The sequence below is a fragment of the Carassius auratus genome, unplaced genomic scaffold (genome assembly GCF_003368295.1).
Source record: "Carassius auratus strain Wakin unplaced genomic scaffold, ASM336829v1 scaf_tig00001979, whole genome shotgun sequence".
Taxonomy (NCBI): Eukaryota; Metazoa; Chordata; class Actinopteri; order Cypriniformes; family Cyprinidae; genus Carassius; species Carassius auratus.
Window position 1 is genome coordinate 1 of NW_020523417.1, and position 72089 is coordinate 72089.

Here is a 72089-nt window from a genome sequence, read left to right on the forward strand (position 1 = left end):
GGTGTTGCTCATCTTCCTTGCGAGTATTCATGTGAAGAAGATCTTTCAGCACCCTCAGGATCTCTGCTGTCTCAGACGTGGCTGCACTGTGTTGCCCTCTGCTGGCTTGGAATGGTTATTGACTCTCTGTAAAGATGTCTGTGACTGTGGTGTTGTAGAGCGCCATCTAGGGTTAACTCTAAGCAGTGCTCAGAGACAGAGGACGTTTGGGGGGTTTTTCACAGTCTTTTCACAAATAGTCTTTTGCTTGGTGCAAGCTTTGTGGGCTAAGTTCCGTAACTCTTGTGTAGTCCTGTTACGGGGACACGCTGGGACTCTGAGATGAAAACTCCAACTGGCATGTAGGTTTGGGAGGAACGAAGTTTTTAAGTTGAAATCCTGTTCCATACCTGGTTCGTTGCATGCTCCGAAGTAGGTGTTTCGTAGCGGACTACAGAAAGTCTGTGGGTTTTCAAATCGGCCCTGTTTGAGGTCCAATAGCAATAAGGAGCCCATGGTCTGAGTTTGGATCAGAGAATTCAAGAATCAAAGTCTGTAGCAGTTGCTGGTAGTAGCTTTGACAGTCTCTGGTTGACGATCCAGAAAGCAATGCACATCACGGCCTGGCCGTGATTTTTAACAGGTACAATGTGTTCACATCTGTCACGTTGGCGACAGTTTGCAAATGAAAGTCAATGGCTTGTAAAGAAGCATGAACATCATGTCCTCCTGCAGGATCTGGAATGAATGTAGAGATGCTTCTGGCTAGCTTGTGAAGTTCTCTGTGAGCAGTGCAGGGTTTGGTGACATGCGTTCTCTGGAAGGGTTCTCTTCCCTCCGTTATTGACAGATGTTCTTGTAAGCTGGCTGGTGATTTCCTTAGAAGGGAGACTACACCCCCTTTTCCAGCTCTGGGTTCTTGGCTGAAAGGGTTGGAGTGGCGGCCCGGGAGAAATTTTGTGGTGTGCGTTTCTCCGATCCAGCCACTCTGTAATCTGTGAAATTGTCTCAGTTCTGTGTGAACAGTGTAAAGTTCATCTTGGAGCTCGTCTCTCTGCAGAGTAAGGCTTGTTGAATTTAGCTTGGGCCGCTTGCAAGTGTGTTTGCAGGCCCAGGTTTTTATAGTCTCTTTCTTTCAAATTCAGTCTCTGCTCTTTTTAGGAGAGCGTCACCTTGCTGGAGTTTTTTTTTTTTTTTTTTTTTTTTTTTTGTGAGGTCTTTTCTGGCTTCTCTCTCCAGCTGTTCTCTTTGATCCGTGTCGAGGGCGAAGATCTTGCAGGGCATTGTGAAGTCTTTCAACTCCTTTCTGTAGCTCTGGATCTGTGTCGTCCTCTTTCTCCGCGCTGGGTTCTGGGTCTCGAGGAGAAGCTGATCAAGATGACTCTGGGTTGGGGCCTGGTCCTTCCAGGCCTCCTCCGCGATGTTGCTCCGTTCACTGAGCGGTGCCTGGGCGACGAGAATGGGAACTAGGCTTCCGAAGATTCCTGGCGAGTTCTCTGTAGTAGTCGCTTTGGTTTGGATCGCGTGCCATCAGTTCATCTAGCTCGGTGTCTAGTTGCTCTGGGTGCTGCAGGTTAATGGCATCCTTGGGCAGGAAGGGGGTCGTCACTGCTTTCAACCATGTCGAGAGGTGGCCCCCGTGGACTGCTGGACTGGATGCCTGGAACATCCTGATTCTCTGTCGGTGAGAGAAGCACAGCACACACACACAAAAAGACCAATGCAAGTTCGTTCTACGTTTAACGAGCTATATTCATACGGGCTGTGCCGTTTATGAGAATTTTGGGGCTGACTGATGCAAACAGTCAGACAGTTAAGTAGCCAATTAACTTGGGTCAACGAAGGACCTGAAAATGGAGATTTGACAGGCAGTAGCCTAGCGGGTCGTGTGATGACACCGGCTGCTGGTGGTCGCTCTACTATTTAACTTCGTTGGTGGCTCCCAGGTTACTGTCTCTATGTGAAATGAAAGAAACAAATCACAACAGAACAGGTGGTAGAAAAAGATCAAAGTGAAAACACTTGAAATGAGATGAAAACAATAGAAACACAACGTGTTAGTGAGAATAAGGAGGCCTAAAGCCTACTGCTAGGTTTTAAGATAGGGCCAACAGGTGAGTGGGCTATCTGGGTAGGAAACCTAGAAATATGGTGTGGCTTAAAGAAGCAAAAGGGTCAAACACTTAAAATATATCCGGGGGAATATCTAATATTCTGTGGCTTATAATAAGTGGATAGGTTTTATATTTTTTGTTTCACCTGGTTGAATTGAAGTCATTCAGGTGGGAACCAGTGGCTTGGTCAACCTCCCCGGTGCTCCCCAAACACTGAACCGCAGTGTCCCCGGTCCTCCGTTACTCTGGCGTGGCGCCGTCTCGAACGGCTTGTGACTTTTAGCACAACCTTTGGAGTGCCAAAATTGCTGATGTCTCTTGAGACAAGAGGAACACCGGTCGGGCAGCCTTGCTCACTGGAAACCTGAGATGACTGTCCAATCACCAAGGGAGTTCTACAATCAAATACACAAAGGATGAACAAAGGAAACTTAAAGTTAATTAAGGTTTGGTTTGTTTAACATCAATTGAGTAACTATATGTAGAGAGGAAAGGTAACAGCTTTACCTAATCATGATAAAACAAAACAAAGAAATTTATGATAATAATGGTAATTATCAAAATAACCTAAGTCAAAAGAGAGAAGCAAAATAATAAACATCAAATTAAAAAACAGTAATGAAACAAGGGAGAAGGAGTAGCTGGTTTTCACCACAAGGGGGGGAAAGTACTGCTTCTCTGTCTTTAACCTGCTGAGCAGAAAACTTAATTCAAATTAAAAATTCAAAACTGGTTTAAATCAAAATGTAAAATAAGCATGTAAGAATTAAAAGGAAAATCTGAATAAGATCCTATAATAACCATTGATAGCTTGTAAGTTATCATTAATGATCATGAAATTAATCAAACAGTGTGAGATTAATCAAAGAGGGTAAAAGTGGACATGCAATTCAAAACAGAATGGAAAAGACAGAGGTCTGTTAGTCGATTTAACAGGAGACTGCCACTAGATGGCTTACCTTCTAAGTGGGTCAATCAGTGGTTGACCTGAAAACATCTAGATTTCCACTATTAAACAATTACATTTTAATTCAAATCATGTTTGAACTAAACTCAAAGTAAATGTAAACAGTCAAAGGCAGGGAACATTCTTTTGTTTCCCTGTAATAATATTCGCACGAGCAAAGCTGTAAATGCAAATAATTATCGAGAATTTAGACATCCAATTCAAATATACATCACAGGGGATTATAAATTAGCAATCAGAGCGCATTATCTGAAATGGCCACAGGATGGCAGCTTTGCACTCATGTAAGCTGGAATCAGAAAGCAGGGCGTACCCTGAAATTTCTAACCCACGCGTTCCTCCTGGTGTTTAGATAGAGGAACTACAATTTCAATATGACTTAGAAATTATCTGATCGTTTGTCAGGCTGATTTTCTGCATCAAAAATCACAAGTAACAAACCAAAGGTTTTAATCTCTGAGGTGCTATATTAACATAGGTTGAAGAAGGATCCGTTCACTTCCAAAACACAACTGTAATAAAAACAGGAATTTTCCAACTGTTGACTCCAATAAACATTTATCAAAATAGCACTTATGATTTAAATGTTTTAGGTTTAAAAATCGGGTAGCTAAGCCAATTTTAGACCAGGAGTTTTTATCGTTTTATTTTTGAATATTATTGTGGTTTACCACGAATTCAATAACGATATTTAATAACAAGGCCTTTTTACTGAATCAGAGGAACATCGCTCATGTTCAGATTTACATGTTGCAACTAATAAAAGATTTCTTCATCTTTTAATCATTCATATTAAAATGTTCTCACTGTAAAAAGATTTTGGTCTTTCTTAACAGGATACTTTTAACATTATACTGCAGTTTACTTTCATTAAAATTAACAGGGACTATACTGTTAAGTTTCTATAAATACCTAGGTGCTTACTGACCAGCTTTTTGCCTCAGTCAGTTAGGAGTGAGTTCGCGTCTTGCGACTCATCTCACAAGTAACGTTACATAATTTCATAGCGCACGTGCAGAAATTATTAAAAACCATATACACAGATTGATTGCTCACAAAACGAAGTTTGAAATAGCCGCGTTCCTCCACCAAAAATGTAACAACAATGAGTTTTACATAGTAATTAACTCAAATGATATATAGGGAATTTGAATAATTAATCAAGAATTTGATTAATATATATCTCAGATGACAGTTACATTTAATTTTATTGATTATGAAAAATAGCTCAATTGCCAATACCAATACTAATCACAGGGCACTGTAATTTACTCATTAATATGTCAATATTACATTCTTCATATCAATTATTGTGATATCTCTTACTATAAATTACTGCAGATCAAACCGTGGTATGTCCTGCACACCACTGTAGACTTATCAATTTTCAATAAAGTTATCACGCCTTATAATTCAAGGAAAAGTATTCTCTGGCCATGAAAATATTATCCTATCCTTATGATAAATTTAGTTTCTAAATTTAGAGCTTGTAGCTAAAGATCAGACACATCTCAGTGACTCGTAATGTGAGTGGGGTGGAGTCCAAAGCCAATCATTTTATATATGAGTTTTTAATAATTCAACTAGTAATACATCAAACTACAAATCACACAGAGTAAATATGCGTACGAAAATACAGACAATAAACATTTACAAGACAACGGAATCCAAATAAAAGAGAGAGAGAGAGAGAGAGCGAGAGAGAGAGAAGTGTAGAAAGCGAGAGAGATCACAGAATGAGCTCAGGTATGAAAATCAGTCAGTAAACCTTAGTGGAACCAACAACGAATCAAATAATAGCCACACTTTAAAGCAGCATTTAAATCTCCATAGAAAACGATACTTGCATGGCCCAGTGGGTGAGCGTGGTACCGGCGACGCACGTGTGATGTCACGTGGTCCTTTGAAAACTGCGCGCGTGGGCCGGAGGCCGTGTGACGCGCGCGCAAGCTGCGCTGGATCTTGGCGTGAGCGTGGAGTCACGTGTTCCTTTGTTGCAAAGAGGTGTTCGTTCATCTTCGCGCGGTATTTGAAAGGTTCAACAAACAATGTTCCAGAATTCGTCTTCATTGTGTGGAGAGGCGAATAGTTTAATAAACTTAGTAAAGAAAAGAAAAGAAAACGAACGAAACGAAAGCTTCCAAAGGAGCCATTAAAATGGCTTTTTCTCTCAGCCCCTGTGCTGAGGGGGTTCGCGCTATGAGCGCGGCCTACGGCCGCGCGGAAGCAACGTTGGAGAGCAGCGTGTCCGAGAACGGAGAAGAGAAAGAAGAGCAAAAAGAGAGGGGAAGAGGAAGAAGCAAAAAGAGGAGGTGGACCTTGTTTGGTCAATTCTTATAGCTTGAAATAGTTCACGCCCATTTTCGAGGGAGCATCCAATGAATGTCCGCGATCTGAAGCGGAGGGAAAGTTCCTTTGTCTCGGTTGAGACAAACCCCTGATGATTTAGGGCCTGTCCGATTTCATCAGGAATATTAAAGCAAGTTCATTATTCCAGATTAAATACATTTTTCATTACTTTGCTCTAGATAAATGGGTCTGTCAAAGCATGACGATTAGAACAAGACTAGACATAATATATATATGACCAAAGATCTAATTTTTAGATCGAATTACACATTTAAAGATTTGTTTAACACATGATAACACTGCAGATGTTGGGAAACATCTAAATGTACCAAAAGGGAATACGTAATACATTTATAAAACATGAAAACAGAAAGTTAATGAATACATTCCATAGAATGCATTGTTCAAAAGAAGCCAGTGACTTGGCTTCTCTCCTGTCCTGTGTGGTCGTAAACTTTACGACCTGCAAAAGTGGGGGTTGCAGAGACATGGCTCTCTTTGAGGAAGTTAAAGTGAGGAAAGACATTTCCTAAAGTATAAGCTTGCAACTTATACTCTTCACATAACAAGGATTAACCATTTTATGCAATCCATAAACATAATTAAAATACATATTAATAATAAAATGAAAGTAAGGAACTTATACGAAAAGTTCCTTTGTCTCCAGTGTTGGAAGAATTTGGGTTGGGGGTTTTCGTTTCTTCTTTGAAGCTCGCATGGGCATCGTAAATAGTTTAAGTCCAGCCAGGCTGGCATTTAGTACCAACAGTCTGAATTTATAAAACAGAATTTAACCCATGAATCGCTGACCTGCATATCTGTTACACCATTCACTTACATAGTGCATTGACATTTGTGGATACACGGTGCTTCATTTAGCATGCGAGACAAGGACTGCAATCATTCTCTCAGCTACCATTAATAATGACTGGACAGAATGCTTCCTGATGGAATTTCATAAACTGGATACCGTACGCCTCTGAGTGGGAGAGACAGAGAGAAAGACAGCTTGAGTCTATGTGCTAAATGCGAATTCACATGTGTTTGTTCACCCTGGTGTGTTATCAAACCATCATCCGTCAAATGTTGTGATTTGCCATTCATTGTTGCTATGTGGTATCAAGTTTTGCCTCTTGTTTAAATATCCTCCTCTGATTGACGGTCATGTCTGGTGAAAGTGGTGAAATCAAAGGGAAACCCATCAGCATTACTTCATACATCAAGAACAAAGTCATGGTGGGTCCAACCGCTGGGAATGTCATCTGGGTAAAACATTTGACTTGTAATTGTTAAGCTTAATGTTGATGTATATGAAAAAGAAAATGAGAAAATCTCCCCTGATACTAACTGCAAAATAGGCCACATGTCTGTTCTAATAGGAACATCGGGGGGAAACAAATGTATACAAATAAAATAATGTATATATATATTTTTAGACATAATTAATATCCAGATATCAAAAGATATTAAAATATTCCTATTTATTATTATTATTATTAAAGAGTTCATATTTCAATGCATTTCATTTAACTTCAACAACATTTATTGTTTTTCCTTGTAAGATAGAAACACAACTTGATGTCCTACTGTACTAATGCTGTACAATATCTTCTAGTTTTTAGGTTAATTAGGGCAAAAAGAAAGTACATGTTGTTACGCCAAACCACTGCCAGCTTGTAAGGTGCAATGAAAGTACAAAATCATCAATGGACTGCAAGTTTCAGCTTTCAGCTTTGCCAAATTCTTGCCCTTTGTCAGATGAGTAGATGCTCAGTGAACCTGCGAACAGGGAAGCCTCTGCTGTAAATGAAGATGAGGCAGGTTTGGGGAGGCTCTCCCCTCTTGCTGGCACAGTGGATTGGGTGGGTGGCTCTCCACCCGCTGCCTGGCACTGGGCATTTCCAGGAGTGCGTCTTTGCCAGGCCTCAATTACGGGGGAGTCATCCAGAACATATTGAAGCAATTACAGCTCCATATAAATCAATATGCTTCTGCTTAAAAAAGTGATCTGATCCCAGCACGCTCTGGATTCAGTCTCCCTCAGGTCCATTTTGGTTTCTCTCTCCTTTTCTCAAGGCAAGAGCATTATTTCACAGTTCAGGAGTGATTTAGGTCACTTGAACTAGCTCTGGATGGAGCTGATATTCAGTATTTTTTCATGTAACCATTAACCTGAGCCTTATTAAGTCATGTTGGGGGTTAGTGGGGTTATACATATGAGTCAAGTTTATTGGTAAACAAGAACTTGGTGTTTATTCATTAATAATTTAATTTGGATGTAACTTAAAAAAAAGGTGAAAAAAAATTGAAATCACGTTTTAATAATACATTTAGTTTTGTCATTGACAGTGCATATTGGACTTTTTCATTTCACTTCGGTGTATATATTTCCAGTGTAGAAAAAAAAAAATATTGCAGTGATTCAAATCCAAGCTAGTATTTCAGTGATTAAAAAAAAACGTGCATTGATTAAAACCTATTCAGACTCAGCATCAGCTCTTTACATCATTTGTTATATTTCGCCATCTTGTGTAAAAAGGTGGTACTGCATCTTTCTTGTTTTTTCTGTCATCTTCAAAACATTAGTAAGAACGAAAAAAATGCAACGAGTGAAAAGTACAATCCCTTCTTTCTGCTACTACATCCGGTGTCTAGTTGACACCTACAGTTTACACCAGAATAATGACACTGAGAAATGTTAATTAATAAATGTTCAGCAGTAAGTAAATAAATAAATATAAATACACACGGGACTACTTACATACATCCAGACAGTTATGTCACGACCATTTCTGCCTGTTTTACGTGTTTATATATAAATCTAAATAAACACACACACACACATTTTCTGAAATTCAAGTTAGAGAAGGTGTACAATTCTACTTAGAGGACATTTACATGTTGTGTGTATAGGCTAGTATTTGTTTGGAAGAGAGGCAGGAATGAATTAAATATGTCTGAAGTAAGTAGGGCATGTTTTAATGATGAATGTGTGTAAAGTGTGAGCGGGTGGAGCTCAAACCATCTCATATATCATTACCAGCTCTCCTCTTCCTCATCTATGGGTGCTCTATCCCTTCAGTACACATACGCACTTGCTTAGGAAACAATATTGGTATGGACTTCTTCCAATATCAGTTGGGATCAAATACAACATTGTTTTTAAAAATGCATTTATTTATTGAATCACATCACAAAATACTCAGAACATCACTAAAATACTTTGGCAATTAACAATTATAGTATTACACATCTCTATAGCTATACTATTTATTTGTGCTTTTAAAACGGCTCTAGTCTTATTCCTAGCAACAAATGTCTACAAGAAATAACGGATCAGTTCAATTGTACAAACTTCTTTAAACAAATATATTTTAAGGTTCTCTTTGGGTGCAAAAAGGATCTCCATGTCAACTCTGAAATTGTGCGCTTGGAATAGAAGATTAAAAAAAAACAAACATTTGTAACCACCATTATCAGCTGAAAGTAAACATTACAACATTAACATTGTTTTTTAGATGTTAAACATTAACATGTTCTTTCTAAATGTTATAACATTTAAATGCACAGAAAAAAGTTGTACCCACAACATACTACTGTACCTTAAATATTTGTAAATGTCTTTCATATGTTCAAAAAAACTTGTGCAATATGACAGTAATCACATATTATTATAGGCATCAACAATAAAGTTAATTTATAGTTCCACTGAAAGTTTAATCTAACTATACAGTGAGGAAATATCTCACATAACTTTAACACTCACTATTCTAATTCTACTCTTTAAAAAAAATCTAACTACTTCTCTAATCTTTTTATGTTCTATTTTATTTTTATTAATTATACAATTGTATGTGTGTGTGTGTATGTGTAAAGACCTCTAACACTAGCTTGCTCCATTCTTATTTTATTCTGTTTTCTTTATACTATATTATTTAAAATCCCATGCTACGTGTACTGTGTTATCCTAACTGAGACTTGTTATAGCACTTATATATCATTGCTCTTTTTGTTGTTTTTGATTGCTTCCACTGTCCTCATCTGTAAGTCGCTTTGGATAAAAGCGTCTGCTAAATGAATAAATGTAAATGTAAATATATATGACAGCAATATCATAAGATCGTTTTAATGAAATAGTCACCTATTCTGCTCTGCTGGTTTCTGTTGAATAAAATATGACCCAAAGGAGTCATCTGAGTGGTTTAGTATGCTAAAGAGCAACATGTTATTGCTAGACTAGGATTCAGTTTGCTGGTAAACTTGGTAAAAAAACAAAACATACACAAACATGGCAAGAAACTTATTCTTTGGAGCCACAAATAAAGTTGTTTTAAATAAGTTGAAGAGCTTGTGCATGTTGACATAGTTGAGGTGTCTTTATACAATACAAGACCAGTCACTGGGGGTCCGTCCATACTGCAAAAGAGCAAAGATGTTACAAGGATAAAAACAAGATGGAACAATATGATTGTTCTGTTGGTTCAATATGGTTTGGGATGGAAAGGTGGAGGTAAGACGTTTTTTTTGTTCTTGTTGAGGAGTTGTCAGAATACAGTTCTTTTATTGTAAACCCCATATAACAAGTAAAAAACTGGAAAGACCAAAGGAAAGATCCTAATTCTTCCATTTCACCACACGAGGGCGCAAAAGCCCAATGTCTAGGCCCCCTTATGTTCATAAATGACCAAAAATCTCTCAAATCTCTAAACCATGACAGCTAATAAAATAAAATGAAATAATTTTATGAAATGTTATGAATAACATGAATTAATAAACTCCAAACTACAAAAAAAAAAAGAAATATTCATGGCAGTAAAAAAATATAAATTACTGAAAACAATTCAATCAGGAATGTATTTGTTTCCCATTTAATGTAACCCTGTATTACACCCAGTATACTTGGCTCTATTTCCGTTTTTTTAATTGCATTTAAATGCACATTCAATGATGTCGCTTTAAGCTGTGTTAAAGAAAACGTTATCAACCAGCTCAAGACTTAATCAGAGGAGTTTTGCCTAAATTGTTTTAACAGCATATTTATTATGCTCCAAACACTGTTTCAAATAACACTAATAACATTATAAGAATAGGACTATAACAAACGTCATGCAGTGTGTTGTGTGTCTGGTGTCTTACCTGAATATCTGTGAGCTCTTTTAGCAGTCTGGAGGCAAGTGGAGGAAAGCTTCCTTCACATGGAATATGGAGATTCTATAAAGCAAAAGACTAGTATTAGTAACAAGAACGTTGTTGAAAAGATTTGAATTTAAGCTCCAATAAAACTGGCCAAGAATTTGACCCAGAGGCAGATATCTGTTTTCCAGTATTTTGATACTGAAACAACGTGTGGTGCTCTCACCATCCAAAACAGACTAAACTCACCTCTCCCTGATACAAGATCCTGCCAACTGGACTAACAACACAAGCGGTTCCAGAACCAAACATCTCCCTCACTCGGTTTTCCTCCAGAGCCTGCCGCAGGTCGGCCATGGTCAAATAGCGCTCGGATACTTTGAACTCACCCTGGTAGATAAAATGAAACTTTGAACCAAACACTCTCAGAATAAGTGTGTAGAAATGTCACTGGGACAATGCCCTTTTAAAAGAGACAACTTTAACCTTATTTACCCCTAAAAGGTTCAGAGTAGTACCTTGAAGGGATAGTTTATCCAAAAATGAAAATTGTAATTTTGTAATCTACTAATGTCATTCAATACCTATATGACTCTTTTTCTTCTGTGGAACACAATAAATTGATGATATTTTGAAGAATGTTGTTAACTCGACAGTGTCAGTTCCCAATGACTTCCACTGTATGGACAAAACAAAGTCAATGGGAACTGAAGATATTTAGTTATGAACATTCTTCAAAATATCTTCTTTTGTGTTCCACGAAAGAAAGACAGTCTTTCACAGAAATTGGAAAACAGGGAAATTGACTCACTGTTGTACTCAAAAAGATCATTTTTTCACTTTTTTTCCTGACAGTATGGTTTAGACAGGTCTTACCCATTTGCGTGTAAGTTCTAGGATGCTTAGTCGTGTAACGCCCGGCAAAATAATGCCATCTAAAGGTGGTGTTGCAAGCTCTTCCTCTGGAAAGAAAAAACAGGGTTTCCATCTTAAACTTTTTTTCTTTTCTTTTTTCAAATACCATTTCTGTCTCTAATGCAGAAATGAGAAAGTTGTATTTTCTTTTAGGCCACTAAAGGTCTGTATGTCCGTCATGGTATAAACAATAAATAAATAAAGTAACTTGTGTGACTTAATATCTCACAATTATTACTTTTTTCCCCCTTGTAATTAAGAATTAGTAGATATAAACTGGAAATTGTGTGATAGAAACTTGCACTTCGGACTAATGGGAAAAAAAGACAGACTTTTCCAAAGTTTCATTAAAGTTTACATTTTAACACACAATTCAGAGTTTATATCTTACAATTCACAGAAAACCCTGATTACATTTTTTATTCTTTGGCAGAAATGAGCTTCCATGAGAATCTTAATCATTCATTTGAACCTTTTGAAGGTCTTGCAAACTTACTTTGACCTCCATAAAATTCCACTGACTTCCACATGTTCTCTATTTTCTGTTAAAGTAAATATACATAACCAAAATACTTTATCTATCAAAACAGAGAAATGTAAACAGCAATCACCTCCTCTCTCATTGATCCAGTAGAGGAAAAGGTTCATGGTGCCGACCTCTGTGATCTGATGGTCGTCCCCGTACAGCCACAGAACCTGCTGACAGCCGTAATCCACTGCCTCATACTGGGCATAGATAGATGCCCCATAGTTCCTAAAAAATAGAGCTTTCACACAGTGTACCATCTTCACAATCAAAGATCTGTCTTAGTCCTGAAAAACCCCATTGTCTTGTGTCATTATCAATCCTTCAGGAATTTATTTAGTACTTACAGCTTTGCTGAGAAGCTCAGCATATAATTCTGCTCTCATGTGAGAAGTTTTAAACAAGATTGCACTGATTAGCACAGAAAAATCGGACATTTTTACTGAGGCTTTGGCATTAAACCAAGCTTGCACACATTTGGCTCAGTAAGCTTGCAACAATGCTCCTCATTCATTTAGTGTTTTGTTGTAAAATAATGAAATCTCTCTCTTTTATTCACTCACCCTCCCATCTTACAGTCTCCTGTCCCTCCTCTCCAAGCTCTGATGTATTTGGAGTCGGCCCACAGAGACACTGGTTTAGCACCGGTGCTAAAGTATGAGCCCACGGGACTAAGAATGACAAAAAGCAATGCCTTGTTGGGCTTCTTGACACCAAGGGTGGGCTGTAAACAGGCATATGTAAAGAAAACACAACATGTTTATGTTACGCACAAAGTATATTTTATATATATGTATATATGGATCTACAAAGTTTTCATGGAGTAACAGTGTATCTTTTACATCATAATATCAGAATGCTAATTTACCAGCTTTTAAATTAATAATAAAAAAAAAATGTCATAAATTATTTTTTTTCATTATTAATTAAATAATGTTTAAATTGTTTATTTAGGTAAAATAAATGTTCTACCTTTTTCTGATGCATAAAAATATGGTTGTAATAAATGTGTGTTAATATTAAAAGTATATACATATACACACATATACATACATATATATATATATATATACACACACACACATATATATAAAGCCAAAAATTAAAGAAGGACAGAATGAATGAATGAGAAAACTTAAACAAGTGTTCCACTATGAAAAAATGAATGAATAAATGAAATAAGAAAAATAAGAAAAAAAAACATTCTAAAGAAGAATGAATAAATGAAATAATCTTGTATATCTGTGTTGTGATAGGTAAAATGACACAAACAACTCCAGTTTAAACAGACACAGTCATAAATGCATGTTCAGACAGACATGAAAAGCTAAAAAGAGTCAAAATGAGCTGATTGTGAGAATGAGTGTTGTAGCTCTAACCTCTGTGCCAAGGAAGGTGGGACGGATGTACAAACTGGCAGAGTCTGAGTGAGGAACCCAATCCTGATCCACCTCCACCAACTTCCTGATGCACTCCAATAACTCCGCACAATCAAAACTCTTCAGAAAAACAGAGAAAATGAGAAACAGACGTGCTGTTTTGTGTCTGTATCTAAATTAAAAACTCAATGTGGATGCAATAAAGAGGGGCGAGACGTCAGTCTTACAGGCAGACAGGCCCTGTGGGCGGACTTCAGCATCCGCTTCATGTTTATCATGGGTCTGAAGAGACGCACTTTGTTATCTGGCCCCCGGTACGCCTTCATACCCTCAAAAAGCTGCACAAAGGACGTATTTACATTTAAACATAAATAAATGCCATGTATTAACTATGGAAGTCAAATGATTTTCTATGATGCCTAACCACACAGATGAAACTCCAGATGGTGAGGACAGACCTGTACAGCGTAATGCAGGGAAGAACAGCCTGGGTGTATGGACAGGTTCCCAAAAGGCTGGATGTGCGGCTTCTGCCAGCCTTCCTCAAGACTCCACTCAATGGTCAGCATGTGGTCAGTAAAGACCGTCCCAAACACCAGGCCATTCAGGTCAGGTTTTGGTTTATGGGTCTGAGCTATCTGTATCACTGTGTCTGTGGCCTAAACAGAACGCAGCCAAAAATACTCAGCATCAGATGACATTTTACACCAGCCAAAACTTTTTACATTCACAGCATAGGGTCAGTCTGTAGCCCTCTATTTAGTTTGGATCTCTCTGCCTGACAGAAATGCACTCAAACTCTGAGATTAGACACTCCTTCAGAGCTTACATGTTCCTTCAGCAACCCTCTGTAATCCCAGATTATGGAAGAAAGGTGAGCACCACACTGGCCTCAGCATTTATTAGCAAACCCTGATAGCACACATACATCCCAGAGACATCTATTTGTCGTGTGTGTTTACATCTGGAAGACTTCTTTTTTGGAGTGTTTGCTTATCTGCAAAAATAGCCGTCAAATAGACATTTAGAAAATGTCTTTAGGATGTTTAGGATTTAGAATGCATGTAAAACTGACATCTTTAAGACCTTTATAAGATGTTGGTGCACAGCAGATGCTTTCCAGATGAAGCGATCTTTGACAGACAGCTTTCAGACGTACGTGTGCAATCAGAGAAAGGTTTGTTTAACTGCAGCACAAGCAGAGACCTTCAGGAGAATAAACCTTGATTAATAAATAAATAAAAAATTTTACATTAATTTAAATCTAAATGTTTATATTTGATACATATTAAACATATTTTCTGCCTATACACACACACACAAACAAATAATTTAAGGTTGTCTATCTATTGTACTTATTTATTTATCAAAATAAATGGAACTATAAGCAAATATGTAAATATGCAAAGATATAATATTTTCTTAAAGGAAAAATGCTGTTTTGTCCTGCTGCTAATCAGCATATCCTTCTTCATTCATGGATTGTCAATGAAAATAATATCAGATCTTTGAGACACTTTTTATGGTGCTACATTTTCAGATGCTGGATCTGAATCTGAACATTTTCAAATCTGAAGATCCTGCAGTCCGAGACCTTAGTTTACGAGTGCTTGGTGTGTACCTGACTATAAATATGATAGATCCAATTGAACAACAGTCTGTAATATCTGTTGAGTCTCGGGAGCAATCATGTTTTACAGTGGAGAACTATTATTGTTGTTGATGATGGTGTTTTCAGTTCTTTAGTTAGTATGCTAATTAGTAGTCTTACATAGTATAAATAGTGATCGGATACAGTGCTTTCTTAGAAAGCTATAATTTTGTTGAGGTTTCACTGTAACGAGAGCTGCTTTGTGGCCATCACCAAGTCACTGCCACGTGTGGCCTCATATAGTCCCTTCAAGAAGCTTAAATGTGATTATCCTAATCAATAGACAAAGAATGCTCTGCATGCTGCCATGATGAACCCAAAAACAAACACCTCTTCCATCTTTTTTTTTTTTTTTCAATGATCTTTGTGTTTACTTGCAAAACTGGTGATGGAAATAACATCAAATTTAGAAAATCTTTCAATGCTTTTTTGAGCAAATGCAATTTTTTTCTTTAGGGTTGGAGTTTTATTTTTGTGAAGGTCCATAAAAATGGGTGATGCAAAAAGCATTGAAATATAATTGTTCTGCCATCAATTTGTTTCTTCTGTTCAAGAAACAAAAAAAAAAATTGCAGAATGTATGTCTCGCTCTTTCCCATGCAGTTACAGTGAATGGGGGACTGGAACAAAGATGTAAATATATCAGTATCATCCATTTCAAATGTGCCATATTTAAAACAGCAATGCCTGCATTTAATAAATGAATCATTCTTTTTAGCTGAAACATTTCAGTTTATCAGTTGACGTGTTTAAATGACGTGTTCAAATTCAATTCACTGAATTTCAGTCTGTTCCTCACACAGAGCTATCATATGACTTTCAATACAATGCATATGAGTCATATGAACCACATTAAGGATATTAATATGTGTTTACATGTCCGTTTTGAAGCATGAAAGCTTCATTGTCCATTCACTGTAATGAAAAAAAAGACCAACATATTCCTTAAAATTAAAATTTTTATATATTTTTTAATTCAGAAAAGTCATATTGGGTTTAGAACAACATAATTGAGTTAATTGTTACTTTTTGAGTGTTCTTTACTAAATCCTGTTTTAACACTAGATCTTTCCCTCATGCATATACTAAAAAGCAGCCACCAACCTGAGGCATGATGACTGTAGATATTTGACTATAATACTATGTCTACTTTATAGCAATGATGTGATTAAGCCTGTGTTGAAAAGAACTCAGGCTTAAATCACCACCTGAGTCAGAGAAAGGTAGAGAGAGACAGAGAGAATGTCCAAAGCCAAGCCAAGCTTGATTGACAGGGCTTACAGTGATCTGAGACTGGATTCTCTTTTACTCAGCACGGGACCTCTTGGAAGAGCTAGGACCTTTCTGCTAACTGCCAGAAAGAGAAGTCCAAGGTCACATTTCGGAGTCATGGAGGTCAAAATATGCTAAGGGAAAAGGGGTATACCTTGAGTCGACTCAAGACATTAAAACTCGACTAGGATTATAAAGCCACTCAAAATGTGGTAGTTATGCTATGCATTTTGGAAACTGTGTGGACGCTGAGACAGCCATGAGAAAAGTGGATTTATTGAAGAAATAATCAAGTTTTGACTGAGGAGGAGAGTTTCTAATTGTCTTTGTGTCAATCAAACATCAGAATGATGCCATTGGACATTTCGCTAAAGGCAAGTGCTGTTGATCACACTACATACACATACATACATTATACACACACACACACATTTATTTGTATTGTGTGCATATAATATGCTAATATGCCTTACCTTAAAGCTAGAAGCATTGCCAGCCACATTATTCTCAAGTACCTAAAAGGCAACAAGAATACAACATTTAACATAATGGGCAAGTTGGATTATACAATTAGATCACATCATTTCCTTTTTGATACATTTCTGAAGATCTCTGGCATTTTAAGTGCCTTGAGTGAAGGAATGTTACGTAGAGTTCTGATGCTCTGCAGTCATTTAATATTTATTACTTCTGCTCTAAAAGATTAAGCAATGTTGACCTTACATTTTTATGCTCTTAACAATGTCTTCCCTTACAAAATATCTAGTCTATCACTTAATTCTTAGGCTAAACTGAGTCATCTTTATGTCTTGTTATATGCAATAGCTGAGATGGGAACAGATGTTTTTTAAGTATAGATATTGTTAAAATATACAGCTCATTAAAAATCCAAGAATCTAGTCAAGCACTTTCATACTTGAGTGAAAGTAAAACCTTCAGAAAACGGAAATCAAGATGCACTAATAAAATAAAAATAAATAAATAAAAATGTCCTGACTGTCTATAGAACACACTAACCTCCGTTCTGAAACTGAAACCTTTATTTTTAGAATAGCTGTTTATAGAGTGATCACCAACCAAGTTTAAGTGTTTTTAACAACAGCTATTATTATAACATATTTCTTAAGGTCAAAGACCTTGTGCTGCGGTGAATGAAAAGATGTTTCCTCAAAAGGATGAATGAGCATAGTTTTGTCTAAATGAAATTTACACTGAGTCAAACTCATTAGCTACAGAACATTAGCCGTGAGCATCACAGGTTTGTAATCTTGGTGGACAAAACAAACAAACAAAAAAACATTCAAGTCATGATGACTTGTGAAAAAACAGACTTTGTACTTTGGAGGTCTAAATTATGAAGCAAAAAGTATTATTTTGCCTGGAATGTAACTTGAGCAAGAGTATACGCATTCAGTTTCAATAACACTCAAGTGCAGTGCAAATTGTCCAGTATAAAACACAAGTTGATAACAACCTTATAATTATGACCTTTTTACTTTGGAGGTCTAAATGAAACTGTAAGGAGCAAAACTGCAATTACTGTCATTTTCAATTGCCATAGACCCCAAACTCCAGTAAAACCCCCTAAAAACATTATATCTTAATAAGTATAGCAAAGAAGTACTTAACTCCCCTGATGAACTCACCCACTTATTGGACATCATCACGTTCGGTCATGAAATGAACTTGAAGTTGCTTGGAGTATGAAATGAAATGTGAGTGAGCTGGTTTTTAGTGACCAATCCGCTAGGTTGAATTAAAGGCACACCTCCATGTAGTGACCTTCATTACACTTGCAATGTTTACAGCAGTTTACACTTTAGGGTCACAGTGAGCTAGAAGTGTCACCTCACAGCACACTCACTAATGTGTGCTAATACTGGTCACAACGTGACCGACTCACTGTGAGTTCATCATGGGAGACCATTGTGATATTTCTCTGTTAAACTCTAATTCTATTATTTTAGTGTGAATTCACTGTAGTGATGGGAGATATTCCAGTTCAAAAGATGATCACGGTATGACAAAAATAATAAATACAGCATTAGTGCCTGAGCAACGTAGACAGACAGCATCACTGATTAAAAGGAGATCCCTGTTATCTACACTTCCGCCTATTTCCATCAACAAAGTATTTCAAAACAGGGGATTTTGCCTCCCTAATTCATTTGTATAGTGACGTAAATGCATCAGTAACCTACATCGAGATGTGCGTAACCACGACGTGCGTCTGACGAGCGCAAGCATACATGACCATCTCTTACTACACGTTATATAACATAGGACAGATTTCCCATTTAACACAGCATATCGTCAACGTTGTTGTGCAATTCAAAACAATACAGAATAATGCGTTAAAAACATGTGAAAACCAATGCGCCACAACAACAACAACAGCGATATTTCGTTAATCTCAGTCTTAACGCGCACACACGACCACCGAGCGCGCACGTGCCGACGTACGCGGTTTTGTGAAATAATACGAAAGGGTTTAACTAGATTTATCAAACACACAAAGGACGAAATCATAGGTTTATGTAATGTGTAGTTCAAACGCTATGAATGCTATGCGCGCGCTTTTACCTCTTGAGATGATGGTGCGCTCGTGGCTGATGCAACGCTCGCCATGATGAAATATGCGCCGTCTGGCAACCTCTTACAGATTGCATTATACGAGAGCCAATGTGCTAAAACAAACAAAGCATGTTTGAAAATGTGCTATGACGCAAATATACGGTTTGTGCAATCATTACTGATTATTATAAAAAAAAAAAAAAAACTGGTACTTTAGAAATTATGGGATGGATATCATATTGGTACTTGGCATGAGCGTTAATATATTTAAACACCAGTTTAAAATATATTTAAACTTATAAATATATTTAAAATATATTTAAAGGCATAGGATAAGGTGCAGGACTAAACCCCCTGAAATCGGATACTGGGCACTTTTTAAAATGATCTCAGCTTTTCCCCTAAGACACTAAACACTTCTCCTAAGGCAGCTAACACCAGCACAGCACTTTCCTACTGTATCTCTCTCTCTCTCTCTTTTTTTTTTTTTTTGGCGGAGAAGGTAAATGCAGAATGACTGAATTGCAGTAAACAGGTTTACATAGACCTTTATGTTTTTTTTTTCATTATCATTTTTTTATTCACAATATATGCACATGGCCACAAAAGTTATTTTAGTGTATTTAGTGCTTTTATTTGAGACATTTTTAAATAATATTTGTACTGATTTGAGTGAAGATGTGAGGGAGAAATCAATACACCGCTCCGCCTGTCAGTTGCAGTTCCATGATCGGACGCATGGTGTCAGTGTGCCGCGGTTTTAATCAGAATACGGCCTTCGATCAGCTGATTGGCGCTTCACGCGCTAGTTTTTGTGAACCGACCCCAGCGGCAACATTTGAACAGATTCAGGTGTGTTTGTTTTTCCCAACCTTGGCGTCTCAATATCAGGTTGTCCCCTATCAATGTTCTCTAAATATAACTTGCACACCACATGAAACTAAAGTCGGCCTTTATTTTTCATCTTGAAAGTGACAAAAACGTTTCGCGTCTGTCAGTTTGTGTGAAGTTTATGTTTGTTCCACCGTCAGTCGGATTTTGAAAGGTTGGTTTGCTTTTTTGCTCGTCTTTTTCTTTTTTTTTTGATGGGTTTGGTTGTAACGTTATATATAAAATGAGACTTTTAAGAATATTTTGAGATAACTGCGTGAGGTTTTCGCTTCTATTGTTACTTTTTTACGTCATCCATAATAAGCAAATAATGCAGTGACCGTTTGAACACGTAACGTTAACGTTATTGGGCTTGTTTATAACTTCGTATATTGTAACATTTTTTTTCTGTCTTTTTATTTACAAGCACTGTGTTTGTTTAAAACACATCTACTGTATTTAAACTATATGTAATTATTCCACCCGTGATATAATTCATTTTTACAATTTTCTTCAGTCATGGAGTGGGTCATCTCGCGGGGGTTGGACGTTTTGAGATCGTTTGAGCCTTGTATACGACTCATAATTAGTTCAATGAACATATATAAGATCACCAATCATTGTCCAAATCCTTTAATTTAGAACCGAGAGCTGCAAGAACAGCTTACATTTTTAAAAACCTGCAGTATGTAAGTCTGCTCAGACCCTGACATGACATGGCACTTTTCTGTGTCAAAGACACTGTTTTTACAATATGAGCATTCTACTGGATTTACGCGTACAAACACTCTTAAGATCAAATCTGTGTGTACACATGCTTTATAAATGAGACCCTAAGAATTTAAACAAATTAATTTGTGTATCTTCTGTAGTTCGAGGCTTTCTCTCTTTGCTCACTCCAACATGGATATCGGAGTGACTCCGAGACGGCACAACCCTGTGGACAGCATCTGCCGCAAGCTGCAGACTATCCAGCGACGAGATCAAGAGGTTAACTCGCCCTTTCAGATCCCTAAGTTCCAGTCCAGCAGCTACGACAGCCCTCACTCGGGTCTGCGCCTCAACCTGGAGGCCATCCTGAAGAAGCGTACCGTCCGAACTGACGGAGACTCTGACTGTGATTCCTCAGCGAGCATGCTGACCCCCACAGCTTCCCCGGGACCGGGGTCTGCCACCAACACCCCTCGTGCTCCCATCACACCTGGCAATGCTACCTATACCATTACCAGCACGCTGAGCACGTTAGGGGAGAGGAGAAATACAGCAACGTACAGCCGGCCATTTCGGCGTAACTGCTCCACCCCAGCAACCCAGACTGGGGACAATTACTTTAACTTTACCCCACGCTACTCCACACAAACCCTGCTGGAGGGGCCCGAGACAGAGGTGAAGACCTCGAAAATCCCAGCTCCTGGCTTGTTCTCGTATAACTTGAACTTCTCCTCTGATATTTCTAACATGGACAGTGAACTCACCTACCCGGCCCTCGTGGTTAAGAGACTTTCACTGGGCGAGGGTAATGAATCATCTCTCTGGAGTCATCTTTTTAACATTATAAATGTTTTGTTAAAAGCATCGACTACATGTCTTTTGTTTTTCTTTTGATTCGATAGGATCCCTGTTTCCCTCCGAGCCCAAGAAGGAGAGCATGGCTGAGGTCAGTCTGATTTGTGAGGAAGACCTGTTGGACACTATTTTTCAGGCCTGTGACACACAGTGCAGAGGTACATACATCACCCCCCCATTGCTTTTATGCCTTCTCTGTACCGTAGAATGTAAAAACAGATGATCAGGCGTCTCAACTTCCATTATAGAAAAGTCATCTTGTGAAAATTATGTAATTTGAAGTCTGAGTCTGCTTAGTTGTGATTGTGATTGTGAGGTGGAGGTGCAGTATCAAAGTCCTACCTAAACTCCCGCAGACCCAGTCGCTCTGTTTTCATGGCATCAAATAAACTAAAAGCAAACTTATTAAAAGATGAAAGATTTGCCCATTCAGATTTTGCATATAGAATGTAAAATCATCAAGTTTTACAACAAGTAATTTTTGCTTTATAGAATATCATATACTGGTGAAGTGTAGACAATAAAGGTGCAGTCACATTAAAAAAATTATTTTGCAATTTATTTGTGGGCAAAGTCTAGTCAGTAGGTATCTCACAGTGCATGAGGACTAAAGATTTTGGTGTGTTCTGAAACTCCTCTTTCTTTGACGCAAAGAAACTCCTCTTTTCTTGGTTCGTTCCTCATTCTGCGGAGGTTATTAAGGAGAGCAACATCTCCTGAATACACTGGAGTGTCAAATAGCTGAGCTGCACAAATATATTCGCACCTGTATGATCGCTCATGGACAAACTTTAAAGATGTAGAGACAGTATTTCATTCCTAGAAAGAAAGAGCAACGAAGCTTGGTGTCGACGACCTAGAGTTATGCAAAAAGCAAAGCAGAGAAACGAGACAAATTTTCCAAAGCCATGAAAAGAATGAAAGGAAACAGTAAAGATATAAGGTAGCAAGTACCAAATACATGTTACACCATACTGCTGCTGCTGTTGTTCTTTCAATAAGCGAATTTAAAGGGTATACAGTAAATGAAATGCCAAACGAATATACAATAATAATCCTTTGTTTTTACCAAATCAATTTATCCAGTTTAATAAAATAAGTGAACACTAATAAAATTAAGCAACAAACTGATTCCAATATTTTTTTCCCACATCATGCTAAAGTTTTCAGGCTATGAGCCATTTACACTTCCCATACAGGACTGATTATGGAAATGGTATGGTTCTTTGCAAACATAATACTTGACTCTGAACTGCTGCTAATCATTATTCTTTTGTCTATAGTATTCTGACCATTGGGCCCCGTCTCACACCTATATTGCATACACTTCTTCATTTTAACGTTGTTTTGTTTAGTGGATACACGCGAGCATCGTGACACATGTTTACATTAATTCACACCCCGCCTCCAGCAGCGTGAGGGTGATGGAAAGTTCGTTAACCGTATATTGTCGCTCAGTGTTTTCAAACTTGTTTTTGCCACAAAACGAAGATCTAAAACGAACTTCGTTTGAAGTATATCAGGGCCTTAACTGCTCCTTTATAATTATTTTTAATAGCAGATGTTATTCCTCAGCAGGTTGTGAAGCTAACTAATGTTACAATATCTAATTTTTTATGTTTGGTTAAACTGAAGTAACCTTTTAGAGCATCTGAGAACATTGACTCATTCAAACCCAGCAGTGCTTCTCAGCATTCAGACCTAGAGGTGAACACTGTCTGATCTGTCCTCAATGAAGTTCTGCTCTCCCCTCATGATGTCTGACCTGATGTGCTTTCTGTGGTGACCAGAGCTAACAGGAGACAAAATCTGCTTTCATTTATAGCCATTCTCTTATATGAAGGCAACAACAGTTTAGGTGAATGCAAAAGGTTTTTTTTTCCATTTTAAAAGAGATGCTTTTATATATATATATATATATATATATATATATATATATATATATATATATATATATATATATATATATATATATAATATAAACAGCCTCGATATGTGCAGACGCGGTCATGGTGACTCAGAACAAGTAGGTGTTGCTTTGCAAACTTTGTTTGACTTTACTGTTGGGATGGCATCTGAAGAGACCCAGGTCCTGTTGCCACTGTAACCATAGTAACACATTCCTCTGTTGCAGGTAAAGTTTATGTATCACATATTGTGGACTTCTTGAGACACACCACTTGCCGCAGTTCAGAGGACAGTGGCCTAGAGGAACTCTGCAATATGCTGGACCCAGAGCACAAGGACATTTCCATAGACCTGGACACATACCATGCTATCATGAAAGAGTGGATTGATGATTGCCGGAACCAGGGGTATGAAGAAATATACACACACACAGATATATATATATATATATATATATATATATATATATATATGCCCTTTGCTTTAGAACAGTGATTGCCATTGATGCACTTTAATAAAGGCCTTTTTAGTTGGGGAAATCTGATGGTTGTTTAACTATTGATAATTTTGATAAAGGCTCTGGTCCGTTAAGAGGAAGCAGTTGTTTTTGCAATCAATTCTGTGTGGTATGTCTTTTGTAGATGTTGCCAACCCAACCAAAGACACATTGCAGATTTTCATCAGTCTGCTATCAGTCCACAATCAGTTTTGATCACAAGGCCTTTCTTTCCTGCATTTTCTTCATGACAAGTTTTTAAGATAAAAGCCCAACTCAAATTTCCCCTTTTTTTCCTTAGGAAGGACTCAAAGAATGATACCAACAGGAATCATTTAAACTATGGGACAGTTTATCGGGTGAGATCTTCTTAGGTGTATGTCAGAATGCTAAAAAGCTCAATGTTTTTCATATTTTCTTAGTTGTTAATGTTATAATTTTGTGTACAATCACCTTCTGTTTTCTTTAGCAAGAAGATCTGCTCTTTTAAATATGACTTCAGGTAGTCTTGAAGCATTCGGAGGGGAAGCCTCCAGAGCTGACCTGTAAGTTTAGGAGTGTGAGTTGTTTGTTTGTGATAGATAAACAGTTAACAGTAGGGGGAGTGTGATTTGTGAGACGGTATCGACTGTATCTATCGATCAAAACTTTGGAAACAGTTTACTCAATTTGTTTCTTATGATCTTAAAAACCTTTTGATCTAAAGGTTTAATGCTTGGATGCTTTTGAAAAATAATTTCTGCCATTTGTACACAACTAAAAATAAATATATATAAAAAAAATGCAATCAATGGTGTTACTGGAATATTATTTACTCTGTGTGTGTTTATCTGTACAGGGAGACATCAGATCTAGTCTTCTGTGTGGCAGATCTACAACTAAATAACCAAAAGCTGCAGGAGGAGGTGCGTAAACTGAAGCAGGCGGTGGAAAGCATGGAAGACACCAACCAGAGACTCATTGAGGAAAATGAAGACCTCAAAGCACAAGCTAGGATGTAAAGACTTGTATTACATTCTGCCTCACTTGTCTTCTTTCTTAACCTCTAAACCCTAAAATAATATTCATGTACAAAACATGCCTTAACACTCTCCTCTCGTCCCTCCCTACCCTCATCCTGCAGAGGGCAGCAGTTATTACAGAAGGAGAAGATGCTTAAAGAGGAAGTTGAGGAGATGAAGCTGAGTCTGACTTCTTCAGAAGAGTGTCGAGCTCAGGCCTCTGCTCAAAGAAGGCAGATGGTGAGGCACAAACCTCATTGATGGCTGTTCTGATGTTAATAAGCCACATTATGAGACTCATGAGGGTTTATGAGGTCTCATAAACGAATGCAATTAGATAACATGCGGTATGTTGAGAATGAGATGGATAGTAATATTACGTGAACCAAGGATAGGCAAACATCCAGAGTAAACAAATTGGCTGTCAGATAAACACAATCTCACTGGTTTTATACTGACCACATATTGACATTGACATATACATTATTAGAAAAAACATGAACACTTTTATAACCTTTAGTTCTGGTTTCCTACAGGAACGGGAAAACCAGAGTCTTATATCCAAAATCGCTGCTCTACAAGAGGAGGTATGGCTCCTTTACACATCTTTACACATGGCATCTTTACACATCCATCCAGTGTCAGTCATGTAGTTCACTGAATGGTTTTCATCCATCATACTGATTCCGTTTTCTTTGTCCTCCTTTCTCCACATTTCTCCTTCATCACATATTAAGAATATGAAAGTCACACTGGAGGCAGAAGACCTTCAGAAAAAGATCAATGACCTCTGTGACCTTAATGCTGACCTTCAGGTAGGGCTTAATTTAGTTTACTCGTTAATGACTGGTCTTTTATGCAAAAAAAAAAAAAACATTTAACTCTGTCATTGGTGAATGCTTTCTTGCACACTTAGGTCCAAGTTCATTCATTTGATACCATTCTGGCTGACAAGGAGTCGATAATTCAGGAGGTCAGTCCATCTTGTGTATCACTAAGACAATGATTTAATATGAAAACTTAGACCAATAAAGTCAACTTTACAAAATAATTTAGCTTTTCTTTAGTCATTACTAACATCATTCAGTGTTCTCATTATTCATTTGGTATGTTTATAGAATCTTCAATCATGTTAAATAATATTTGACCAGTATCATAACAGAAACTGCCCTCTTTCTTCTCCCAGAAAAATAAACAGATAGATGAACTGAAGGTGGCCATTGTGGAGTATTCCTCAGTTACAGAGGTGAACTCTAATTCTCCTTTTCTCTCTCTGGTTCTAATATAAGTAATCTGTCATTTTTACCACAGCACTGTTTTTCTGCTGCTCTGGCTGTTAAGTTGTTCAAAGGTGACCACCGTTTATTTAGATATCATATTGCCATGTCGGTCCAGATTGTTAAAGTTTCACATAAACAGATCTTCAAAGAGCCATACAGCCTACTACAAAGAACTCGACAGTAAAGATTTATTTTTTGGCAGACAAGTATCTACAGTTTCACAAAAGAACAATCACTTTATTTTTATAGCAATATATTTTATATTTTCTAGAAATATTTCATTAAACATTTCTGATTTGTTTTTAGCTGATGCTTCCAAGACTATCAATATTTTTGCAAACTGCTTACCAACTAGGCGACAGTATTTGTGTGCCAAATAAGCAGAAATCCATAACAGAAAACCAAATGTTTAAGTTTGCAAGACTTAAGAATGGATGATCATATGGAAACTTAGTGGCTCATCAGCACTTTTCCAAAAAACTGCTCACACTTCCCCTGAGCCAGTATCAAAGAATCCTGGAAAAAATTGTTTCAGCAAAAATATTAAAGGTGGGGGGGGGGGGATGCTCGTTTTCACTCAATATCCTGTTAATCTTGAGTACCTATAGAGTAGTACTGCATCCTTCATAACTCCATAAAGTCTTTAGTTTTATTATATTTATAAGAGAAAGATAGTCTGTACCAATTTTTCCCGGAAAACATGAGCGCCTGGAGGCGTGACGTGTGGGCGGAGCTGAAGAATCACGAGCGCGAGTAGGCTTTTGCGTTGAGAGTGCTAGAAACTGTGACATTACCGTGAGGAAAAAAAACATCATCCAAAACAAACCATGGCTAACAGTCAGATTCAGCGTATATTTGTATATATGATCCAGAATCTGTACATGTGGAAAGTGCAGTTTGATGACATCGCATGTTGTTTACTTGATGTGCTTATGCGCCGATTGCTAAGTTAACAACACAGAGATATTTTAAGCAATTTTACTCACCGCCTGCGGTTCCAACACACGATCGTGACCCTTTTTAGTTGGGACTGCATTATCCTTAAGAAATAAACGATGTGCAAATCCGGCGTCAAACTGGGCCTTGTTTGTAAAACAAGCATCTTCGAAATGCAGGGAACAAACAAAAACACTTGCACAACTCCGTTGATGCTCTGTAAAAATAAACTCCATCCACTGGTCCCTTAATGCTGTTTTTTTTTTTTTTTTGGTAATCTGCTGGGTTGTCTTGCCCTGGCAACCAAAAACACACTTCTTTTGTGACAATTCGCTCTCGATCTGATCAGTGAATGTCTCTGCTGTGCTCTGCTCTACGTGAGCGGGTGCTCTTCCGGATGAAGTGCCCCTTAGGACCCATATGAGGAAATTCCGCTCCATCTAACGTCACACATACCCATACTCAAAAAAACTTTCTGAAACTTGTGACAAACCGGAAGAGGTATTTTTGGAACAAAAATACTCCTTCAAACGTACAACTTAATTTTTGAAACTTTGTCCATGTTTAGCATGGGAATCCAACTCTTTAACAGTGTAAAAAACTCAGTATGCATGAAATAGAATTTCACCCCCCCTTTAAGTAGCACAGGTATTTTCAAACATTGATAGTAAGAATAAGAGAAAAGGTTTCTTGTGCACAAAATCAGCATATTAGAATGATTTCTGAAGGATCGCGTGACACTGAAGACTGGGGTAAAATTTATTCAAATAATTAAACTTTTTTTTTTAATTGCAATAATGGCATAATTTTATGTTTTATAAAAAACATTAAAAAAAAATCTTACAACCCCCCCCCCACTTTTGAATAAGTGTATATACAGTTTATTTGGAAACTCCATACTAGTGGTCAACCGATATTGTTTTTTTTGACAGCCGATAACAATATCTTGGAAAGCATTTTTTATTTGTATTAATGTTTAAAAATTATTAAATAAACATACTTTAGATGACAATGTATTTTCCACAAAAAATGAATATTTAATAAAAAATATAATTAAAAAGGAAGTAAACACTGTAACCAACAGGGCACTCAGTATTCTGGGAAGTTTGTGTGCATTGGGAATCATATTTCTCAAAGCAAGCGTAACCCTCATTTTACACACAGCACACAGTGAAAATGACATGAATATGACAGTGGGCAAATGCATAAATTGCAGCATAATTTGAAATCACTAATTTAAAGTTTAAAGCATTTAAAAAAGCATTAAAGCATCACACAGGCCGACCATCACAGAGAACACGCGATCATGCAGGATAAAAATGCACACTTCACATTATCTTACAGCTGGATTCGAATTAGTTTGTGAAATTTCAATTAGTCAAAATCGAATATTTCATTAGTCAATGAAAGATTGTTTAAATTATATAAACACGTATTTGCTTAATGCTGACGACAAATGAGAAAGTATAATAATGTTTGCCTTTCTACTACTATATATATATATATATATATATATATATATATATATATATATATATATATATATATATATATATATATTACTACATATATAAAGAACTATACATGTGATAACTGTGGAACAAATTAATTCTACCCCAGAGTGTTCTAATTATTGTGTGTTAATTTTTCTTGCTTCAGCTGTTGAGAGCAGACAAGAACAAACTGGAGAGTCAAATGCAGATGATGCAGCCTGATATGACAATGTAAGAGCTCTATGTAATGCACTTAACACTGCAATCAAAATATTAGTTGATTAACTGACCTCATTAATGTCAATCATAATACTTGCACAAACATCAGACGTTACTTCACATGTCCTTCTAACTGTGTATGCATGTGTTTGCAGCCCAGGTCTCTCTCTCTCGGTGGCCTACAGACTAAATCAGATGAGTTCAGGTTCTCTTCAGACAGAGTTGGCTATGGCACAGAATCCCCTGGAGGTTTGCAGTGTGTTTTGTGTGTGTTTGCAATTCACTTGTTTGTCTTTGTCCCATCCATGATTTGGAGTGTCTCTTTCTCTCCACTCCCACTACCACTCATGTGTTGTTCTCAGTCCGCCCACTCTCTCTCCCACTCCACTGCCAAAGAGTGCACTCAGTAATCCACACCCTCTCGGTGCTTTACACCAAACTTTAGGCATTACAATGAGCTTGACTACATGTGCTTTATTACACAATTTATATTTTTTTTGCTGTGGGAGATTCCATTGTCGTAGCTGGTGATAACTATAATACTAGGTTTGGAGAAACCAAGACAGTTTGGTGACAGCTTTTGCCTTCAAAACTGACTTAATTCTTCATGGATTCACACACTTGCTGCAGATTTGTCAGCTGCACATCCATGTGAATCTTCTTTCCCACTCCATACCAAAGGTGTTCTAATGGATTGAGATCTGGTGATTTTGGACACCATTTTGAGTATAGTGAACTCATTGTCATGTTCAAGAAACTGGTTTAAGATTATTTGAGCTTTGTGACATGGCATGTTATTCTGCTGGAATTAGTCATCACAAAATTGGTACACTGTGGTCATAAAAGGGTTGGCATTTAAACAATGCCCAGTTGGTACTAAAGGGCACAAATTGTATCAAGAATATATCCCCGGCACCATTACGCACCAGCAACCTGAACTGTTGATGCATAATAATAAAAATCGTAATTTGTTAAATTTTATATAGCGCTTTTCTGGGTAGTCAAAGCACTTTACATGGAAGTGGGGGATATCCTCAAACACCACCAGTGTGTAGCATCCTCATAGCAGGATATATCCATGCTTTCATATTGTTTATGCCCAATTCTGACCCTACCATCTGAATGTCACAAAAGAAAATAAGACTCAACCAATTTGTTGTCCAATTTTGGTGAGCTTGTGCAAATTGTAGCCTCAGTTTCCTATTCTTTGCTGACTGGAGTAGCACCCAGTGCAGTCTTTTGCTGCTACAGCCCATATTCTTCAAAGTTCGATGTTTTGTATGTTCAAATATGATCTTCTGCAGACTTTTTTTGTAACGTTGTTTGAGTTACTGTTGCTTATCTGTCCGCTCTAACCAGTCGAGCCATTTTACTCTAATCTCTGGCATTAAAAAGACATTTTCGCCCTCAAAACTTGTGTGTCTGGCATTAAAATATTAATTAATATATAAACTATAAAATGATATTATAAAATATTAAACACCATGCATGTCTGTGTATTTTTAGGGTTTGGAGCATCTGTCCTCCTCGGTTTGTTTTGCATCTTCTTTGGATGAGACTCTAGATCGGGAGGTTCTTCTTCTTCTCCAAGGCCCGACTCCAGAGCAGCTGTCTCTGGAATTTAAAACTCTGATCAGCAGACTGGTAACCAATTAACCAGCCGTCACACTCAAAATTTAAGAAAATTTCATCTGTATAGTTAGTTGGATGTTAATTTTGCCAGCTTTCCATCTTTAGACACCTGAATGCTGGTTTTGTATGATGCCGGTCCACAATGTTTTAGTTTTCACAAGTGTAAAACATGACTTTTTCCAGAAAAGGGAGTTTAAGGAAGATGGCATCACCTTTCTCACAGCATTCAGAAGCCTAACAGAGAACAGTGAAACTCAGGAGATCAACACCGACCTCAAGATACAAGTAAGAGAGTTTATTCAACTTAGTCAAAATCATTAAGTATCTAAACTAATCATGTAAAATTATATAAAGGGAGACACGGGCATTTAAAAAATTAAATAAGAACTCCTCTCCCCTTATTTAAACTTTTATCTACCACATTGCATAACTGCTTGGCTGGACATGGTCACTCTTATTGTGTGTATTCAGTGGACCGCATCAGTACGTGTGGTCTTCCCCGGTGGTAAACTATACATGCCAATATTTCTCTCACTCCGTTTCCCACGATGCACAGGGGACAGTGTGTCCGGTCAGACTAACTCTGTGACTCTTCTTAAGATAACCTTTGTATTTTTTTTTATCTTATCGTATTTATTAAGATTTAGTTGGCAGTAATGACTTACTGGTGCATGGTGTGTTGTATTTAGTCACTGAGCCTCACTGTTGATCTTGTAAACTCTGGCAGGGCCTGGAGGTGCAGCTTGAGCAGAGAAGGAGTGACTGGACCCGCAGTCTGGAGCAGTTGGACCAGTACACAGACTCTCTGGAGAGAGAGCTTCTAAAGATGGCTAGCAACATGCGACGTTCTCGTACCGAGATCCTGCACCTGTCTGTCAAGTAAGTGGACTGATATGGTAGCAGAGATGCTGTTGTATGATTTTTGATAGCAGATTACTGAACCCCCCCCCCCCCCCATTTTACAGTGACATTTACCATTGTTTTATGACTTTTCAGGGGTGAAACCACTTCATTAGGAATATACATATTCAAGAATTTCACATGAGATTTTGGTTCTGTGTGATCTAACAGAAATTGACTAACAGAAAGCTACTAGGTCAGTGGTCTCAAACTCAGTTCCAGGAGAGCCATAGCTCTGCAAAATTTAGGCCCTGTCCAGACGAGCATGGTTATTTTTAAAACCGCAGCTTTTTTTCTCAGCGGTTTGGCTGTTCGTCCGCACTTAAACGCAGTGCCCGGTTACTGAAACTGACTATATCACCACCTGTTGGTCTGGCATGCTCTTACAGTGCGTCATAGCATGCGTTTGCGTTTTACATGTGGACAGAGATTCTTTTAAATAGAAGGAAAAATACAGTTTATAAAAATTCCTGTGTATGTGTGGACATCGTCTTATCTCCATCCAGCTCCGAATCACACCTGCTTGGAAGTTTATAGTAATCCTAAAGACCTTGATTAGCTGGATCAGTTGTGTTCGAATTACAGTTGGAGCTAAACTGTGCAGAGCTGTGGCATTTCAGGAACTGAGCTTGAGGCCAATGTGCTACACTGTAAAAAAAAAAAAAATATATATATTTTCTTCCTTAGTATTTTTGTCTTGGTTTCTAGTATAAACATCTAAACATTCTTGAATCAAGATGCATTTACTTGACAAGTAAAATTACTGTTTTCTGAAAAATTTACCCAAATTGTATTAGTTTTTGCTTAAACCAAGCAAAAATATCTGCCAATTGGGCGAGACAAATCTTCTTTTTTAAGCCTTTAAAATTATTTTTCGTACTGGATTGGCGGCTATTTGTTCTTGTTTTTCAAGCAAAAACTAATAACATTTTGATAAATTATTCAGAAAACTAGACATGCTATCTTGTCAAGTAAATGCATCTTGATTTTGTGTTATGATGTTTATACTAGAAAACAAGTCATCTTTTTTGCAGTTGTAGGTGCTTCATACATTGCTACAGTACTTGACAATAGATAATGGCCTGCAAAAATTCACCAAAATGCGATCATAAAGCTCAAGATTTTTATCACCTTAGCTGTAGTAAATTCCATGAGACTAATACTGTGGTCTGAATAGCAGCACGTTTTCATCATGCCTCCTTGAGACGGTCACTGGCAAAACAGCTACTTCATTATAATTAAATATTTCCCATTTTTGTGTTGCTAGAAACATTTTCATGATTATTTCTGTCATATTCATGTGTCCAGATTCTTGTATTTAACAGTTAAATTTAGACATAGACAAAACTAATTTAGAGTTTGATCTTAGTAGATATTAGTATTAAGTATTTTTCAAACCAGGGTATATTAATTTTTTATTAAAACATCATACCTTTCAAAACCGTGGAAGGATTATGGGGAGAGGCCTTACCAATTTAGTCCATGTCTGTGTGAATGTCTCTAGACGCATTTGTCAAGGGGCTGATCCGGTTGACCCCCTCAAGCTGTTTTTGGTTCACTGAAGAGGTGTCTCTAATTTGACACAACACTGTTTTCAAAGCTACAGTACTCAGTGTACTTTAGATAAAAGGCAAAGACTGTTGTGAGAAGCTAGTGGTGCTCTAAGATTTGGATGAAGGCACAATGGGACATTGCTTGGGCCTACGGATTGGGTATAGTATGTCCAACTTTTGCTTTTGTAGCACTTGTGAAGAGTTCAGAGATCTGCGGAGGATATATGGGGATTGTGTTTGTTAGAATTTATGTAGATCTTCATGTACCCCTCTAATAGGTTTTGATTGAACTCATGATCCAATTTTTTATGTATTTCACATTTTTATCAACCGTGCAGAGGTGTTGTCTCATGACTTTCATTATCCCAAATGATTGTTTTTGTAGATTTATCCATTTAGTCAATTCATGGATAAGTAACAGTCAAATTACAATTCATCACTAAATCGATTGACATTCACCTTTTGCACAAGTTTTGTTATAGCGAATTTGCTCAAAAGTTTTAGGCAGAGAGAAACTGTCTTTTAGAATTTTGTAAATTCAGTGGTTTATACATTTTTAGGGTACAAGAGCAGGAGAATCAAAAGCAGCAGTTGCGAGAGGAACTTGACCAACTAAAGGTTCCCCTGGACATCAGAGAGGCCAGCAGCCAAACACCGGATCACCTACAGCAGGTACTGAACCTCACGAAACGCTTGCTTTCATTGCCTGCACATGCTTCAGCATATGGGCTTAAACCATGACAGATTTAGATTCAGCCCTGGGCCAAGCAGAAATAAAGATTTTTGTGAGCTTTTGCAGATCACAGATGGATACTTTTACAGTCTCATTACAAGATGCTGAGAGCTGTATGTGTAGGAGGCAAGTGTGGTTTGTAAGCCAGTTTGGAACCTGACTTCATCTTGAACTCAACTCTAGAGATTAGACGCCGTTGACTGACTACCCCACAATGTTCTTATGTTCAGAACTTGGCTGATGTCTTAGTTTGATTTGTTATTTTTTTCCTATTCAGTTAATTTCTATATATTACTTTGCATATTATTTTAAAATCTCCAAAAGCTTGCCAAAAGTCTAATATATAAAGAAACATTTTGAAAAACTAGTAGTTAGCAGGGGAAGCCCATAAACTTTTAATATAGTGGTCCTGTAAATCTGCTGTAAACCTTTGAAGAACTACAGTAGGAGTGAGCTGGGGAAGCCCATATACATTTAATATAGTGTTATGTAGAGCTGTTGTCACCGACTGTTGACATGTGACTGTGATTGTGCACCTTCAGGTTGTGGAAGAGCTGGATGGCCCCTGTCTTGAATGGGATGAGGAATATGTGTTGTCTGAGTCTCCACCTTTACAAGAGCTCGGGCCTGACCAGGAGATGCTTCAGGAGCTCTGTTGTGAAGAAGAGGTACTACAGGCTCTGAAACAGGAGGAAGAGGAGGAGGTGAAACACAGAGAGACTGTGAGGGACAAGGAGAAGATCACGGAAAGGACTGAGGGAGAAGGTGAAGCAATGCAGGATTCTGGAGTAGAGAACGAGGAGCTACAGAGAGACTCCATCCTCTCTCAGACGCCTCTACCAGATGACACCCCTGACGGAGAATCACAAGGTGAAAAATTAATTGATTTAGTAAGGCTTATTTTTCCTGATTGGGTGAAGAAAAGATTCTAAAAGTTTCAACGTTAGTTTCTCAAATTGCAAGATGGAGAGAAGGTTTTATAAATGGTAAAATGGAAGAACAAGCATAAATGGTACATTTTCCTCTCTAAAGAAGAACCTTTTTGGTTTTGTATAAATCTTGTTTCAGGTCTAATGGGGTTGTGTGATTTTTGAGATGAAGTTGTCTGGTGTAAATAGTCATACCTAGAGGACAACCGGTCCGTGTCAGATTCCTCTGGCCAAATAATCCTTCCTTAACCTTTAGTATCACAGATCAGGCATACATCGCTGAAGCTTAAACACAAGCTGGAAAATCAGCGTCATTCTAGCTTCAATCCTTTTGGCTTTCCTTCCACTATTGTTCTGCCATCTTTGGTCAATATGTAAGGATCTCCTTTATCCTCTGTCCCCATTCTTGACCGCATGACTGCCAGTGACACCACAGGCTTGTCACTTAAGCTCCATTATGTGATCATAACAACATGACATTGAGGCATTAAAAAAATCAAATAAAATGCAAAAGTACGCATAGGCTTTTATATCTGTGAAAACTGGGACAATTACATTACTTAATAGCACAGTTTTGTATCATAAATATTTCTAATGGAATTGCTGTTGTGTTAAGGACGAATGGATTTCTATGAACAGCACCTCATTCCAAACAAAGATTTTAATGGTTGTAATTGTTTATGAAAAAGTAGTTATTTTTTCTGCTTCTGAAATGTTAAGTTAACAATACATAGGTTAAGCTATTTAAGCTTGTTTTCCAATTAAAATTGTTAATGGGATGCACATTATATTGATACCATATTGGTTATTGGCTGATATTTAGTTTATTTTAAAAGTGAATAGCAGTTCTTTGTACTGTACATTTTTAACATTTCACATTAAATTTTTCGCAAAATGGTATAGAATTTTTATATTAGTTAAACCTTTTAGGTGAATTCCCTTCTTGTGCTCGTTGAATATACTACTTTAAATGTCCCATTATGTAAGTAAAATGGGTTATGAATGCCATTTTCATTACTTTTTTTTTTTTTTCCTCTCTATCCTCAGGAACTCCGTTTGTGGGTGAAGAAGGAATGCAAAGGCCTTGCACAGCCCTAAAGGTACATTTCAGTATCTTTTATCTTAATTTCCCATAATACCTCTCTATCAGATACCTCTAACTATCAGCTAACAAATCAATTTATAATTGTGTACACGTTTTCTTTCTTGTGGTCTATCTCATGATGCAGTGGTTTTATGCACATTTGATATAGTGAAGTTCAGAGTTCTTAAATACAAACTTTCAGAGTGGCTGACCATGAAATTCAAAAACACATTTTTAGTGACTTTGTCATGTGTTAGGCATGCCAAGCCACATTGTTTTTTTTTTTTTTTTTTGTCTTGGAAATTTAACGTTTGGCTTGGTCGGTGGATCCATGTGATTCACTGCTGCCACGTTGATAGTTTTACTTGAGAATGCTACTTCCTGAATGCTAGTAGGAATTTAGATGACCCTTAGAACCAGTGTACAAACACGCATTGAAGAGTGTATCGCACGTCACACCTGAATGAACTTTCCACCATTTGCATTGCAAATGTCTGAACTCTGAAGTGTGGATTTGCGCCCAGTCGTCATTTAAAAGTAGCCAATATGTTGTCTTTAGGGAGACGTTTTCTCTGTTAGAGTACAGATTCATTTTATGCTGCCCTTTTGAATCTTTTGCTGAAAACTGCAGGAGGAAGACAGACTCCCAGAATGCACTGGGCCTGAGGACGCCCACGAGCAGGCTGCTCCTCTGCTTCACACCCACAACCAGTGTGCTGGTAAAACCTCTTCCTCTCACTGTCCTTCTGTGTAATGTTGTAGCAACCTACAGTACAAGACTAAAATACATTTCAGTTTGCAGTTGAATATAAGATGACTTTCATAACACAAAATAAAATATTAAATGTTCCTGTTATGTTTTTATTTCAATGTGAATTTATTTCATCTCTCCCCACTCACTCTCCAGATGCATCTTTGAGCTCTGAGACGCCCCGTGAACAGGTGATCTCAGTCAAACACCTTATTTCATCTACTGAACCTTCCTCCCTTGAGAACACAGAGATGGTATCTCCCTCCACGGGCCAGCCTGAAGTTGGTGATTCCATTACAGGAAGGTACAATTTCCATATATCAGCATTTGCTTGTGGATTTCCTCTGGCTCACTGATATAAAGTGCTAGTTAATGATTCACCAAAAATAAATTATGGTCTGGTTTCATTCGAAATGCCTACCACACTGCCAAAGATCACATTTGCTAGTCAAATGTGTGTCATCTCTTCCTGTCTTGGGCTGTTTCGAGTAGACATATTAGGGAGTTTTACTACTGACAGAGCCTCGCTTTGCATGCTTGCCATGCACCTGTGTGGCCAGGCTCGGACAGATGCTCCATCCATGCTCTGCTGGAGCACACAAACCATCATTGCACTTCCTGAGAGCAGCTGCATCCTGAAACATCAGAAAAACAAACCGACAATTTGGTAACAAACTTTCTCTTTTCCTCCCTGGTCAGGACCCAGCAGCCCACTGCCACAAACGGAGAATCTGAGGGAGAACCTGTGGCCACCACAGCTTACATGAGTGACTCGCAGGTCAGTTTGAGGAAGCTGAGCAAACCAAGGGGAAGCTTGTTGTGTTTGTAGCGCCACTTGCCATTTCTTCCTCTTCCCCTTTTGTTTTTTTGTTTCTTTTTAGTTCTGCCCCTTTCTTCTTATGTTCTTTTTGAAAAAAAAAAAACTTCCTGTTTGGTGGTCCTGTGTAGTGAGAGTAGCAGCTTTCTTTTTTGTTGTGCCATAAAAAGAGGAGCCTGCGGTTGGGTTTTAGAGAGTTCTGGATGACGGTAAGCAATAATAACTGCTTGTGAGAGGACATGCCTACCCTCTTATCAATGTGATGTGCCTGGGCTTTCGGTGTTTAGAATTGCTTTTTGCTGCTTCGAAACATTATATAAGCACTTGACATCTGACAGACTGGTTTTGTTAGTGGAATTTTCCTGTTTGTTTGTCCAGAATCAGATATGAACTGTTTTATGAATCTGTGAAGCCAAGGGTTATTCAGACATATGCACGGTGATAATTGCCCTATTGACACTCTTTCGTGAACGTTATTGACTTATAAAATGGGATGGGAGATATTCAGGTGAACTTGAAGTGAATAACCAAAATAAACTGCAAGGTGTAGGTAAAGGACAGATAGACTGTCCTATAGCATGTATTGGTTTTAAAGAAATGCTTCTTATTCAGTCCTGCCTAAATTCAGAACAGCTTGTTTATATTGCCATTCAAAAGTCTGGGGTCAGTAAGATGCTTAAACAAAATAAAAAATAAATCAATTAAATGGTTAAATTAATCAGCAGTTAAAGTGACCGTAAATGCATCTGCAATTTTATAAGATTTCTATTTCAAATGAATGCTGTTCATTTAAACTTTTTTTAATCATCTAATATATTATTTAAATTATTAGAATTTATTATAAATTATTAAAACTATTTTATAATAATAAAAAGCACTTTACATTAAAAAAAATCTGAAAGTGATCAGTAAGGCATATTAAAACAAGGCAATTTAAATTAAACAATGATTTTAACATTAAAAGGCACATTTTTAACGTTGATAATAATAATATCTCTTGAACACCAAATCAGCATATTAGAATGGTTTCTGGAGTTTGATGTAACACTGAAGACTGGAATAATGGCTACTGGAAAAGTCAGCTTTGCATCAAAGGAATAAATTACATTTTAAAATATATTCAAAAACTGTGGTAATATTTCACCATATAAATTTTCGCTGTATTTTTGATCAAATTAAATGAAAACTTGTTTTAAAAACATGAAAAATCTTAACCCTTAACTGGTTTCTTAACATGTTTTGCTTTAGTATCCATATTTTGTACCGGGCACAAAAAATGTGATCTGTCTAATTTGGCTAGCTTCTATCAAATGACAGATTGGATCTCAGTCTTTGACGTCAACAGAAAATATTGGAAGCTTTTCATAAGCCTATTTATTTTGCTATCCTAACTTTGCTAAGTGCAACTAACCAATTAATCATGCATTTGTTTCTTCCCTGGTGACTGTGACTCAATCGGAACAGACCTGCAACTGTTTCTGGTGTTATTTGTTGGTTGTTTAATTGTTATTTTCCTTGTGTTTTTTGAACTTAGTGATAAAATATGTTGCTCAGGCTGTGCGTGTGTGGTTTTTCATCAGTATGCTTGGAATAAGTATAGCACTTTTTCACTCCCACTTCAGTGAACTCTGCCAGTACAAGTGCTCTCCCCCTCCAGCCCTCCCCCTCTCTATCTGTTACTCCCTCTCTCTCTCTCTCTCTCTCTCTCTCTCTCTCTCTCTCTCTCTCTCTCTCTCTCTCTCTCTCTTCCTGTCTTTACCATCCCCTCTCTCTCTCCCTCTCTCTGCCAGCTGTAGAGCACTCACACACATTATGTAAGTATCTAGCACTTCTCTCTCTGTAAAGCAGAGTGTAGCTCTTTTATTTCATCTGCCATGTCATGGGACAGGTATGGAAATGCGTGTGATGTTTATTTGCATATTTAGGTAGTTTACACAAATGTATGTGTGTTGCTGTCCAGAGTGTGTCACTGGGTCATAATGCAATATTGTTTTCTCCTATAGAGACTGAGCGAGGGACAGCTTTCTAAAGTCTCTGCAAAATCGGACAAGTGAGTATGTTTCCTCTTTGTGCAACTGATTATTTGAATGTATTTATTACGCAGGGGCGTGCTGCTGGACTGAGTGTTTTAGTGTTCAAATGTGTGTATCTTCAAGAGTTGCTGTACATTATTGTTAATCATTTGTTTAGGAGTCCTTTGTTGCCAGTAGCAGAGGAAGAAGAGGCCATGCCAGAGGCGGCGGAGGCGATATCATCTGGGGTGAACTCACCAGGTAGGAGGAAATACACCAGAGGACGTTACCTGTTGATCTTTTGAAATAGGGATGACAAATGTACTGCTTCTGACGGCTGCAATTGAATACTACTTTGTCGAAATGAAGTTGATTTAATGGAAACACAGAATTTTTACTTTAATTTATGAACAATATTGACAGGAAAGTGAAAACCACAAACTGTTGTTCATTTTATTTGTTTTAATTTCTGACTGATTACTTGAATATTTACTTGAAGCAATGAAACAAAAACTTTTTAAGGCTGAATGCCATTGTTCTAATTTAATGTTTATATTCGTATTTTGCTTTTTAAAGGAGTCCGCTCATTAGCAGTTTGGCTTTTGCTATGGTTTTGAAATTGTTAATGAGAATTATGAAAGCTCACTGGAACTGCTATTGGTCACTAACATTTTAATATTGTGAGCAACCCTCAGCATTAGCATCTGCAAATATAAATACAAGACACAACTTAAAAATGTGAAATATTGCTTTGGAATCCTAAATGAAAAATGGAAGGGCTAAAATGACTTAAAATGAAACATATGAATTAAATATAAATATTTAAAAGAAACTTTGAAGAAACCCTACCTTCAGTGTGTAATTTTTACATCATTACCAATAGCAGTGCATGAGACTTTAGTCCCAATTTATTCCAACAGAGACTGTTGTTAGCATGCTGCTGCAGATAGCTGTGCATTACCCCAAAAGATTTTTAGCACACAAATATTAGTGGAAATCCTTTTTTTTTTTTTATTACACCAAAATATTAGATTTTTTTTATTTTTATACAATTTAATAATGCAATTTCTTAGTAGTGAATAAGTCTACATCAACATTTCTCTCATCTTGTCTGCTTGGCAGCTCACTAGGTTTTGGAGCCAAGTTGCTCTCCAAGTGCCTCTTAATTTATTTTCCTTTTTAGACAAGTCAGACAGCAAACATTTATTCAATTTCATTCTGATTCAAACTCCGCAGCCTCAGCTGACTCATTGAAGGATCCTTCTGAAAAAGCGAAGGACATGACCTTTGACCCTGTTGTCAGTGAGGGTAATCTTCCAACAGTCCCTGCTGCGCAAGGCTCCAAAAAAGACCCTATGACTCTGATGAACAAGCTTAAGAAAGTAAGAGCCACTGTGAACTAAACCAATACAACAAAAGCCAGAAGAATCTGGTCCTACTTGCTTTGCAAAATATTTGTTTAATTACATAAGGTGATTGTGTTCTTATTAAGAAACATTCATAACATGCCATCCGATGCCCATTGTAAACTATTGTAATGTCATGATGAAGTTTACATAGCTGTGTAGTACATTTAAAAAGAAATGTTCTTCCAACAGGAAATGAGCAGTATGGCAGCCATTGAGGAGCAAAAAGCTCAGGAGGACGGGGAGCCTTCAGTGACCACAGAAAAAGAAGGTCGATAAACAGTCTCTCTCTCAATGTCTATCTCTTTATCTAGTTCTGCTTGTTTCCTCAATATCAGTCTGCTCTTCCTCCCTCAGGTGGTACATCTGTCATCTCTGAAAATGCCAGCGATTCCACCAAAGATGTCAAGAACAGGTTATAATTCTTTGTGTACTGAATTTATATCCATAAATTTGAATCCGATTCAAGCATGCCTTCACATGACTCACTTGACACATTCATGTACCCATTAATCTGAAATGTGCATTTCATCTGCAGCCTGTCGCCAAGTGACAAAGAGATAGAGGTGAGGTGGTGGGTTTTTTTTTTCCTGCATTTAGTCCAATTTTATTATAGAGTGTAACTATATTTGATAGATTATAATGTGGAGACTGCTGCCTTTTTGGACTGTTTACCATGTGCCCTCCTGCCAGGCGGAGTTCCACCGGCTCTCTCTGGGCTTCAAATGTGACATATTCACCCTGGAGAAGAGGCTACGCCTGGAGGAACGTTCGCGGGACCTGGCTGAGGAGAACGTCCGGAAGGAAGTGAACAGTTGTAAAGGTCTGCTGCAGGTCAGTGTCATTTTGTGCACTTTTTGCTGGCATAAAATCCTGTGTATTTTATCAATGCAAGGAAGAAGTGCTTTGTTCAGGACATTGTATTTTTACAGAAAATTCTTACTGAAAATGTCTTCCAAATTTGACCTGAATTCCCATGTTTGAACAGGTAGCTTGAATTTCACACTATTTTGTTATATAGGCCCTGATTCCACGGTGTGAGGAAGATAACCAGTCCATGGAGATCATCCATCGTCTGCAGAAGAACCTGGAAGTCCTCATTCAATCCATGACCAGAGTATCCAGCCGTTCAGAGATGCTTGGGGCTGTTCATCAGGTTTGTGTGTTTACTCTGGCCCTTCAGAGTGCTGAAATGGCCCTCTAAAGCCATAGTTAACAAAGAGGCCTCCTTGTTTACATCTCAATTTCCTTGCATGTGTAGGAGACCAGAGTGGGTAAAACGGTGGAGGTGATGATTCAGCATGTGGAGAACTTGAGGAGGATGTATACCAAGGAGCACGCAGAGCTGTTAGAGCTCAGAGAGAACCTCACACCAAATGAAAGGTCCTTTGGGTCCCACACTGAGAGGGGTAAGTTGATTATTATAAAACAAAAATACACATTGTAATGGCAGTAACACCACATGGGTTTTCTTTTGACTGCAGATGATTTCAGAAACAAGAAGCCATCAACTGGAAACATTTTCAAAGTGAGTTATGGCTCAAAACGCACCACTTCAAGATTGTGAATTTAGCTTGTGGTGTTCATTTATTTATTTATTTATTTTTTATTTTTAAATCAGTAAAAATTTATGGTAGCACTATTTTACAGTCCTGTTCCTCATGTACATACTATGTACTTATTATAGTAATTACAATAACTATGTAATAACTAGGTACTAACCCTGAACCTACCCCTAAACCTAACCCTATCCCATGTAGTTACCTTGTGTTACCAGAACTTTCTTAGATAAATACACTAAGTACAATATAAGTACATGTTAGTACACGTACTGTAAAATAAAGTGCAACCAAATTAATAATGATGTGTTCTCTCCTAAGAACACTAGCCGACGTATCAGTATAGCTACCATTCCCCGCAGCATTGGAGGACAGACCCATTTTGACATGGTGAGGAGTAATTTCTTCTTACAGAGGCGATTTTGGTAGAAAATAAGCAGAACAACTGAATAAACTGTGGTTTCTAATTCACAGCCCAAAGACATGGCAGAAACTGAGGTAGAGAGACTCTCCCGTCGGTCACCATGGTAAGTGTACTGATGCTGTTTTGAGATTGCATGGTCCACAAAACGCACCTGCAGCCTTGCCTGTCAGTATTAGTCCACCAAAATTGGGTTAGTGTGACCCAATATGTATCAGAACAAGATTTATTCACTTGGCTGACACTTTTATTCAGCCAATGTCAAATAATACACTTATCAGTTGGTTCTCTGGAAATTGAACCCATGACTTTGTGTTTTATTGGAGTCACATTCCAATTGTTTTTATAATACTGTGTGCACGTCTTTGCACTGCGAGAAAGGATGTCATGGTTGTGTGTCGACCGCTTTACAGGAACATGGCAACCAAGAGGCCACCCCTAAAGCGCTTCATTAGCTCTGGTACTTGGGCCGACAATGATGAGCCCACTCTGATGAATAGGTAAGGTCACGCGTGAAGATCTGTTGTGTACCTTTCGTCTTTGGAACCAATTTCATGCCAAACCCATAAAGAGCACATGTGCCATCGGAGCGTCATGTCATGCAGAACCACAATAGAGGCCTTGAGCTTAGATGGGAACACTGAAGTGTGAACTTTGCACAGATTTGGAAATGACACAGACTCTCACTCCGAGGAGGAGCGGAAGGCAGAACCAGAGGAAAGAAGGAGTAGCCTAACAGAATTGGGCATCAAAATCACCTCCTTCATAATGCCAACTAAGACGTTAGTGTACCTCCCGCCTCCCATTATTCTCTGCTATAGCATTCAGGCATTATCTACTACAAATCGAGGGCTTTCTGTCAATAACGTCACTGCCTTTTGCTGCTGCAGCAAAGCTATGAAAATCTAACTTTAATGTTCTGTTTGGATATGGACACCCACAAAGTTCATCAGCTTAGCTGCTTTTCTTCAGTGGAAAAATGAAACCAGTGCTGACACACTGTATGTCTTCTGATTCAGTTTGCCGCAAATAAGATAAAGCAGCCCATCTGTGGTTTCAGAGAGAATACAGAGTTCTATTTTTTATTATCTATTTTCCCCACATTGGTGGACAGTTTGAGCTTTGGCAAATGTACTCTGATCCACAGTGGTGTGCTATTCTAATGTTCTCTGGGATTTTCTTAAACAGGATAAGTGGTAGACTGATAAATAGAGAGCAGGATGGAGAGAGATACTACTGTTCAAAACTTTGGAGTCAAGTAATTATTATATATAATTAAGGATACATTAAAAACAAAAACAATAGCAAAACATTTGTTACTTCAAATAAATGCTGTTCTTTTGAATTTTTTTTTTTTTTTTAAAGACTAAATATTTTGGTGGTGTGTGTGTGTATATGTAATTTTAAAAAATGAAAGGCAATAAAATGGGCAGAATGGCTTCTTCTGTTAATTGGCCCATCAGTTATTGGCAGACCTCAAAATGGTCATATATTGGCCAACTACTCTGCCTGACCAATATATATCAGTCTATCACAGAACTGTTTGTCTTGAAGCACTGAAACATTCCTGTTTGTCTTACTTTGTCAAACATTGCTTTCAGCAACAGCTGTCATTTTTCACATTCCTCTAAATGTTTTCAAGTCGCCTCAGCCGTCTCATCTATTCAGACTGAGTTTTCTTTTTTAATCATTTGTGCTTTTAATGACATGCTATTTTCCAATGAAAATATGGCCCAGAACATATTCTACACAAGTATGCAAGCGCTTCTGGCTATGCAACTTGATTTTGTTTGTTATTGATTCCAAAGGAATGCATGTTACATATGTACAATGAAACCACGTTGTTGCGTTTCCTTACTTGAACAGAGTGTTTCTGGGCTAAGCATATATTGATAGTTTTCTGTCATGTGACCGGCTCAAAGACCTGGAGGGCAAAACATCCATAGAAGTGCAGCTCAAGCCTATCGGTTTCACAGCCACAAATAATTAGATCACCTCTCCAAAGAAAACGAAACGAAACAAGGTCTTGGCATTTGCAATCCATGTTAAGCACCCACGGCAATATTTCAATCATTAAACAGTGCAACAAACATTGTAAATACACTTAAAGTGCCTTAATATATTTAAAACAGTAATATTAAAAGATAAAATTCAGTAATCACTATATGAATGATGCAGTTTACATAGGCAAGCCTGCCTGTACAAAATATACAACATCAATAATTTGTTTACTTTCACCTTTTTATCTGCGTTTTACAACTTTACTACTTAAAATAACTGGCGGTCAGTGGAGCAAAGCTTCATTTTGCCCTCCAGGTGAGTCTTCCTAAGAGTGTGACGTCACGTGAAAACAATCAATAGAGGGTTCATCTGCAGCTCATTACAATAACATTAACATTTTACTTGGTCCTTCCCTATTTAGCATAACAGAACACCTTGCTTCCTGCTGCTGAAGGTATGCTTGTACTTCTCTTTTTAAACATTTCTTTCCCTTTCCATCCCAGTCCCAGCCCCAGCCCAACAGATCACGCTCCACCCAGTCTGACTGATGGGAGGCCTGCAGTTTCCAGAGGCACCAGGGGCATTTGGATTTGGCTGGCCTTGCTTGTGGTTCTAGTTGTTCTACTGGCCCTGCTGGCGAGCCTGATGTTACAGCCTGCAGTAGATGCAGCACCTGTGGGCACCGGGGACTCCTGGATGACCATCCAGCAGCTTCTGTGGCCCTATACTGGGCTGAGGCACAACGGCCAGCCCCCTGTGTGACACCAGGGGGTCGGCAAGGCTGCAGTGGCTGGTTCTGACTTTCAGAAAAAACTCTGGCTGCAAGAGCTGTGATGCAACACTACTGCCTGTCCTTCTAACAGAACACTTTGTGACCATTTCTTACTGAAGGTAAAAAGTTGTGCTGAAAACTGTAGACTGCTTGAATGCCGTGTATACAAACCGTCAGGTTGGCGACATATGTAATAAGCACTTTTAGGAGTCAGTGCCAGCCAATCACACGGTGGATATTTGGATTGGAGTGGGATGAGCACACTGCAATTGTGTGAATGTCAAACATCATATATTGTTTGCCCGAAAAGGCTGCCGTTTTTAAACATTTTGAAATTGATCAGTGTGTTTTTATGGGCAGTTTGAAAGTGTATTGAGATGAGACCTTTTTAAAAAAATGTTTTTTCTTTTTGTTAACTTATTTGACAGTTTTATGCAGTAGATGTTTTTTATATTATTAATTGTTTCAAACACATGGTTTTTATCCTCATGAAGCTATAGCTTTGGTGTTCATTGTAAGAAGTTCATACACTTTTGTATGTTCCAAAGAGGGGGGAGAGAAACTTTGCACAATAAAAGAAACTGATCCAACTCATCTGACTATTTACTGTGCAAAACAAGCTAAATGGATCACAAAGCTTCAGTCAGTATGTGTGTTTAATACTCATGCTTGGGTGTGTTCTTATTTAGTTGTTTTTGATATTATAATAAAATCTAATTTGTTTTTAAAGTTTTTAGAATTAAATACACTTGCAAGTTTCTGTAATATTCTGGCATGTAGGAACAGTTTCCCCATGAAGAATTTGGTGCACATGCTGTTATTAGTTTCTATCTACTGTGTATATATTTATTGCTTATCTTATAAATAATTATTCAGAGTATTATTTGGGTCCCACTGCTTATAATAAATTTTACAGGGTGTTATTACATCTCAGCATATCATCAAGATGTAGCAATGACTGTTCAAAACGGGTATCAAATACCGGAGATATTATTGTGTATGCATGTAGTCTTTCTGGATGCGTATGCTTTCTCCTCTTTTAGGAGTATGTAAGGACACGTGTTGCACACAGGAGCCTCTTTCCAGTGTCTGTGCAGAGATGGTGAGACTGACGGACTCTGGCTTGGCCCTCGGTGCTCATGTCCTGTTTGAGCATGTGCAGAAAGGTGGAGTGGACTCGCTGCCCTTGGCCAGCTCAGGAGAGAAGCTGTTGTCATGCTCCTCCATCTTCAGATGCAGGTTCCTCTGAGCACGCAGCAGGTAAAGAGACCATGTCTCTTCAGCCACAGGCCCGGCTTCCAACTGTTCACAGGCCTACAGACTCAAAAAGATAAAGGTCAAAGGTACTGCTATGTATAGAATAGTTCAGTAGTGCTTCAGTCAGTCTGTGTATGACAGACCTGAAGAACAAGATGCTCTTGTCCGCATTGTGTGTTCCAGCGGCTCCATGAAAAAGCCATGGCTGAGGACATTCGAGCCATTTGTTCATACACTGTGTGCTCTATTAATGGGTCCAAGAAGTGGAAAGAAAATAAATAAAAAGTTACATCATGGGTTTGTATAGCTGGTCTATTTAAAAAGGAATTAATGAGGAAACTCTACACTTTGAAATAAGGGTCCAAAAGGAAGGTTCACATCAACCTTTTTCCACTATGAAGAACCTTCTGTGTAATAGACTGTTAACGGATCAGTACTTAATGTTAAAAGTTCATGGAACAATTTAATGACAATACAGAAAATGTTTTTGAGTGTAAGGCAATTCAGCCCCTTGGTTATCTTTGGGTTGATGCTGACGTACTTGTCTGAATACTCGTTCACAAATATATTGATTCCAGTTCTCTGCATGGCCTTCCGCAGATCTGAGGGACTCATCCACTTCCCATACTTCCCACATGTATGGAAAACAGCCTGGCCTTGAATTGGTGGTTATTTAGAAATATTTAAAAAAAAAATGCAGTTCAAGCATGCAATAATTTGAGTGCATCTAGTCAGTGATATATTCACTTTTTTGTCACACTTTATTTTTAAGGTCCAATTCTCGCTATTAACAACCCATTAACTGAGACTTTGCCTCAAACTCCTAATTTGTTGCTTATTAATAGTAAGGTAGTTGTTAATTTTAGGTATTAGTTATTGGTTGCAGAATATGCTTGTATGTTTTAAAAGTAATAATAAACTGTTAATATGTTAATAATGGGCATTCTAATAAGCAACTAGTTAATTGTAAGAATTATCATCAAGAAATGTATTAAATTTGTAACTTGCATATCCTTAAAAAATTGTGAATACATGTATAAAATAAAATGTTCAAAACCATTATATGAAACCAACACGACTACAGAAAAGTTCTACATTTCTATGTTTTAAAGTAGATATTTAAACGATTTTTCAGATGTGTGTATTTTTGGACAGGGCTTCTCTTGCCTTGACAGTGATGCTGACTTCAATAAGAGCTCCAGTGATTGTGAACAAAGCTGAGTCTTGGCTCAGAGGCCTCAGCTCCCATGACTGAAAAGGCATGTTAGAGTATGACTCCTGCAGTAATGTGAAGGCATAGAATGCATTCATCTTAAAGGAGATGCGGGTCTCTGTGTTTTACGATGCCTCAGAAATGCAGTCTGCCCGCCAGTGCTGACCTGCAGAAACAGATGTGCTATAAACTATGAAGGTATTTTTGATTCAAATTAACTGAGCACCTGTGGCAGTGCGATTTGTAGTTGTAGAGAAAAGCCACACATGTGTATCAGTAAATTTGAAGTCACAGAGTGAAATGTTTTTAAGAGTTGCAAACCTGTAGCCTTTTTTTCTCTCCCACAAACACAACACAACAGTTACACCTTCTCAAATTCTTCATTGCAGGTGCACAAATCCTATTCTACAAATCACACATTTAGAAACTCGTACGCTCACATTTTTGAAACAATTGCTGCAGTGAATGTGGTGCAAAACGCATTTACACACCCGCATCAAGAAATGTGCAGTCGTGGAGAAATGTTGAACATCCGCAAATCAGTACGTGAATTCATCAAATGAGAGTTGCACACTTGTAGAATATTTTCTCAGAATGTCTTGTATATTTTTCTAACACAAACACAAAGTACATAACTACAGCTTCTTGAATCTGCTGCGATGAAGCTCAAACACTGTTTTTTCGCTTTCAAGCGACAAGTTTCGCGCTCTCCCTTTTGCACCGAGATATTTGGTTCAAAAGTGATTTGTGCATCTGTAGAGTTAGTGGGCGGGACTGTTTAGAGATTACAGAATTTCAGCCAATCAGAAGAGCTACTGAGCCAGTAGATATACGCCCCAAGCAGTTTTACGCCCCTGTTGTTCCTCATGCGTCCAGTAGGGGGAGGCTGCAGACCTATGACCTACTGTAAAATGTATTATTTATATATATTTATAAACTGTTTTTATATACAGAGATTGACTGATATATGATGTTGTGAATTTATATTAAGTTATATTTAGATATTAACCATATTCAGGCCATTAGACATACAGTACTGTGTAATCATATGGATCCTAAATGAAATATTTGCTTTACAATTCACAATTGCTCGTTATACAGCAACAGAACATGTTCTACATAGCATTTTATGAAGACCAACAAAATTTAACAATTTTCTAAAGTTCCAAGGGTCATTTAAAAGAAAGACAATATTGTTGTTCACAAAAAAAATTTATTAACACCATGACTTGGTTATTTCTTAACAGCATGACTCCTGTAGATGACTCTCCAATGGTTTGCCACTCTTCTTTAATTGTTTCTTTATCCTGCGGTCAAAATGATCCCACTCACTGATAAAAATAAATAAAAAAGCAAAAGTTGCATAGTGGTAGAAAACAATGGTTATTTATAAATAATGGCAGGATGTCATGTTTCAATTTTTTTTTCCTTTATAGGATCCTTACAGTACCTTGCGTCAATGACAGGTCCTCGAAGGAATTTCTCCTCAGCCTCCAAGATGGACACATCTTTCACAACAGCAAGAGCACAGATGATGGACTACCAGAGAAAGATTTATCACAGCCCAAATAAGCCAAGCATCATTTTGCTTTTTTTTTTTTTTTACAACAAAATCCAAAGTTCCTTTTCTATATTAAGCACAAAACTATTATTTTATAGAAATTATCTAACATTATGGATAAACTATTTGACATTAAAAACAATGTGAATATGACACCATGCAGAGCACAACTAACACACAAGACCATACCTCTGGAAAAGGGACATCCATAATGAATCTGATCTGGTCACTGTGGGTGTGTGTAGGTGTGCCATCCAAAATTGAAGTCATCTGAGTGTAGATAACATCAATTCGCTCCTGATCTTCAATGAACAATATTGATGGAACACTTGGAAAAAGTGTCAAGTCACTTTGATTGTTTTTTTTTTTTTGTCCATTGATGATAGACTGTGGTTAGTTAAGTTTGAGTCAGACAGAACATCTGACTCAATCAAGTACTTTTGCCTCTCGAAATAAACTGATCCATCTTTTGAATTGATATCGCTATTCTTTCTTATTTAATTGATCAATCTTTTATAAATAATAAATGTTGCATCATTACACAATACAATCAACAACAAGTACTTTAGCAGATTATTTAACATACCTCATCCGTATCGCTTCAAGAAGGTCTGCTGCTATCATACATATAGATATGGTCTGCTGTTCTTATAAATGACTGGGCTCATATACTAATATACTGCCTCCCCCTACTGGACGCATGAGGAACAACAGGGGCGTAAAACTGCTTGGGGCGTATACCTACTGGCTCAGTAGCTCTTCTGATTGGCTGAAATTCTGTAATCTCTAAACAGTCCCGCCCACTAACTCTACAGATGCACAAAACACTTTTGAACCAAATATCTCGGTGCAAAAAGGAGAGCGCGAAACTTGTCGCTTGAAAGCGAAAAAAACAGTGTTTGAGCTTCATCGCAGCAGATTCAAGAAGCTGTAGTTATGTACTTTGTGTTTGTGTTAGAAAAATATACAAGACATTCTGAGAAAATATTCTACAAGTGTGCAACTCTCATTTGATGAATTCACGTACTGATTTGCGGATGTTCAACATTTCTCCACGACTGCACATTTCTTGATGCGGGTGTGTAAATGCGTTTTGCACCACATTCACTGCAGCAATTGTTTCAAAAATGTGAGCGTACGAGTTTCTAAATGTGTGATTTGTAGAATAGGATTTGTGCACCTGCAATGAAGAATTTGAGAAGGTGTAACTGTTGTGTTGTGTTTGTGGGAGAGAAAAAAAGGCTACAGGTTTGCAACTCTTAAAACATTTCACTCTGTGACTTCAAATTTACTGATACACATGTGTGGCTTTTCTCTACAACTACAAATCGCACTGCCACAGGTGCTCAGTTAATTTGAATCAAAAATACCTTCATAATAAACAGGCATGCAGTCAAATATTAAGATGTGAAATTAAAGGTGCTGTAGGGAACTTTTGTAAAAAAAAAAATATATATATTTTTTTTTACATATTTATTAAACCTGTCATTATGTCCTGACAGTAGAATATGAGACAGATAATCTGTGAAAAAACCAAGCTCCTCTGGCTCCTCCCAGTGCTCCTATTGCCATTTGCAGAAAGTCATGCACTCCCGGTAAAAAACAACCAAACAGCTGCGGTCCGTAACTTTGTTTGTGTTCAAAATGTAGAAAAATGAACATAATAAGCGAGTACACCATGAATCCATTTTCCAAACCGTGTTTTTAGCTTGTCCTGAATCACTAGGGTACACCTATAATAAGTGTTTATATTCGGACTATTTTAGATTGCTTCGGGGTACTGCGGCGGAGTAACCCAGTACCTTTGTGATTCTTCATAGACATAAACAGAGAGAAGTAGCTCCGGCTACAATGTTCTTCCGCAAGACGCGAGCAGTTCTGTTTATTAACCGCTAGAGCGTCAAAAGTTCCCTACTGCAGCTTTAACAGGGAGGGTTTAAAGCAAATGCTGTATATACAATACACAATCTGATGCTACATGTGTGTTGTGAATTGTACACTGATAGGATCCCAACGTGCCACGTGGATCCTCCAGAAACAATATTGAGTCAGGCAGATCTACAGTGACCCCTACAGACAATGAGGCAACAGTGCTACTGTGTTCATCCAGCCTCACTGATGCAGAGCTCTGAGCACGAGACTGCTGGGTGGTATAGGGGAAGACCTGGAGACCGGTTTCTAACAGCTATGATGAGGGGCAATAGTAAATGACAATTAATGGAAATTATTCTCTTTGATCTCTTGCAGACCGTCCTAGATTACATCCAAAGATGTACCTCTCTCATTTCCCAGCCCTTCACTACGTGAGCTTCATAGGAAGATCTCTTGCCTTCAAAAGCTCCTCAGTGGCCTGGTTAGGTTTGCAGTGGATAAGACTCTGTAGACACAAGAGTGTTTCTCGATACTGCTGAGCAACACTGGGGTCAGGAACCTTGCTCAAGAGAAAGTGCAGTTTGTTTCTCAACTGTCCAAGAGAAAGGTCCATTCAAACCAAGAACGAGAACTATATTAGCATCTCTGTCATCAATAACTAACTTGAATAAACTATTAAAACAGCAGATCCATAGTATTGGTCTCACCTGAAGACCCAGAGCACAGTTTTCCAAGACCTGATGGATTTGGGATTCTGAGCCTTCTCTCCACAAACTGATGAAGGAGTTGATTTCTGGCTGCACTGATGGATCTGGGCTGCCATCGCAACGCATGTAACGACCAGAGACCAAATCAGCACTTAACATACCTGTAGCCCCAGTATCAGCCTGAGGCATCTGAATAGGGTTTCATGAGTCTTATACCTTAGCTTTGTCCTTGCATTCAGATTCCCACGCAGTGACTGCAGAGCCATTCTCACCTAGAATGTGCCGCAGTTCATTCAGCTCATCCTCTCTGCGCTCTCTGTCCTGTGGATTTTGACAGGTGTCAATCAATCATCACATTTAAACTTGTCACAAGCAATCCATCAGTACAGACAGCTGCATATGACACTAAATCCTGCAGGGAAATGTCTGCAACACGACTATGAATGTTCAAATAAAAGACCTTAAACTCGAGTTGCTCTTGTTTCTCTTGTTCTATTCGCTCCCTCTCCAGCCGTTAATTCTCCTCACGCTCAGCGATGATATAAGCTTCTTCTACAGGACAGAAACACAGTATACAGATTTATTTTCGATTAAAAACGGATTTAATTGAATAAATATTACAGATGGACCTTCCTCTCTCCGTCTTTGTTCATCTGCCTCTCTTTGCAGTCTCTCCCTCTCAGCCTTGCTGATGTTTCCTCCTTTGTTTTTTGCAGTCTGGATTCAAAATGCTTATTATTTATTTATAGTGTGAAATCTGAGGAGATTATTTTTCTTTCAATTATAATTTTTTTTTTTTTTTAATTTTGATTAAAAGTTTGAAGTTGTTCTATACATTTTCTACAAAGAGTGTGTGTGTGTGTGTGTGTGTGTGTGTGTGTGTGTGTGTGTTTGTGTGTGTGCTCTTGTTTTTGTGACATATCAGGACACAGCTCTGTATAATGACATGGGTATGACACAGAGGGTGATTTATGAGGACATTAACCCATGTCCCATTTTTCAAAACTCATACAGAATGAGTTTTTTTTTTTTCTGAGAAAGTATAAATGCACAAAGTTTCCTGTGAGGGTTAGGTGTAGGGTTGGTGAAGGGCCATAGAATATACAGTTTGTACAGTATAAAAACCATTACGCCTAATATGGGATGTCCCCACTTTTCACAAAAACAAATGTGTGTGTGTATATATTTATATATGTATATATGCAGGTTTGTTCGTACTATTACTAATATTTTTCTTTAAACCATTGTTAAAACTTGGCTCACACAGTATTTATGAGCTCCCAGGCAGCAGGCGCGCGTCCTCCTCTCACTATGGCGATGACGCACGCGAGATGGAAAACAATCACTCAGCTCTAAGCGGAGCACGGTTATCAGGAGGACATGTCCCCAGAAGAAAATGTGGTGAAGAAATGCCAAACAAACATTAAAAGTGTACTCATCTGCTTGATACAATAGTCCAGAGAAGTGTTGTTGATTTTCTAAGAAATAAACTTGCATAAAAGGTTCAATATTGCCATCTCCTGGTAACGCTTTGACGGTTGCAGCAATATTGTCTTTTTACACAAGATGGCGCGAAGTCGTCTTCGTTTTTTCAGCACGCAGTGTGTTTTCATCATCTTCACCACATTGCAATTCACGTTAAACTGTTTGGGTTTATGATTAAGTAAACTAAAAATAATGTATTCCGAGGTGAGTCAGTTAACAGTTAGCCTCATTCCAACTGCCAATTGTAAACCGGAATCATTTTGAAATGCGTTATACTACTGTAGTATTAAAATTTAGCTACTTTACAACTATTTCTGTTTCTCATACTGTCTCATCACACTAGACATTTATAACTGGTTATGGTAAGGTTATTTTCAAAAAGCATGACACGTTTTAGTCATAACGAGGTTTTCAGAGTTATAAGAGTGTCTATTTGTCAACATAATATTGAACTGAATCCTCTTTTTTTTTCAGGGACAGCTCGAGGTGATCTGTTCTGCAAAACTGCACCAGTTTCCCTAAATTGACGCTTATCATTCCAGCCACTACCCCATTGCAAAGTGAGTAAACCTTTGAGGGGCGATGTTATAAGTGTGATAAATTAATTATCCTAAAATAATCTGCTGATCAAAGGTAATTTGCACTTCACATGTGTGGGACAGTCCTCGCTCGTCTTGAGGAAGGCTGGCAGAAGCCACACATCCAGCCTTTTGGGAACCTGTCCACACACCCAGGCTGTTCTTCCCTGCATCGCGCTGCACAGGTCTGTCCTCGCCATCTGGAGTTTCATCTGTGTGCTTTTACACACCACATGTCTATCCAGACACTGAAACGGGAGCGTGACATTGTCATGACAAACGCAGCCACGTGTTACATAGACAGACAATAACATCATTACATTTGTTTGGATCATTGATATTGTTTTGTAAATATGATGTTGTCATATCTCTCTATCCAGCTATCTATCGTCTGTCTGTCAGTGTATTTAAGACTTTATAATAATATTCAGTTGTCTAATAGGTTTGAGCAAATTAATTACCAAACATAATTTTTTGCTCTGTAGTATGATCTACACTACGCAGCGGAAACAGCTCTTGTCTACAGACTGCCAAAGGAGCTTGCAGCTTATTCAGGTGCAGAACAGTTGCTCATTGACACACAGCATGAAGAGAATAAAAGCCCTAAATCAGGTAAGTTACTGGGGTATTTAGGTGTTTTCTTGTCAAAATGAGAAAGACAAAAAAAAAAAAAAACACTGTTCACCATGCGTTTTGTTCAACTTGGCTTGAGTTGAACAACAGAAAACCAGATATTGTTGGTTTAGGTGTGTGTGAGGCCAGCCCCGACTTTTAGCATGGATAGATGACTTTTTCCTTTCTCATTACTATGGTTGTTTAGGGTTTAGTGCTGACAGCATCTAAACTTCAGTGTTTTACACAGCAGGTGGAGCGATCTGACCTCTCTCCACATCTCTGATATCACATTCAGCATTTGTGTGTGACCTGGTCGGGGTCATCTGATCATACTCAAAGCCGTTGTTTAGAGTGACAGTGCAGGGCTAATGTGGGATTAATGGTTATCTGGAGAGAGGCAGTGAGCAGATAGGGCCAGACATTTCCCTTCAACTCTTTCATTATGCTCAGTTCGTAATTACACTAAACCTAATTATTGTCCCGAGCTTTTGTGATCTTCAAAGCCAAGATGTGACAAAAAAAGCCGCTTGAGCGCAAGCAATGCAAAGAAAGAAAAAAACGCTTAATGAACAATAAAATCGACAAAACGCTCCAGAAAAAAATGAGATTGGAGCTGATGTTATAAATCTGTTGACATTTAATTTGCCGGCGAAACGGAAACACGCTTCCCTCTGAAAGACAACATTCGGCACAAACAAATGCGCCGGCTATGAGGAGTGGAGAAGGATGAAAGATGGGTTTACTAACACGTCTCTTCGTCTCTCTTTCATGTTAATTAGAAATCGCTTCCCTTTGTTTCCTTTTGCAGGCACTTATTTATTTTCCTATTCCATCTATTAGAACAAATTTGCAACATGAGACACAAATAATTGGATTTGTCTTCATGGCTGTCGTGGACGGGGGATGTTTTGTTTTTGAGCTTTTTTTCCCCCTATAGTTTAGTTTGCAGATTTGCCTTTGGATAGTTTGTCCTTTTGCAGTCAAGAAGAGCAGATTGCAAGGTTTCTGGTGACCTCTGAGATACCTTACCCTCAGCTTCTATGACATTCTATCCCTCACATTTTTCCTTTCTATCATCTTGGGTTCAAATGAATGGAATTTGATTTATTAACGTTTATGAAAGGAGTCTTTTATTCTCACCAAAGCTGTGTTTATTTGATCAAAAAACATAATACTGTGAAATATTCCAATTTTGAAACAACTTTATTCCAATTTTCAGTGTCACATGATCCTTCAGAAATCATTCTAATATGCTGATTGTGTGTTTAAGAAACTTTATCATTATCATCAATGATGAAAACCGTTGTGTTAAGCAATATTTGTTCAGTGGTTAAGATTCTTTGATAAATATACAGTTAAAATGAACATTAAATATTATAACATCTAATATTATATATAATATATGCATTATATATGTATATGGTAGCGTTTGTATCAATGTATGTTTTGAGTATTCCTTTCAGCTATACCAGAATATTGCAAAAATGTCTGATTATACATTATATACTTTATATTCTGCATTTAGAATGAAACCTCAGTTCACATACATTTTTGTGAAAATTGTCATGTTGTTCCAAGCCCCAATCTTCTATGGAACTTAAATGTTTTTTTTTTTTTAAGCAGAAGGTCACAGATGCTGTTTCCCATACAATAAAGGTTGACACATTATTGACACATAGCACCATAAGTGATCCATACAACATGTGCATTAAGTTCTCTGAAGCCATGCAATTCCTTTATGCATTTTTGCACATTGCACCTGGGATGATCTGCTAAACTTTTCTTTCCCCATTCCAGGGAAAGTAAGAAAGTCATACAGGCTTGGCATGACATGTTGGTGATTGTATGATGTAATTTGTGATTGAACCATTCATTTAAGTTTGGTTATGCTTTAGCATCTTGTAGAAAATGTGCATGTATGCTGAAGGGGGAGCAAGAGCACATAGGAACGAGGGAGAGGAGTGCTGGGACTGTGCATTGTGATGATATATGAGAGGGTTTGTTGGAGAGCGTCTCTTAGAGTTTAGAAGCTGCAGGGCTGAAGCTGAGCTCCACTCGCTCACACTTACTTCCTGCTCCGCTGTCCTATGAACACACTTTACACACATTCATCATTATAACATGCCCTACTTACTTTAGACATCATTAATTCATTCATGCCTCTCTTCCAAACACACGCACACACATACACGCAAAGGATCCCAGGAAGGAAGAGAAGCACACCTTCTCTTACTTAAATTTTCACAGACAAAGGAGTAATCTGGCATCCTCGAGGAGAGAACGTGAACTAGAATTGGTGTGAACAACCCACTTTTGGACTCAGATCAGGTGTGACTGAGTGACAAAGTGTCGGTGTGCTCACCAGCGCAGGTGATGGAGTCGGCTGCCAGCTCGCTGTGTGAGTGTGAAGCCACTGAAGGCTCTGGAAACGAGTCAAACTCATCAGCATAATAGATCAGATTAAAGCTGCAAACGCTTGACAGCGCCAAGCCAGCGGGCACTCGCCGTCTAAACGTTCCTGTAAATCTCGGCTTAAACAATGTAACATGGAAAGCATCCAGGAACTTGTTTTGTTGTGTTGCTCACTCCTTTCGGGCATCGGACGTCAGAATGTTTGTTGTCTCTATCTGCAGTGGCCTTGAAATCTATTTGGACATTTGAAAAAAATGTACGTCTGTGCATAATATAATAAGATGTAAGAAAGGAAGCTCAAACACAGTTCCTGAGGTTTTAAATTATATAAAAAATAGATATAATGTTCTTGTATCTGGTTGTCAAACGTTAGTGGAATGTTCATAGCATTTCTGTAAAAAATTGTCAATTGTGAGTTTGAAATAAGAAATCAAGTCACATCATAAGATATAAAGTGGAATTACAGCATTTAGATCAATTTTGAGAAATACAATTGTAAGATATAAAGTCACCTTTTGAGATATAGTCACAGGTATAATAAATAAAAAGAAATGTAATTGTAAGATAGGCTATCAAGTCAAAACTGGAAGATAAAATGTAATGTCACATTAGAAAAAATATTTTTTCAAGTTATTTCAGAGAAAAAATGTAGCATCCATTGGCAGAGTGCTGATCCCTCTTGGTTTGATATTTCATTCAATGACATTCAGACATTCATGTTTTTTTTTTTGTTTGTCTGTTTTTTACAATGTCAAAATACTTTCAGGAGTCTCTGTAATACAGATATTGTGCTTGTCTCTAGAATAACTGTAATTTAATAATAATAACTGCATCTCTGTAAAGGTGCAACAGCGATAGGCCCAGACTTGTTGCCCCTTTGTTCTCATCCTGTCCAGTCGATGACCTCTGTTCTACTTTATAGAGTTTAGATAAATCTGAAATGGATCCTTCATTGGCTGTGCTCCGAAACTTTGGTCTCTGTTGGGTGGGGGTCTGGATCTTCGTGCCCTCACTGAGGCCAGGCTAGTTCGGCTTCATCTCTCTCAGTGCTACAGCTGTCTGCTGACTGACCTGGTATCCTGCCCAAACAACCTCTTTTTCTCTACTGTGCCCCACACAGAGAGTCAAATTCATATCCCTTTCTCAAGCTCTCTTTTTCAGTAAGCAGTGGTGTGTTTTTGCCAGGAAATGTACTGTATATTTACATTTATGCCATGTAATATTTAGATTTATTTCTTTTATTTCAGCTGTATTTCAATTAGCACAATTAAAAAAAAATAAACATTAGTTTTAGTTAAAAATGGCAGCACTGATAAGAACAATCAGTCTAGTAACTACACAGGTTTAAATCATAGCTGCTTGTTTCACTAAAATGAGCTGCTCATAAGAGCACAGGCATGTTCATCCACAGGCATGCTCAAGAGCAATTAATGAAACCAATGCTATTTGTTTCCAGCATTTCTTTTGAAAGGTTCTTGGTTCTTGATCCCCAACCCTTTTGACTGATTGAAGATGTGCTTGGTGAAATTGGCTTGACTCAGCTGAACCTTAAAAATCATTTTTCTCGCTTTCTCACTCTCTCTTCATTTACCCCACAGCAACTTATGTAGCACACAGTCAATCTAATCCTTAATATCCCCCTCATTTCCCTTAAAGACACATTTTCAGCCCACTTTCTTCCTTCACTGACCCTCCAGTTCCCTAAGAGCATGTGTTACTGTGTCTTACCCACTGGTGCTGGGCCTGAGGACAGCCATCATCACTTTAACCCCTCGTTCCATGCCCGGGGGGCAGATCAGACAGTTTCTGTGGCCTCTCACCTCACTAGCTCCAGCCCTGTGGTGAACAGCAATCAGCCAGCCTTGCCAGCAAGTCTTGATTTGGAGCGCCTTAAGAGAATGTTTTAATTGTCACTTCTCATTTAGTGGGAGAGTGACATCTCTGAGCGGACAGGCGGGAAAAAGGCGGGCCGCAGTAATCAGAGGCGATGAAGATGGCTTACACGCTGTAGTAATCGCACACACTTACGCTCATACGTGCATCTACACACAGAGTAGTTCCTGCTTTTGGCTCCAAGCACCGGGAGGTTCTCCGCTCTGCTAGGCCATGATCTGATTTGACAAGCGCGCTGCTGTCATCTCAAGTTTGTCCGATTTGAAATTCTAATTAATGAACTTGCTGCCACTTTTGTGTTTTTTTTTTCTTTTGCATTTACCCCCCCCCCCCAACCTCTTAATTTGCCCAAGTTGCTGTTTATTTCCTTTGCAGGATTCGTCTTCTATTTGTCTTTTTCTCATCCTTCTAGGTCTCCTTTGTTCTCTCGACTAATTGACTCTTGAGCCCCAGCGTGTTTTAGCATGTGACCATTCCCGCCACAACGCTGATGTTATCAGGAACAGCAGAAGGAGGGTCACGCTCTTGTAATTAAACCTTGCATAAGCCAAAGCGAAATGACTTGAGATCGCTCAAGTTGATGGCTTCGAGAAGAGTGAGTCATTACTGAAGATTTGATCATTTAATAATAGTTCCCTCACTTCCTCAAGACTTTGTGCCCTCTTTTTATTTATTCGGCAGTGCAAGAGCCTGTGAATGTCCATGTATTGATTGTGCGATCAGATGATGGTCTGGACATTTACCCACCCTTATGTTGTTCCTAATCCAGATGAGCTTCTTTATTCAGTGGAAAACAAAGAATCTTCAGACAATTTTCCAGGCCCCCCCCCCCCAAAAAAGACACAAAACACCATAAAAGTATCCTTAAGTATTTTTAATGGAATTAAATTGGAGGTGCTAAGCTTAAACTAAAACAGACCATATTGCTCTTTGATGTTGCAAACTTGCATTTATTATCATATTATTTGAATTTAACGTAATCATAAACACACTTTTATGCACAGTTTTACCATTTTATTCTTCTATTTACCTACTGAATAGTAGCTAATGAATCAAAAGTTTTGCGCACTTACAGGAAACAGGTTGCTTCCACGTTGAAAAATATGGTGGAATTTTCCAAGACTCCTGACGATATAGCTATGTGTGAGAAACAAACTGAAATTTGATGTATCAGATAATCTTGACTTCCAGTGAGCTGTTAACTCTAGAACCACTGTGACTGGATCATACAGTCAGTGAGTTGAACTCACATTGAGTCATTCCGTTCCATTTGTGAACCCAATCATTCTGTTTTATTATATACTGACTCAAAAGAATGATTTATTGACTCGTCTGGTTTTCAACTTAAACTCATTGACTTTTAAGCTTCACAGACATGTTCACTATGTGAACGTTTTTGAGTTCCACAGAAAAATAACGGGTTTTGAAATCTAATGAAGGTGAATAAATAGTGACAGATTTCTATTTTTATTTTGAGCAGCTCCTTTAAACCAGTCACTTTAGGGGATATGTTTCTGTCAAAACCAGCAGGTGGCGGTAGTACTCTTACTGGTGCTCTTCAGGTCACTTGTGCTCCATCTGTCTCAGCACGCCTCATTCTTCATATTTCCATCTCTGAGCTTTTTGGGTCTCTGCCAGTCAGAGTGAAAATGGATGTAGAACTAATCTATTTCCACGGACATCTTAATCCCCTAATACAGTGATGGAATCATTAAATCGCAAATCATCATCATCTCCTGCCTCTCCCTTCCACTGTTGCGTTAAATGTTTAAATAACAGGGTTTGATGAAGAGCGGCTTTGGGCCCTTGACGCGTTTTTGTGCCACGTTGTTGTGACATTAGATCTGTGCTTATCCGCTCTTCTCCCATATTATCTGCCTTTGCTGAAGTTTTAGCCTATTTTTTCACACTCAAAGGCTTACCACGGCCTTGCGGTAATGTAGGAAAAGAATCACGCCTTACTCATTTTCTATAAACTCTTGTCAGGGACGGCAACTTAACTTCTTCTTTCACATTTAAGGATTATTTTCCCACCCTTTTCACTATTTTCCTCCATCCATACACAAAATTACCTTGAATGTTTTTTGGATTGCAGATCAGAAATTGGTCTGAAAGCATCCGTCAGTGCTGCTTGGCTACTTGGAAGTGTTTACAAACATAAAAATTCACCATCGCAACTTGTTCCTTGGGTTTTCTAAACCACTCAAGCCACCCACTGGTACCATAATTACATTTACGTCATTACAAAAGGCTTTTCTCTTAAACGTACTACAGTATATAGAGATTTTCCTATACCCTCCTGATGCATTTTTGCAGCTGGAAAGTAGTGTCTTGAAATGGTAGGGCTCCTTATGGGGTGTAGAGACCTCAGTCAGTGACCCGCATGACATTTTAATATCAGGCCCCATTTCTCGATTGCTAACAGATGACTTGGTTTCAGCTCTGCATCCCTGGCCCTTCTTGAGAGTCAAGCAGTTTCACCGTCTTCCCAATCACCTCCATCAACAGGGGAGCTTGTCTGAGCATGGGGGGCCTGATACGGTTCAGGAGCAGAGGAGAGAAAGGGGTGCCTTTGCTGGGATCTGGCTGAACGAATGAAAGAGGAGTCTCACTGGTGAGTAAGCCTCTTCAGGGCTTTGGCGCGGCCACTTTTGCTGCAGGTGGGTGTGTAAGCGGCCGACGTGTGTGTCGGTCTCTCTCTTTTTGCGTGACTCAGATTGGCCATCTCTGTGCCAGCTCAACCATCCAGCAAACATCGCTATGTCAGTCAAGGAGCCATGGGGCATTTTAACCAGCGGGCATTATTGCGCGCCAGGACATGCCAGCACAGAAGCAAGATCCCATTTTCTGTGATGAAGAGTTAATAACCATACTGCTCACTAGCGCTAATTGCTAAAGCTAAGCACTAGAGCTGCACTGACACAACATTCACACTCTAAAATTAGATTTGAAAGAGTGTGGCTGCAGTTGAACAAATGTACATTGTGTGTTGTGGTGAACCATTCAGACATATTTGTTTTTGGAGGGAAATGAGAGAATAAGAAGGTCAGTTTTACATTATGGCAATTTATTGCCTAGCCAGTCAGAGAGAGTGCAGTCAGTAATTTCTCTCTAGATTTTCAGTGCCGTTCATCTGATAACAATTTGATTTCCAGCTACCAGGGTTTAGAGTTAATGTTGCAAAGTTCATAAAAATAGGTTTGGTGAATAAATAAATGTATGTACTGGGACATCTGACCATTTAATGACATTGCTTTCTAAATACATGGACAATAATATGGAGTTGTTCCCTCCTTTGCATTTACAACAGCTTTCATTCTTCTGGGAAGGTTTTCGATACGATTTTCCATAAGAGTGTTTCAGTGGGAATTTTGCAGCATTTGTTGAGGTCAGGGTTCTTCCATTCTAAACTCATCCAACCATGTCTTCATGGACCATAGTGGACAGTCATGCTAGAATATCAAAGTGCCTTTCCCAAATGGTTCCCACAAAGATGGAAGCATAGCATTGTTCAAAATGTTTTGGTATGCTGAAACATTAAGCTTTTCCATCACTGGATGAAGGGACCTGGTCCAAACCCCCCCCACCCCCCCCCCCCCCCATCCACCAAACCGGGACTTGTCCATAAGACTGCCAAACAGAGAAGTATGATTCGGCACTTCACAGAACATGAACAGCGTGCTTAACACCCCTCCATCCACACTCATCCTCTCGGGCTGCCCGGCTATGAAACCCATCCTATGAAGCTCCCATTATATTCAGGTGCATCTCAATAAATTAGAATATTGTGGAAAAGTTCATTTATTTCAGTAATTCAACTCAAATAGTGGAACTCGTATATTACATAAATTCAATGCACAAAGACTAAAGTAGTTTAAGTCTTTTGGTTCTTTTAATTGTGATGATTTTGTCTCACATTTAACAAAAACCCACAAATTCACGAGCACAACAAATTAAAATAAGGTGACATGCCAATCAGCTAATCAACTCAAAACGATTTGCAAAGATTGCAAAGATTTCCTGAGCTTTCAAAATGGTCTCTCAGTTTGGTTCATTAGGCTACAAAATCATGGGGAAGACTGCTGATCTGAAGACAATCATTGACACCCTTCACAAGGAGGGTAAGCCACAAACATTATTGCCAAAGAAGCTGGCTGTACACAGAGTGCTGTATCCAAGCGTGTTAGCAGAAAGTTGAGTGGAAGGAAAAGGTCTGGAATAAAAAGATGCACATCCAACCGAGAGTACCGCAGCCTTATGAGGATTGTCAAGCAAAATCGATTCAAGAATTTAAGTGAACTTCACAAGGAATGACACACAGACGTGTCAAGGAATTTGCTGAACCACAGACAATGTCAGAGGCGTCTTACCTGGGCTAAGGAGAAGAAGAACTGGACTAATGCCCAGCGGTCCAAAGTCGTCTTTTCAAATGAGAGCAAGTTTTGTATTTAATTTGGAAACCAAGGTCCTAGAGTCTGGAGGAAGGGTGGAGAAGCTCATAGCCCAAGCTGCTTCAAGTCCAGTGTTAAGTTTCCACAGTCTGGGATGATTTGGGGTGCAATGTCATCTGCTGGTTTTTTGAAAACCAAAGTCACTGCACCCGTTTACCAAGAAATTTTGGAGCACTTCATGCTTCCTTTTGCTGACCAGCTTTTTGAATATGCTGATTTTATTTTCCAGCAGGATTTGGCACCTGCCCACACTGCCAAAAGCACCAAAAGTTGGTTAAATGACCATGGTGGTGTTTTGACCGGCCAGCAAACTCACCAGACCTGAACCCCATAGAGAATCTATTGGATGTTGTCAAAAGGAAGATGAGAAACAAGAGACCAAAAAGGTGAGCTGAAGGTCACTGTCAAAGTAACCTGGGCTTCCATACCACCTCAGCAGTGCCACAAACTGATCACCTCCATGCCATGTCGAACTGAGGCAGTAGTTAAAGCAAAAGGACCCCCTACCAAGTATTGAGTACATGTACAGTAAATGAACATACTTTCCAGAAGGCCAACAATTCACTAAAAATATTTTTTCATTGGTTTTATGAAGTATTCTAATTTGTTGAGATAGTGAATTGGTGGGTTTTTGTTAAATGTGAGCCAAAATAATCACAATTAAAAGAACCAAAGACTTAAATTACTTCAGTCTGTGTGCAATAAATTTATTTAATACACAAGTTTCAGAATTTGAGTTAAATTACTGAAACAAATGAACTTTTCCTCTACATTCTAATTCACTGAGATGCACCTGTAGTTTTTGTGCTGATATAAATGACCTTAGATATTTGGAAATCTTCAGCTATGGAATCAGCAGAGCATTGGTGACTTTAATCCACCATGTGCTCAGCACTCTGAGCCCACTCTGTGAATATACAAGGCCTTCCATTTCTTTGCAGAGTTGCTGCTGTTCTATATACAATGTTAATTGTCTTTTTTTTTCTCTCTCTCTGTCCATTGGTTTTGTTCCACAGGCCCAGAATTATGGGGGGAAAAATCCCAAAGCTGTCTCACTCTCAGCAGAGAATGTGATTTGATCAAGTCCACGGTTTCAAGTCTACCATAAATCAGACAGAAAAATAGAAAGAGAGACTGAAAAAAGTGACAGAGGTATGTATTTCCCAGCTGAAAAGACCACCGGTAATGCTGTGTTTTGGATGCTTGTTTTTCCTCCAGGCTTTTTGACTAGCTTAACCAACAATACTTTCCTGCTCAACCAACTTCACCAGTTACTTTTAAAGGGATAATTCATCCAAACTTACAATTCTGTCGTCATTTACAAGTTTTTATGTTGCTTGAAACCAACTGACTTTTTTATTCATCCATTGAACGCAAGATAAATTTTTTGTTCACTTTTATTGCATTGTTTTTCTCCCATACAAAAGCAAATGGTGACATTTTCAGAACAGAATATGTCCTGTGTTAACAACTGTCCTGTGTTAACAACTGTTGGTGTCACGTGTCTTTCTGCCACTTGCCATATGCGTGTTTAATGAACGCAAAAGTAAAACAGGTAAAAAAAAAAAAAACTAAAAAACTTAGTTTGTCAAGAAAATTCAGTTCTTGATTTCTTCATGGTGCATTGTTGTCTATGAAGGTTAGAGAGGTAGAAGCATAGATAGAGGTCTGAGATTGGAGTCCCCTGTGATGTGCATGTGTGTGTGTGTGAGGTCTCTCATCCCCTCCATCAATTTTGCACAATGCCCCGAGGCAGCCATGGGACTTTGTGTTGCCTTGCTCCTCCTCTCCCTCCATCCTACCTCTTTTCTTCTCCCCTCTTCAATTTTCTCATCCACCACTCATCCTCCCTCTTGCTTTCCATACTCAAGACTTCATCTTAAACTTTTTTCACCCACAATCCTTGTAGAGGAAAATGAATCCTTTCCTTCATAGGTTGAATTGAATATTACCTACTGTATATTTTAATTCCACATTATTTTGATCTGAAGTTTTTCAGTCAGACAGCAGTTTCTAAAGAATCAGTATATGTGACTCTAATATATAGCGTATGTTTCCGTAATTGGCATTTCTCTAAAATGAATGAGACAAAAAAGCACTTAATTGCTTGAAGAATGACCTGTGTAACCCTGTTTCAGAAATCCAAGACTCACGCAGCCTGGGATTCTGGGTCCTATTCATCTGGGAAAGAAGAGAGTTGTGAAGCTGTCAAGCACATAGACAGTGAACACAGAGTGGAACAGGTCAAGGCCACAGCTAGGACAGAGGGAGAAAGAGGTGTTTTTTCACTTCAATCACCAGACCCTGTCTGCATGATGCTTCTAGTGTTGCTTCCTACCTAGATCTGCCATATTTGTGAAATCCAGTGTGGACTCACTCAAGAGTGTCAAGGGGGTTTCTTTTTGTGACTTTTGAGGCTCTTCCTTTTGTAGATTTACATTTTTCATCTTTGAACATCTTGTGTTGTCAGTCCTCTTTTATTGTTCTCAGTGGCATATCGCAACTCTGTTGTCCTTCCCCCACCGTCCTTGAACCAGGCCCCCGCCTCCACTAGCAGTGATGTCATATATTAGGTTTTATTGATAAAAACAACAACAACAATAATAAAATCTTCATTTCATTGGATGTGAATCTTCATTCATATTCAATGAAAACATTGGTAAAAACAAAAACAAAAAATATATTTGTAATCTCGGCTAAATATTGTCCTATTGTCCTGACAAACTATACATAAATGGAAAGCTTATTTATTCAGCTTTCAGATATTATATAAATCTCAATTTTGAAAAATGTACCCTAATGGTTTTGTGGTCCAGGGTCTCTCTCTCACACACACACACACACACACACACACACACACACACACACACACACACACACACACACACATTATATATATATGCATGCTACATATTACATATTACAATATTATTCAAAAATGTGGTGTCAGTAAGATTTATAAATGTTGGTAAAAGTGATTCCACAGCAAAAAAATGTAGTATGCGGCATTACACAACTAAAGCGAAGTGCTTAGTGCAGCGTTTGAGAAAAGGCCTTATGTTCAATCCACTGTACGCGCTAATCAACCACCAACATCTGCATGTGATCCACTGCTTCATATATTGTGAACCCATGCAAATACATTTATGCCGCATTTGTGCATCTGTGTAAACATGATATATTTACACTGATGTGACTTCTGTGCAGTATAAAAACTGCTCTAGACATATTCAACCATAATACATGGCTCACAATGGTTTTACTCTTTCCCAACTTAAATTCTTCTCTTTCTCCATATCATATGTGTTCTCACTCTGGATTGGCAGAGTGTTAATCCGAGGGTCTGGATCTGCTGCTCTAATCCCTGATGGAGTATCAGAGGGAGTCTCTCTTTAAGCTCGTGAGAGGCGTCTGTGTGTTTGTGAGTGGGTGGATAGGTTTAAAAACCCTCCCTAGGGTTTTCTGATGTTTAAATTAAGACTGCATACCTACCTTCCATGTCACTAAAACAACAGCCTGTCATCGCGGTTGGATTTATGAAATGCAGGATCAAATGAAAGAGCTGGGGAAACGAAGAAAGAGAAAAGGAGCTGTAGAAGGACATAAACAAGCCATTGTGTGTCTGCGTTATGAAATATAGCTGCTGGGTTAACGGTTTCTCTCTTTCTTTCTCTTCATTCCCCTTTCCCTGTGTTAAGTTTGATTAGGTGACCACAGTTACATATTCTTCATTGGAGATGAAAAAGGACAGCCATTTCCTGTGAAAATAGAATGGGATACAAAGAGCTCTTTCAGGGCCTGGGCGGCCCGCTGCAAAAGCTCTTCCATGCCCCCAACACCAGCCTGCCTGACTCACAGAGACCCAGCCAGAGACTGACACAGGCCCCAGCCCAAACACACAACATTTCCACATCCTCCCAGCTTCTTACACTCACTGACACCAACTATTAATTCACTGAAGTAAAAAGAAGCTATTGCTTATTCAGAACAGATGAGTAGCAAAGCTACTGAGTTTACATGACGTATAATATGAAACACACTCGATTAAGTTTTGGCATGTAATTCATCCCATACTGTTTGTATATTCCATGTGCTACTGATGTGAATGATACATCAGAAATGGTGTAGTTTATATATATATATATATATATATATATATATATATATATATATATATATATATATATATATTTTTTTTTTTTTTTTTTTTTTTTTTTTAAAGGGGTCATATGATGTTGCTAAAAAGAACACTATTTCGTGTATTTGGTGTAATGAAATGTGGTTTAAGGTTCAAAAAACATTATTTTCCACATAATGTACATTATTGTCTCTCCTCTATGCCCTGGCTTTCTGAAACATGTTGTTTTTTGACAAAGTTCATCAGTCTGAAAAGCGATGTGTGCTCTGATTTGAGAGCCAGCTATCCAGTGCGTTGTTATTGGTTGAATGCCTCAAATGTGTGACAGAAATGTTATGCCCCTTAATATAAATAATTATGGATTATAATGAGTTCTACTGTTTTTTTACGAGTTGCGTTGCATCGTGCCACTAATACATAAACCATGTCTGTATTTGTGATTGTAGAAATGACAAACAACAAGCACTACTCTAAACCAGCGGTTATAAACTGCTTAAAACATGCATTTGAATCATCAATGGCAAATCCTTTACATATGTAAACTTACTTACAGACTGTGAGTCAAAACAGTCGGCATTGTAGTCTAATATACTCTCCCAGGTTCAGGAAACAGTCCTCCATAAAATGGGTTGCACACATCTGAATATTTGGGTTGAACTGTTTTGGAACAGTGTTGTAAATACAACTTAATCACTAATTTCTACTTGTGTCCTCTTTTGGAAGGCCAAAGAAAGTATTTACGCTTTCACAATGAAACACAGTGTCTGTCTCCACAACATGGCAGCAGCAACAATACTACAGCGAGAATCAAAGTTAAGTCTTTTATCTTTGTATGAACATTTAGGAGGCGTTATGCAAATCTTCCCACACAGTGACATAGACATGTGGTGGGGGCGTGTTAGAACGAGCCATTTTAGGAAGGTGTGGTTGACTCTTAACTTTTATAAAGAATATCTCTTTGGGTTTGAGACTTTAGTCTTTGCAACATCAGGGATCTTATCTAGTCATGAAAAAGATTGCAACACTCAAAAGAGAAAGGGAAACATGAAATCGGATAATATGACCCCTTTAAATCAAATGTTTTTGTCTGACAGACCAGACCCAAAACCAAATCTAGTGATCAGAATATAATTATGTAACCAGAATATTATATATATATATATATATATATATATATATATATATATATATATATATATATAAAACATTCTGTAGAAAAAGTGAGGTTTCAATGGAGAATTTTTTTCCCACCTAAACACAGTTGCAACCAACCAAGCAGAGCCAGATAGATCTTTGCAAAGAGTTTTATGCTTTAAACAAACACTCATCATCATTCAGAGACCAGTTTAGAAAATCTCAGCGTTTATGAGTGAAAAACAAGCAAATCGTGCTTATTAGCTGCATTAAGTCTCTCTTCAATGAATCACACCCATTGTATGTTAATATGCCCATAACTGAATTACTGTGACAGCAGCCAGCCATATTTAGTTCCCTGCGCTTGGCAGTTGTCCCAAAGGGAGAAGAAGGACAGTCTGCCTCATAAGAGCTCTCCCCCATTTAGACAAGAGGTATGACAAACAAACCCAATGGATGTTTACGGTAGGAAACGTCAGATGCAATACTATATATAGTCAAAGCTGAGTGACTCATGACAAATCAACAGATCTGGATGCTTTTGACCGATAAATATTCCGTTCTTTGTGTCCAATGAATCAGCCGAATGGCTTTTTTTCGTCAGTGGATGGTGGCGGTAGGGTAAAATGTTTCCCACATAAGGCCTAGACTAACACATCTACTTTATTTTTTTTTAGCAAAGGACCTGATTCCTCTCATTAGGATTGCACTCTTATCGAGAACAAACGGTTGCCAATATGGCCACACTTGAGTGTCAGTTCTCCTGCGCTGTCTGGTGAGGCAAATCTGGGTTGGAGGAGTTTTAAAGGCCCAAGGAACGTTTGAGTGGCGTATAAAAGCGTTCTCTCTCTCTCTCCCTCTCTCGCGCCTTGATCTTTTACTGTAACACACCATCTGCACATCTGTCGCACGATGTTAACACTGCCCGCCAACACAGTCTGTTTGTCCTATTCTCTATATCCTCTTCCATTCTTTAAAGGTTAATAGAAAAATGCTTGCCACAGAAGGTGCCGTTGTGAAGAATCGGGCCCCGCTGCAGGAATGAGAGTAAATATGTCTCCGAGCCCTTCGGGATGGCTTTGGGCAGGGGGGTTATTGCGGAAAATTCCTAGGCATTTGTTCTTGAGTGGATCCACCGAACAACCGCATGTTGCAGCTAATGTGGGTGTGAAAGCTGCAATCTGCCATCAAAAAACAGTTTTTGTGGGTTAAAGCCTTTCGGCGTTTGAGAACGCACTTTAGTGGTCAAAGGGTCTTAAGGAATGTTGCTTTATTATGGGTGAAAATATAGTGAAATTTCTTTGAAAGGAATGAGTTTTCTTCTAGCGTAGATAAAAGAAAGAACACACGGATCTGGAGGTGTCAACAGGTTGACATTAATAGCCACGTATACAAATACTGTGAATATAAAATCTTGTAGAGGAAAAATGTCTCTGTCTGGATGTTTTCATGTTTGTTTTTTTGTTTGCCTCTCTCTGTTTGTGTGACTCTAGGAGACTAGACTGGTTTCGATGGGACTGTATTCAGCTCTATATTAAGGCTGTGGGACTGGGCCGCTTTGGTGGAAAACATTCGTTCCCGAGGGACTGACGTTACCATGAAATCCTACCTGGAACAATGTGATCAGCCTGGGGGCTGCCTGGCTGCCACTCCGCCCCCATCCAACCCTAGGTATCAGCCACAGGAAGTCCCACACAGCTACTTCCTGTGGAGCACACAAACAATGGCTATTGTCGCTAGCTGATATGGTGTGACCTCAGCTCCGTCTGCCGTGCCTTGCTAACCATAAATCGTCCACCTTTAAACAGCTTGAATGGTGAAAGATTGACGAGACCACGGCGCCGAGGAGTGCAAACAAAAACAGAACGGGACAAAAAGCCCAGCTCGCTCAGAACGTGCCCAGGTCGTAAACAGGGTTGTTTATCCGGGGGTTTTCACTTTATCACACGGGGTGGAAGTTATCAGATGTCTACAGAATCACAATATGTTTCAGTTCTATTGTCATGTGCAAGTTCGTTTCGGAGCTGGGGGTTTGGAGGATTTTACATTGAGAGTTGAACGATTTTGAGTCACTGCATGTTATCTCGCTGTGAACGGGAGGGTATCGATGGTACGGCCCAGTAAATTCTTCACATAGATGTATATCCCACCGTTCACAGTGTGTAGCAACTTTGGGGTCAAGGCAAGATCACATAACATAGAGTGGGTTCTAAAAGCCTTAAATCACATTGAAAATCATTTTAAAACAATTTTAAAATTTAATCTAAACCTGGAAGCAGAAGGTTTCAGGATTTTAACAAATCTAAAAGAATTATATATGAAATGGGAATATCATGTATATAATATTAAACCATATGATTTTTGTTTCTTAAGTTTTTCCATTTTATTTAACTAGTTGTCACTAGTTTTTTTTATTTCATTCTTTCTTTATTAGTTTGAATGAGTGTGAAGTTTCCTAGAGCTTATTATTATTATTATTATTAATATTATTATTCTACTGAAGAAGCAGCATAACAGATCTTGGACAGGACCATTTATTTGTAGGGCGGATTTTTGTCTAATAAATAAATTATAAATGCATTTAATAAATATTTTTATATCATAAACTAGGATATGTGTTCTTATTATAATAAATTTGAAATGAGCATTTTCACTAGGTTTCTCAGACTTTTGGACTCTCTTCTGTATGTTCACAACAGGACTACATGTTGGAGAAGAGTGTGTTTCTCTTTCGCAAACTGCGAAACCCCCCCCCCCCCCCAAGTCCCTCTTTCTGTACACGGCAGCTGCTGCCTTGATGCTTATGGGGATTAGACACAACTCTCACACAATCTGTCTCTCTGTCTCTGCTGCTCCCTAATGCAGCTCACAGGGTTGTGGGGCTGCTGTTTTACCTGGAGAGGTGAGGTATCATTTTAGTGGTGGCATTCGCTTTTCGCATGGCATTAATAGTTTATTCCTTAGCTGTTGACAACAGTCATGGCTAAATACTGGACACTGCATGAGAAAATGTTGTATTGTTGTGGCTCTGCTCACCTTGAGCTTGCATGCACTTGTGCGTTGCATGTGTGCGTGTGTGTGTAATTTTGTCTGAGGAAAGACGGTTTAGGTTGATTGAGTTTTATCCCACCGCCAGCAAGAATATGTCACATTTTGACTTCTCTGTTGTGCGCACAGAGCGGTCTTGTCACTTGCCCTGTGTGTGCGCAAGAGAGAAAGCGCATTTTTGCACTCGCTGTCGGCTTTAGTTATTAGTCACTCATTCTATCAAGAGATGCTTTCTCCCCCCTCCAAATGATTCTTTAGTAATAAAGCTTTAAGCAGACAGCTGTAAGCTGGAGACCAAATACACCCATATATTAAACATCTCCCAGGCTGTTTGATATGGGCTGATGAGAGACTGTCTGCATTTGTATCCTCCTCTCTAAATCCCTTCAGCATTAATCACTGTGCCTATAACACAGATAGGCTATTTAGATATAGAAGAAAAGCAGACTGGAAGATTACCAAATTCCCATCTTATCTTCCGTGAAGACAAATGGGGGTCCCAAAACTCACAAGACTTTAAACTACAA

The 72089-nt window shown here is 38.4% G+C and overlaps 2 protein-coding genes and 1 pseudogene across 3 annotated transcripts; 1 reads left to right on the forward strand and 2 right to left on the reverse strand.

The window, feature by feature from the left end:
* Window positions 1-9409: 9409 nt before the first annotated feature.
* Window positions 9410-19008, reverse strand: LOC113069635 (branched-chain-amino-acid aminotransferase, cytosolic-like). Of its 2 annotated transcripts, none has more exons than XM_026242801.1 (11): window positions 17932-18817; window positions 16759-16800; window positions 13821-14021; window positions 13590-13700; window positions 13363-13482; window positions 12547-12707; window positions 12069-12211; window positions 11419-11504; window positions 10792-10932; window positions 10546-10620; window positions 9410-9825 (listed from the first exon to the last, which is right to left on the reverse strand). In XM_026242801.1, the coding sequence occupies exons 1-11, from the start codon at window positions 17947-17949 to the stop codon at window positions 9787-9789; spliced, it is 1137 nt and encodes a 378-aa protein (XP_026098586.1). In that variant the 5' UTR covers window positions 17950-18817; the 3' UTR covers window positions 9410-9786. The 2 variants fall into 2 exon arrangements, with proteins under 2 accessions (XP_026098586.1, XP_026098585.1); XM_026242800.1 differs by lacking the exon at window positions 17932-18817 and adding an exon at window positions 18869-19008 and having other exon boundaries at window positions 9411-9825.
* A 528-nt stretch (window positions 19009-19536) lies between these two features.
* LOC113069634 (lymphoid-restricted membrane protein-like) lies at window positions 19537-45788 on the forward strand. Its single transcript, XM_026242799.1, is given in 38 exon segments — window positions 19537-19711; window positions 20602-21245; window positions 21343-21453; window positions 23430-23610; window positions 24001-24017; window positions 24020-24058; window positions 24169-24244; window positions 24538-24696; window positions 24823-24940; window positions 25237-25287; window positions 25438-25515; window positions 25617-25673; window positions 25887-25946; window positions 28576-28640; window positions 28784-28877; window positions 30135-30272; window positions 30444-30545; window positions 30988-31139; window positions 33274-33385; window positions 33989-34316; window positions 35423-35475; window positions 36091-36178; window positions 36367-36514; window positions 36910-36988; window positions 39031-39077; window positions 39218-39300; window positions 40276-40421; window positions 40638-40716; window positions 40803-40860; window positions 40984-41011; window positions 41139-41279; window positions 41467-41601; window positions 41707-41854; window positions 41930-41973; window positions 42326-42394; window positions 42479-42531; window positions 42839-42925; window positions 44930-45788. Coding segments are annotated over 37 exon segments (4296 nt in total). The 5' UTR covers window positions 19537-19711; window positions 20602-20632; the 3' UTR covers window positions 45189-45788.
* Window positions 45789-46237: 449 nt separating this feature from the next.
* LOC113069633 (protein CASC1-like) lies at window positions 46238-54071 on the reverse strand (annotated as a pseudogene).
* Between the last annotated feature and the right edge of the window lie 18018 nt (window positions 54072-72089).

What these genes read in the sequence shown, in the direction of transcription:
- LOC113069635 (XM_026242800.1), bottom strand. Translation starts at nt 18,913, where the DNA reads ATGGCGAGCGTTGCATCAGCCACGAGCGCACCATCATCTCAAGAG. An exon ending in CCCTGCATTACGCTGTACAG is followed by an intron (nt 13,701 to 13,820) that starts GTCTGTCCTCAC and finishes TCCTTTGTGCAG; the next exon opens with CTTTTTGAGGGTATGAAGGC. An exon ending in CCCACAGGGCCTGTCTGCCT is followed by an intron (nt 13,483 to 13,589) that starts GTAAGACTGACG and finishes GTTTTTCTGAAG; the next exon opens with AGTTTTGATTGTGCGGAGTT.